At 43.1% G+C, this 72,089-nt stretch overlaps 2 protein-coding genes and 2 pseudogenes across 2 annotated transcripts; 3 read left to right on the forward strand and 1 right to left on the reverse strand.

The window, feature by feature from the left end:
• The first annotated feature begins 13,180 nt into the window (after positions 1–13,180).
• LOC144256144 (putative olfactory receptor 3A4 pseudogene) lies at positions 13,181–14,128 on the forward strand (annotated as a pseudogene).
• A 6,667-nt stretch (positions 14,129–20,795) lies between these two features.
• LOC144256238 (olfactory receptor 3A10-like) lies at positions 20,796–21,743 on the forward strand. The gene has a single exon (XM_077801328.1). The coding sequence runs from the start codon at positions 20,796–20,798 to the stop codon at positions 21,741–21,743; it is 948 nt and encodes a 315-aa protein (XP_077657454.1).
• Positions 21,744–42,543: 20,800 nt separating this feature from the next.
• Positions 42,544–43,488, forward strand: LOC144256145 (olfactory receptor 1L4-like). The gene has a single exon (XM_077801249.1). The coding sequence runs from the start codon at positions 42,544–42,546 to the stop codon at positions 43,486–43,488; it is 945 nt and encodes a 314-aa protein (XP_077657375.1).
• Positions 43,489–59,748: 16,260 nt separating this feature from the next.
• LOC144256146 (ATP synthase peripheral stalk subunit b, mitochondrial pseudogene) lies at positions 59,749–60,892 on the reverse strand (annotated as a pseudogene).
• Positions 60,893–72,089: the final 11,197 nt, after the last annotated feature.

Consider the following 72,089-nt stretch of genomic DNA (forward strand, 5'->3'; position numbering starts at 1 on the left):
CACATCCCCAGCCCTATTTTGTATTTTATTTAGAGACAGGGTCTCACTGAGTTGCTTAGAGTCTCGCTAAGTTGCTGAGGCTGTCTTTGAACTTGTAATCCTCCTGCCTCAGCCTCCTGAGATGCTAGTACTACAGGCATGCACCACTGTGCCTGGCTTAAAGTGACATTTTTTACTTCAACACTCTCAGTACACTTTACTCTTATACATGGCACGTAACCTTAGCACAGTCATTTAGCTATTTATTCTACTTACTCCAGTTTTTTTTTATGGGCAAAATTTGTCTGATTCTTCTTCAGGAACTATACACATACACCCATTTTACTTATGAACACTTTCATAAATAAATTGCATGGCAGCACCAGCTGATGAATAGAATTCCTGTCAAAGAGGGCATCCTGGTGGCTAATAGGAATTAGAAGAGGGTTTTTGGACAAGTGAAATTTGTAGTAGGGACGATTCCTTCCTTTTCCTAGTTGGGTGTGCAGGTGTCACAATCCACACACTGACGTACGGCTTTTATAAAAGCTTCACATTTTTTTTTTTACAATCAGAAGAAATATTTCTCAAAAACAAGTAATTCATGGTCAGAATGATAGATACTGTCTCACTCTCGATCAATAAGGGACAGAGTATATGTCAGAGCTCTGAATCATTCACCGGGCTCTCCATCCAGATTGTCTGTGGTGGACGGGGTGGCAAGTGATCAGGGATGAGGAAGCCCTTCACTTGTGGGGGCCATGGGAGTCCCAGCTTCTTTCATATGCTGTGACCCCTCCCTACTCTGAGGCTCCAAGAAGTCCTTCATGCACCAGGGCTGGCCTTGGGGTCTGGCCAGGCTGCTCTGTAAGGACTGAATTTTAAGCAGGGAAATTGAACATTGAATCTCCTTCCATACCGACCAAACAGAATCTAGAAACAAGCTGCCCCTGAAAAAGAGGGGATTGGAAATGTGTCTGGAGAAAGAGCCTCAGTCCCTGGGATAGAGACTCAGTCATCCTGAGCTAGTCTCTTATTTTTGCTTTTGAGATTTTGATTGCCACATCTGCGAAACCTGGAGGTCTGTCTCACTGAGAAACAGAGATTCTTTCTTATGATGTGGGAGCAGAGGGAGGACCTTGAGAGAACTCACCTTGTGATGGCACAGAAGCCAGCAATCTTTCCTGGAAAGGGATGGGAGGGGTCACGAAGCTGCATAAGCTCAGTCAGCTGCACTGAAAGCAAAAGGGGGTTAAATATATATGGAAATGAGATAAAGAGAGGCTAGACCATCTCTACCGTGGGGCTTTTTCATCATAGTGTCAGCCTCTTGGGTCCTCAAAATTAGTCCCTAGGAGGAGGAGGGTATGGGGAGAGCCCAGGGCAAATCAATAATACAAGCCCTAATAAATACTGCAGTGGTGAAGCAGCAGGGGTCACCCTGGTGAGGAGCTAGGATTTCTATGATGTGTTCATCTCCACCTCCACGTTAATCTATGGGGATAGTTAGGGGAAATAGTACAAAAAACTAAATTTAACAGATGGGAACATCAAAAAGCGGGTGCCCAAAGTCACCTGGGAGCTAGAGGTAGAGCCAGGATTGAATCTAGGTCCCCAGATTGAGGTTATTGATCTCCTGGATGCCTGTTCCAAACAGGATTTGGGGGTGGAGATAGAATGACTCATAAACCTGAAGATGAAGAAGAAACTTGCCTTGGATCTGGGAATAAGGGGGATACTCAAGAAAGAAGAGAAAAGTGGGAGAGGTCTTTTCCAACTTCAAACTCTTAATAAATCCCCAAGAACAAAGTGTATCCCACCCAGGGCCTATTAGTGAGGGCCAGAGGGACTGTGTCTTGGGAGCCACATAATGATCCTGGGAGAGGTGGGGGAAGCACTGTGCTGTGCTAGGAGAAGCTGGTGGCAGGGGACAGGGGGGAGGGGACAGCTATGAAGTTGTTCTTCACTGTGATTTTCCAGGCCAGGCCCTTGGAAATTTAGAGTCTGATGACAGAGATGATGAAAGAGGAGAAATTAGAGCAGACTCTCAGCCCCTTCTCAAACAACTACTTATCCACCCAACCCCGGGAGGTAGCATACTCTCTGTGGGAAACCTGTTTTATAATGGATAGATCTGACTTCTATTTATTAGCAACTGCTGACCTCTTTGGGACCACAGTTTTCTTATCTGTGAAATGTACTTAATATCCCCTCTTAGGGTTGGTGGGAGAATTAAATGAAGTAATCCACAACATCCCTAGTAGGAAGCCATCAATAATGTTATTAACAACTGACAGCATGTTCCACATGCATATTATTATGCACCTGGCACTATACCATGTGCTTTATTTATTTATTTATTTATTTATTTATTTATTTATTTATTTTATTTCTTATATACATGACAATAGTGGAATGCATTACATTCATAATTATCCATTCACAGCATGATTTTTCCTAACTCCGTATATAAAGTATGTTCTTTAGTTGTGTTAAATCTCAATCAAATCTTCCAACAATTCTATGAGGTGGGTACCTTTATTATTCCCATTTTATAAATAAATAAATTGAAGTTCAAACTAATTCAGTAACTTACCTGAGGACACACAGGAAATCGAGGGTTAGGGTATATAATCTCAATATCTTTGCCAACCTACTCTCCACATCCTTCCATTAGCTCCTTTTGACCAATGTAATTTTAGCTTCTGATTGTGGTAACCATTGCTGCCAAATAAATCATGGAATATGTTCCAGAATGAACCAAAGACATCCTTATTCAGTAATAGCATCCTGTGTACCATCTATAATAGCCACCTATAGCACTAAATCTGACTTCCAGCGGCTATCTTCAGTGTAACTCTTTTGCTCTTCCATTATATCTCTTACTTATTCTCAGTGAAAGAAATCATAACTAGTAGTGTGGGAAACTACCACACAACTTCCAATTTGGTGGAAGATATTAAAAACAAAAAAAAAGAAAAATAGTAAATTGGGAGACTGTGTGGAATTATTTGCAAAATATGTGGCAAAGGATTAATATCCACACAGGCTATAAAAAAATAATGATCCATTAAAAAAGAGGCAAAGGACATGCAAAGACAATTACCAATGAAAAAATTCAAATGAATTACATTAGTCCACTCATGTTGCCATAACAAAATACAATAGATTGGATAGCTTAAATAGCAGAAATGTATTATCTTACAATTCTGGAAGCTGGAAGTCCAAGATCAGTGTGTCAGCATGGTCAGATACTGATGAAGATTCTCCTCCTGCTTTGTAAACTGCCCTTTTACCACTTCCTTACATGACAAGGAGAAAGAGAGAGGAGGGGTGGAGATATTCTTCTTATGAGGCAATAGCTCTGTTCTATAGAGCCCTACCCTTATAAACTTATTCAACCACAATTCCTTTCTAAAGACTGTATCTCTAAATAAATCATGCTGGGGGTGAGCACTTCTACATGGAATTTTTTTTTTTACATGGAAATTTTGAGAGAAACACAATTCAGCCCACATCCACGAACAATAAATATTTGGAAATACATTCATCTTTATGTGATCATAAAAAATACATATCAAATAATAAACAGTATTTTTCAACCACTATATTATCAGAAATTAGGAGAATTTATTTATAACAGCCTCAGTTATCAAATGGATAACTTGGAGAACAAGCAGTTTCATTCATCACTGGAATAATAAAATAGTGCGGAATATTTGTAGGATAAGAGGAAATCATATATAAAAATCTAAAATTTTACTTTATTCGACTCAGAAATTTTACATATCAGAACTTATAGAAATTCTTACAGAATAATAAAAACACTCTGGTGGTTCAGGAGGCTGAGGCAGGAGGATCTCAAGCGGAAACTGGCCTCAGCAACTTAGTGAGTCCTAAGCAATTTAGAGAGACCCTGTCTAAAAATAAAAAGAACTTTTAAAAAAAGGCTGGGAATGTGTCTCAGTGCCCCTGGGTTCAAAACCTGGTGCCAAAACTGAATGAATGAATGAATAAATAATTACACTATTCTAAAGAATATTCTATATGTTATTGATTATAATGCAGAAAATCTAAAAGCAATTTAAACTCTATCATATGGCTAAATAAATTATGGTTTACTCATAAATTAAATCTTGGCAACCATTAAAATGGAAATGGTAAGTTTTTAGATATTTGACAGGTAAAAGAATCTACCTATCATGTACTATGTAAACAACATTCATGACATAACATGCCCCTATTTATATGAAATAAATGTAAACAATTTTTATTGACATAAAGATACATTAACATGTTTATGTATATATTAAAATTAAAAGAATAAGCATCAAATTTTTAAAAATACTTTTATTTATTTATTTAGGGCTGAGGATCAAACCCAGGGCCTTGCACATGCTAGGCAAGCGCTCTACTGCTGAGCCACAACCCTAGTCCAGCACTAAAATTTTTTTAATTTTATTTATTCTAATTTGTTATACATGACAGCAGAATGCAATTCAATTCATACTACACAAAGAGAGCACAATTTTTCATATCTCTGGTTGAACACAAAGTAGAGTCTTACCATTCATGTCTTCATAAGTGTACTTAGGGTAATGATGTCCATCTCATTCCACCATCTTTCCTACCCCTATGCCCCCTTCCTCCCCTTTGCCCCACCTAAAGTTTGTCTATTCCTCCCATGCTCTCACCCCCATCCCCATTATCAATCAACATCCTTATATCAGAGAAGACTTTCAGCATTTGGTTTTTGGGGATTGGCTTACTTCACTTAGCATCATATTCTCCAACTCCATCCATTTACCTGCAAATGCCATGATTTTATTTTCTTTTAATGCTGAGTAATATTCCATTGTGTATATATACACATTTTCTTTATCCATTCATCTACTAAAGGGTATCTAGGTTGGATCCACAATTTAGCTATTATGAATTTCCAACATCAAATTTTTAACAGTGGTTATTTCATAAGAATTATGAAGATTGGGGGCAGAGAAAGTAAGGGTTTTGATTTTAATTTTCTATTGTTAAAAGTTTGTTTTGTTTTCATTTTCATAAATGCAATTCCTAATGAAAAATTTAAAAATCAATGAACATTTCCATTTTGAAAAAACAACAACAATGAGAAATCCCCAAGGAAATAAATAGTAATTTATTAATTTCACAATTAAGTACCCCAAAATCTTGCAATGTCAACAGGATAGTTTTCTTTTTTAAAAAAATATTTATTTTTTAGTTGTAGTTGGACACAATACCTTTATTTTATTTACTTTTATGTAGTGCTGAGGCTCGAACGCAGGGCCTCACATGTACTAGGCAAGTGCTCTACTGCTGAGCCATGACCCAAGCCCTCAAATTGTTTTCTATAATGTCTCTCTTCCTGATTATTTTTCTGTTTGATTGTATACATTTTAACCCATTCATTTTATTTTAATTGCATTTCATATATCCAGCACTAATACAGGCATATCAGTATTGCATATGCAGTAGTGCTCTCAGCTGGAGAATCAAAATTACTTTAGCTAGGAATTCAGACAAACCTGGCAATGCTGGGAGGGTCCCAGCAAGTTCATCATATGTGAGGGGCACATTGGAAAATGATTTGTGGGGTTTTTTCTTTAAATCTGAGTTCATTAATTCCATTCCTAATTAGAGACCTTACAGAATTTCTTGTATGTGTGCACCAGGAGATGTGTACAAAAAATGTTCACAGCAGCAGAGTACCTTCAAACAGAAAAGAAATGACCCACCATGGAACACTGAGCACAATGAGATGCAGCCATGGAAATAAGTGAACAGCAGTGTAGGCACTGGTATAGAGAGCCACACAAACAAGTCGGAGTGAGATAAGCACTCCAAGAGAACGGCTAGTGACTCATATAGTGCATGGGCTCTCTCTCATTCATCGAGGAGGTCCAGGGAACAGGGTAGAGGGAGTGTGTCTGCGGAGTTGCTAATCAAGACCTCTGGAGACCAAGCAGTAGCAGGTCTGATTTTATTGCGCAGTTACCATGTATATATACTCAGGCAGTAGCTAAGCAGATTACAGGCAGCCACCAGTGCAATTTCTGCTAACTGTGCTTGCAGTGACTAGTGGAGGAGTGTCTACCACGCGGCCTGCGCAGTGGCTTCATTAATGAGGTTCTAGGCATAAAGTTAGTTAGACGAGATCGAAATAAAAACACGACTCAATTACCTTAATTCTATTGCTAAGTCCGAGACGGCTCCCCTCTCTGGTTCGCTCCTCTAGCCGCCCAGCAGGGCAGCAGGGATTACTCAGGGCTAGCAGGAGAGAGAGCGAGCACGCCGGGGACTAGCCTTTTATTAGGGAACAAGAGATTCAGGGGAGAATTCCATCCAATGAAGGTTGAGGGGGGGCTGCACTCCAAGGTCAGGGTCAGTGATTGGGTCCCCGGGGTCAGTGGTCAGGCACACCCCCACACGGATGGGCTCTCTCATCAGGAAAGGGCCGGGAAAAACTTCGACTTTTGCCAAAGTGCCTCAGACCCTTAATGGGAGGCACCCGATCACGTGTGAGAATGGCTCCCCACAGGAGTGGACCATGGAGCAAGCACAGGGACTGCAACACATGGCCTCACTCTCATGGCTGTGCCTATGGGGTAAGTGGGCTGCCACTCACACACCTAGCATGGGGGAGTGGTTTGCCACTCAAACACCCTTAATTATGCCATGTATGCAGTACTCCATGCACTTGTCCCCACAATATAGACCATTTATGTAAGTTTTGTAACTGAAACTCTTTTCCTTGAATCCAGCATGCATTGGGAAGCAGAATAGAGAGGACTGGCACCAGAAGATGAGCTCTCTCTGGTGCATTCTATGCCTTGTCATTGGACTTGGGCTTATGAACCCAGTCTGCCTTCTTCAGGGAAGCTCCACCCCCCCACCCCGGCTATGCCTGCTGACCCTGGTCAGACCCAGTGTTGCTAGGTCTGTCTGAATCCCAAGGTAAGGTAATTTTGAGTCTCAAGCTAAGAGGACCACTGCGTATGTAATATTGTTATGCTCGTATTAATGTTGTATTTAAGAAAAACATTAAAAATAAAATGAATGGGGCAAAGTATGGTTAGTCAAACAGAAAATTAATCAGAAAGACAGACATTTTAGAATCTTTTAGCACTACTGGGACCTGAAGTGTGGGCTTGTGGTAAGCTCATGCTCTCGAATAAAATCCACATCCCTATCATCTATAAGTAAATATTATATCATCATCATCTGTTGCTGTTATCTTCATCATCACCCTCATAAGTCCTGATATAGATTACATTGCCTAAAAACTCAAAGGAATTTGCTTCCTTTTACTACATGATTACATAAGGTCTCTGAATTTGCCATGTTTACCAAGTAAATGTCTTTTCCACTTACCTTCATAGTTAAATGAATTAAAATACCTCTGTTTACAAAAAAGCCACCATATATTGTCACTTGTATTCTTGATAATTGCCACTCTGACTGGAATGATAGGAAATCTCAGTGTAGTTTTAATTTGCATTTCTCTAATTGCTAGAGATACAATTTTTTCATGTATTCGTTGACCATTTATATTTTTTCTAAGAAGTATCTGTTCAGTTTCTTTGCCCATTTGTGGATTGGGTTATTTGTTTTTGGGGTGCTAAGTTTTTTGAGTCAGAATGGCAATTATTAAGAATACAAGTAACAGTAAATATTGGCAAGGATATGGGGAAAATGATTCACTCATACATTGCTTGTGGGATTGCAAATTGGTGCAACCACTCTGGAAAGCAGTATGAAGATTCCTTAGAAAATTTGGAAAGGAACCACCATTTGCCACAGTTATCCCTTTTGGTATATATCCAAAGCGTTTAAAATCAGCATACTATAGTGCGTACACATTAATGCAGCCACATTAATATTTATAGCAACTCAATTCACAATAGCTAAGCTATGGAACCAAACAAATTGCCCTTCAATAGATGAGTGGATACAGGAAATGTGTTATACATAAACAATGGAATATTACTCAGCCATAATGAAGAATGACTTTATGACACTTGCAAGTAAATGGATAGATCTGGAGTCTATCATACTAAGTGAAATAAGCCAGTTCCCAAAAGCCAAAGGTTGAAACTTTTTGCTGATCTATGGAAGCTAATCCACAATAAGGGGGAAGATGGGAAGAATAGATATTTAGTACATTAGGGGGAAGGAAAGGGTGGAAGGGGGATAGAAAAAGGAAAGACGGTGGAATGAATCAGAAATGATTTCCTATGTTTTAATATGAATATATCATAGTGAATCCCACCATCATGTGCATCTATAAAAATGGGGTACTAATTAGAATAAAATATATTTCATGCTTGTATAATTGTATCCAAATGAATTCTACACTCATGTATAGCTAAAAGAACCAATAAAGTTAGGGCTGGGGATGTGGCTCAAGTGGTAGCGCGCTTGCCTGGCATGTGTGCGGCCCAGGTTCGATCCTCAGCACCACATACAAAGATGTTGTGTCCGCCGAGAACTAAAAAATAAATATTAAAAAATTCTCTCTCTCTCTCTCTCTCTCTCTCTCTCTCTCTCTCTCTCTCTCTCTCTCTCTCTCTCCCCAACTCTCTCTTTAAGAAAAATACCAATAAAGTTATAAAAAACCAAGCCACCAGTTAAAACTCTCTTAAAACAAAGATACAGAAAAAGAATATGAATAATATAAGTAGGGGATAAGAAGAATACGTGTTTCTTCTTTCTCTTACATAGAATACAAGTAATTAAGTCATTATTTACTTTTGTCACAAGGTAATAGGAATGTGATCTTGTGAATGTGGACTGTTAGTATATTAGAAAGGTCTGTGCACAAATTAATGGGTAGTAACTTCTCAGGACATAGGACAAAAATCAGAGATGCAAAGACTTGGTTTCATTATTATTGATAATAGTGAAACATTAGAAATTAAATGTCAATTGGCCAAGTAAATTTTGGCACATGCAAATTATAGCGTACCAGAAAGTCATAACATTTTGAAGAATAGTACATTAAATTATGCTCAAATATAAGGATTGTGTTTTAAGAAAGCTGAAAATAAAATTTTACGCAATCCCTTGTATTCTCTAAGCAAAACAAAATGTTAAAATGCATGTGTGTGGATGTGTGTCCATGTGCAAACACTCATGGCATCCAGAGACACAGTGATCAGGGGATAACTCGTTAACACCTGACTTCTTCATGGGGTGGTAAGCTCCATGTGTGCAGGGACCATGTCTGTTTTGGGTCATGTCTTGACTAGCACATGGCTCGACTCAATTAATTGTTGTTCAATCAATGAATGGAACGTTCCCGTCTCCATTAAGAGAGGTAAGGAGTAGCATCTGTTTGAAGGTCAGGGAGCTCTGGGTACTCATTTCTTCACTTTTAGTAGCTTAGCAAGAATTTGGTCCAGCAGCTCAGTGGAAGAGTGGACTAATGGCGGCTGAGCTCCACTGGAGCCTCCCCGTTTTAACAAGGTTCTATCTTCATCCAGGGAGCACCCGCTGTTGTGCCAGTCGCCTACATGCTCCCACTCCACTTTCAGTTCTTATAAATATGCATGGTGTTTGTGGGGGTGGAGTGCCTCTCTACTGAAAAGCTTGCCTTTGTGTATCCAGTCTAGGGATGCTCACCCTGGATTTCATTCTGTGTGGGATAGGAGGAGTGCAGGGGACCATTGTGTTCTGCAACTTTTTTGTTTGTAATTTCTTCCACCATAAGTTGTGTGGTTCTATTTGGGTGTGTGCACATGAACACACATATATTTTGTACAAAAGGGGGACATGATATACTCTTACTTTTTCTTCTTGAGGTCCCTGTGAGTTCTTCAGATAGAAATATCCACATATAGGTATTAGAGCAAACAGAGTAGTGTCTGGGATGGGCATAATTCAGGGTCACCAGCATGCAATTGCCTTCAGGTTGCTGTAACCCTATAAAGGAAGGTTACCTGGCCCAGACCCCAAAGCTTATGGATGGTTTCCTAGAAGACAGAAGACCTGCACCAGCTCTTCCTGAATAGAGTTTCCTGGGCTAACAGTGTGTGAGAAATGGAAATGTCTAGGAAGTAAACAAAGCTTTTGCTAGTCCGTTGGAAGGAAATACATATGATGCATTCCATTTGGGTTCTGTAACCCAGAGGTCCTCTTCCACAGATAACTGTCAACAGAAATCTCAACTCATCCTAATTCCCTATTAATGTCTCTTGGCCCATGACAGCCTCAAGCCAGTGGGAAATCTTTATTAATGAACAAGGAGTTGTTAAAAATGTTATTTGCTGCCTAAAGTCACTTTCAGGAATTAGTAAAAATAGGGTGGTCCTGGTCTAGTAGATGCTCTAAACCTTTATCTGCCCTTATGGTGTTGGAGACAGGAGGCTAGAAAACATCTAGAATCAGATGCTACAGGATCTAGATTGTACAATGAGAGCAGAGAAAAAGGGAAGACATTTGTATGAGACTAGAAGACAAGCTGGATTCGAGGATGGTCATATCATGTGAGGTAAACTTGTGAGACATTGGAGAGGACATTGTTCCAGGGATGCACTAGGAGCAGATCTCTTCCCAGACTTCACCTTCCACTTCTCCCCATGTTTCAAACAAAGCTGAAGAGTCTCAAGTAGTTTCCTCTTCTGAAATGACAGGCTAGTCTAAACCAGAAACCCCAAATCTCAATTCTAGCCCCCAACACCACATGACTTTTTAGACTTTAAGATTTTGAGATTCATTTTAACACTATAAAATGCTAGGAATAAGAATGCTGATTTTTTTTTTTTTGAGAGAGAGAGAGAGAGAGAGAGAGAGAGAGAATCTTTTTTGTAAATGGATACAACACAATGCCTTTATTTATTTATTTATTTATTTATTTATTTTTAAGGGGGTGCTGAGGATCGAACCCGGGTCCCGCCCGTGGTAGGTGAGCACTCTACCGCTGAGCCATAATCCCAGCCCAAGAATGCTGATTCTTAATAAGTGCATAAAACCACATATGTAAAATAAATGAATTTTTCTGCAAAAGTTGTACCTGGAAATACTGAGAAAGTTCAAAAAAATTTTAAAGTTACTAGAGATCATTATCTGTTTGGCAAAGGCAGATGTTTACCTGTTCTGGGTCCCCTGAAGACACTTATTTCTGAAGCCTCCAAGGGGTAACAAGGTGGAGAAGAAAAATCCCAATGTGAAAATGACGTCAGCCAAGTTGTTTGTCTCTGTGTCTATTGGTCCTTTATAAGCTCTCCTTCTGTGGGGTCCACTGGGCTGGCATGACTGTCCCTCTTCTTTGCCCATGAAGTGCCAGTTAAGTCTTCTTAGCCAGGTGAGTGCCATCCCTGCAGCATACTCACAACTGAGTTTCCATGAAAGTGAAGTTCTCCCTCTGGACCCCGGACTAGCTTTTCCTTCCCCTGCAAAACTCCAGTGGGACTTAGGTATTTGATTGTGAGAGGGCAGAAGGAGGCAGTCAGCAAAGACTAAGTTTTTGAGCCACACTAACTGAGAGGATGGCAAGCCTGTTACCAAAATAGTTCCATGAAGGGCATATCAGGTTGGAAAGAGGGCAGTTCAGCTTGGAGAGACTGAGTTGGAGGTAACGGTAAGAACATGTCCATGCGGTAAAGGTCATACCTGCAGATGGCAGTTGACCCATTATGGACCTGAGGACACTATTCCTCCAGATGTGTCCTTCTGCTCTTTCCTTTTGCCCTGGGGGATCTTTGACTCAAGCCATTTCCTATGTGAATTAGGCTCCAGGTGAGTGAATTCAGTATCTACCCCCTCAGGCAGAGGTCGATGTAGGCTACCAGGTATTTTGTTGGGGTGGCCACTTTGGGGCTAAGCAGTGGCTCCCACACATGATCATCATACATGGCTCTGTAACTGTGGCTTTATCTGGTCATTAAGCCCATGATACTACATGATGAGTGATTCGATTCAGTAGAAAGAAGAGCAAAAAGCTAAGTGGTGGTAGAACTGGAAGCAGAGTGGAATTTGGGGTCTGGTTCTCTTCTTACTCAACACTCCTTCTGGGAGAGATCAACTGCGTATCCAGTGAGGCAGCTCAACTTTGTATCTGCTCCATCACCTGAGAGCTTAAACCTTGAAACTTTCACTCTTCTCGAAGATCATTTTAGATTCTTATTCAGTAAAATGTCAGTACTTTGGACCCCAAATTTCCTAGATTCTATAAGGAGAAATGCAAACAATCTGACTATTTAGAAAATCTAAAAGGCTGTCAGTCACTGATTTTGGAGCTGGAAATGTCTTCAATGATGTGTCTTCATGCAGTTTCCCGATTTATCACTGCATTTTTACCTTTTTCTGAGGAGTTCAGGTGGAGGCTCATGGCTTCACCAGTTAATCACTTAATAGTCTGGGCCACAGGAACCACCTCACTGCTACCATCACTCATAGTCAGTCCTCTGTCTCTGTGAGTTCTATATCCTTGGAGTCAACTCAGCACAGATAAAAAAAATATTTGGAAAAGAATTGCATCTGTGCTGAACCTGTAGAGAAGATTTACTTGTCATTATTATCTAAACTGCACAGTGTTACAACTATTTACTGACTTTTACATTGCAAGAGGTAATATACATAATCTAGAGATGACTTAAAGTATGTGGGAGAATGTGCATAGATTACATGCAAAGACTATGCCACTTTATCTATGAGACTTGAGCATCTGCAGGATTTGGTATCCAAGGAGTCCTGGAACCAAACTCCCGAGGTTACCAAGGGATGTCTGTATGATGACATTCATATGTAGAGGTTGGAGATGCAGGTTGGAGGCACCGTGTCTACCCCCTTCTCCCAAAGCTTCCCTTTCATCCTCTGGGATCTATGTACCCCAAACTATCACAATGCCACCACCTGCAGACTTGAGGTTTCTTTCCTGGAAATTTGGCCTCTGGAAAATTGTCTGTCCCTGTAACTCAATGTTACCCTTGTTCTTCTTTTTATATCAGTTTATCTATCTCTGTTTGTGGCTGTCCAATGCCTCTGTTCTTGCCCATGAAGAGTCAGATTTATCAAGCCTTTTCTTATTATAGCTCAATCTTTAACTTTCTCCTCCCTAAATTTTGTGTGTCTTTACTCTCCTGGACATTGTCACACTTGATGGTTGTTATAAAGATCTCATTCTCCTTTTACCACCATTGGTGCCTTCAAACTTTGCTCAATCTACTGCAGGTGGAAGACAGTCATGGATCTGGGAGCCTCGGGAAATGATTCACTTGTGACCCAGTTTGTCCTGCTGGGCCTCACAGAGACTCCAGCTCTACAGCCCATCCTCTTTGTCGTCTTCCTTCTTGCTTATGTAGCGACTATTGGTGGTAATTTTAGTATCCTTGCTGCCATTTTTATGGAACCCAAACTCCACACCCCCATGTACTTCTTCCTGGGAAACTTGTCTCTGCTAGATGTTGGGAGCATCAGTGTCACTGTCCCTGCCATGTTAAGGCATTTCATGTCCCACAACAAAACCATCCACTATCGGGCATGCCTTTCACAACTCTTCTTCTTCCATCTGCTGGCCGGGACAGATTGCTTTCTGCTGACTGTCATGGCCTACGACCGCTATCTGGCCATTTGCCAGCCTCTGACCTACAACACCCATATGGGTTGGGGGATGCAAAAGGCCTTGGCTGGCATGTCCTGTGTCTTTTCCTTCACCAATGCACTCACTCAAACTGTTGCCTTGTCTACTCTGAAATTCTGTGGCCCCAATGTGATCAATCACTTCTACTGTGACCTCCCCCAGCTCTTCCAGCTCTCCTGCTCCAGCACCCAGCTCAATGAGCAGTTGCTCTTTGCAGCAGCAGCCTTCATGGGTGTGGCCCCCTTGGTCCTCATCATGGTGTCCTATGCCCATGTGGTGGCTGCCGTGCTACGAATCCGCTCTGCGGAGGGCAGGAAGAAGGCCTTCTCCACGTGTGGCTCCCACCTCACTGTGGTGGGCATCTTCTATGGGACAGGCGTCTTCAGCTACATGAGGCTGGGTTCTGTGGAGTCTTCGGACAAGGACAAGGGCATTGGCATCCTCAACACTGTCATCAGCCCCATGCTGAACCCACTCATCTACAGCCTCAGGAACCCCGATGTGAAGGGCGCCCTGCGGAGGGTGCTCACAGGGAAATTGCCCCCCAAGTGAGACTCTCTGCCTCTGGTCTTAACAAATGCATTGCTCTACTTAAGCTTCTAACAGGTATTGTCCCTACTGGAAGTAGAGTGTGGGTATGATGGAATGGGGTCCGAGACTGGCTCAGGAAGGAAGGTGCAATCAAAATGATGAGAATAATCCCTTATACCATAATAACTACCATGTGCCTGCCTCTGTTCTCAGTGAGTGGACTCTATTAGCTCATTCAGTTCTCATAACCTTTTGAAGTGGTTACAGATTTATAAACTGCGTTTTATAAAACTGAACCTCAGAAGGTTTGAATAATTTGCTGAAAGCCACAAAGCTAATGAATGTCACAGCTGGGATTTGAACCCAGGGCAAGCTACACCTGTAATTACTGCCTCTCAAAGAGTAATAAACAATCTCTAGGAGAAAGGGTATCTTAAGGTGAAGAGATGGGATGGACAATAAAGACTAAAAAATACGAAAAGGAACATGAAAACGTGAATTAGGAAGTTTGTATTTCCTTAACAAATTTGATTTGTTCCAAAGCAGTTGGTCCAGGTTGAGGTATTGCTGGATGTCAATTTTAAGAAATAAACCTATAAGACGAAACTGAATCTAAAAAGTCAGTTCTGAGCTGGGTGCCGAGGTGTGTGCTTGTAATCCCAGAGGCTTGGGAGGCTGAGGCAGCAGAATCACCAGTTCAAAGCCGGCCTCAGCAACAGCAAGGCACGGAGCAACTCAGCGAGACCCAGTCTCTAAATAAAATACAAAATAGGGCTGGGGATGTGGCTCAGTGGCCAAATGCCCCTGATTTCAAACCCCAGTACCAAAAAAAAAAAAAAGTCAATTCTGAAAGAATAAGTACTGTTTAGAAAAACCACAGAGAGGTCAAATGTTTTCATATTGGACCATTGACAACCAAAAAACAAATCTGAAAAAAGTTAATTAGAGAAAGAGATTTGGCCCATATGGAAAAGTCTTCTTGACTAAATGGAGATCTTTGTTGCCCCTGACTGAAACTTGAAGCAAGCCCCTGTCTGCACATTTCTATCATTTTATTTATTGAATTTATAGCTTTAAACAACGGTTTCTATAATTCAAAAAAATGTGTATTTATTGAAAAGTTAGAAAATACAAAAGAGCTGGATGTGGTGGCAAGTGTTTGTAATCCCAGTGACTCTGGTGGCTGAGGCAGGAGGATTGCAAAGCCCACCTCACCAACTTAGCAAGCAAGGCCCTAAGCAACTTAGTGAGACCCTGTCTCAAAATAAAGAAAAATAAAAAAACAAAACCCCAAAAAGGACTGGAGATGTGGCTCAGTGGTAAAGCACCCCCGAATTAAATCCCCTCTACCACCAAAACCACCACCACCAACAACAAAAAAACACGCATACACCAAAAGAGAAAAATGAAAAATCACCCATAAGTTGACCATTCATAGATAATGGTTATGAATATATAGCATATATGTGTAAAAATTTTTTATTCATAAGATATATTTACAAAAAAGAATTTTTCTACATCTAAAGCTCTGTAACCTTAATAATATAGGCAAACATCTTTCCATGACATTAAACATAGGTCTTCTTATCTTTTTTTCTGTGGTTGCATAGTATTCCTTTGACTGAATGAAGGAAAATAGACTTAATAACCTTCTATTGGTAAACCTGTATTGGTTCAAATAATCTGAATGCTGCAACAAGTGTTCCTGTACATTCACCTGTATACACTCTTCTAATTGCTAAAGATAAAAACATGTGAGTAGCGTTTGTAGTTGAAAGGCTATAAAATTCTCCAAGGCACAAGACAATATTTGGCCAGGTTGGCACTCAGAAGCAGCTGAACAAATCAACACTTCCAATGACCAATTACTTCTGTCCTTGTCAAATGATAATGATATGCCAAATGTTATAACTCACTGCTCAGTTAATTGTATGTGTTTGTATAGTGAAGGGGTAGAAAGCTATTTTTACATAAAGATATTTGAAATCTACATATTTCTTTTTTTTAAAATAAAAAAAATTTTAAAGTGCTCTTCACTAATAAATGAGGAGATAGAGATGAAGCCATGGGTTGGGTATTTGCCAAGTTGATAGGGAGGAGGCCATTCCAGCAGGGTGTGGCCCCTCCAAGGGCACTCGGAGAGAGGTGGTTGGAGTAGGAGCAGGTGCAGTTGGAGGATCCAGTAAATGGAAAGTCAGGAAGTGGAGACTGCAGATGAAGGCAACTCTTTGGAGAAGTTCAGCTATGATTGGAAGAAGGGATGTGCTGAGGTAGCCAATGGAGAAACAAATATTAAGGGAGTATTGAACTTTTTAAAAGTTTCTTTTTTTTTTTTAAAGATGAGAGTAGCTGGTAAGAAAACAGCAACAAAAGAGAAGATGAGCTTTGAGGGACAATCCACATCCAAATTCTAACAATGACACTCTGAAAAAGGCAAAACCATGGGGACAGAAGTGAGATTAGAGGTTGCCACAGGCTAAGGTGTGAAGAGGAGGGAGACTGATGGCAAAGGGCCACCAGGGTCCTGAAGGGAATCATTGAAATGTTGTCTGTATTGATGGAGGTACTATAAGTACCACTTGATCTTTACTCAAACCCATAAACTTTACAATTAAATTTATACATTAATTAAACCAACTTTAAAATTTTCACTTTTAAAAATATGAAAAATAAATGAGAAAAAAAAATGTACCCAAATCAGTTATTATCGGGGGCTCAGTGTGAGCTCCAAACCCATTCTCTGGACACCACAAGTCATGAGTTCTTTGGTGACACTTTTCCAGATCTGCAATCTGTTGACTATAACTTTCTTCCTTTTTGGAAACATTAGGAGGCGGGAGTGATGTCATGAATCTAATGATTCTTTAAGAGTCCAAAATACTAGGCAGATAGGAGAAATCCTCAAGGACTAAGGTTGTTTGTCTGTCTCTGGTTTCTTGGGCAGCCTCTGGGGAAGTTTGGTGTTTGGGCCTCTCAATGCTAATTAGCTCCTGAGTGGAGAGAACACTGGGACAGATTCTCTGGGCCCCTGCCTTGCTCCCTTTATTAAGCCTATTGGAGACAGGCGACCTTGGGTCAGCTTGGCACTCACTGCCCTCTGAGAACCACCCCCCAGGTGTCCAGCTCATTCACAGGAAGGTAAGTGCACCACGGGCCTGCCCAGAGCTCCAGGCCTTCTGCTTACTCATGAGCTTCAGGTGGCCTCTTCCTGATCTATAGGAGAATGGTAGAAACTATAATGATGAGGTTTTCATTCTAAGTCACTGGAAGGGAAGGGGAAATGAACATCTATACCTAATCTACATATTCATATACATGGCAAGGTCCCTGGCAGACAGCAGGAATTGGCTGAAAATAAATAAATTCTCTTCTCAGAACATAATCTGACATATGTGACCTTAGTCAAGTTAATATTTTTGAACTTGACTTTTCTCATCAATCTGGCAATAGATGGCCAATAGTTTTTGTAGAACAGGAGAGGATGGAGGTGTTGGGAGCACAAAGGCTCACCTATGGTAGCCTATTAGCATAATCTACTCTCTGTGTTTTGTGCTACTGATTCTGAATGGCTCTCTCATGACTCCGGACAAACTACTCTTCTTAATGCTTCTTATCCCTTTTCATATATGAAATACTGGAATGAGTGAGGTTACCGTTGTCTGTGATGTCACAGGAGAGCAAGTTCCAGTAAAAATTGGGCTGAATAAGGAAAATCACTTTAAGAAATTGGGATGATGAGTTGGACCTGAGAATTGAGGGTTGGATTTTTGATGCACAGAAAGGGGACAGTACTGAGGGGGGGAAAAAAGACACTAGTTAGCAACAGAGTGAGAGTGGCCCAGTTTATGCAAGCAACCAGAAGAAGGAGGCCTTGAAGTTTGGAAAATCGTCAAATGCAAGTATTTCAATATTCTAATTTTTTACTTGGAAGCTCAAGTTTTATCATTGCAACAAGTACTTTCTGTTGTTTACTTAGAGGACTTGCTCACTTGTTTTATTTTTAAGAAAACACAATCAAATACAGAAATACAAATAAATAGAGTTTATTTGTCAACCATCCTTCCAAATAAAAATAGTTTTCCATTAAAATGTTAGCTGTTTGATTTTTATTTCAAACAATCACATAGTATTTTTTTAATAGAGTGAGAGAGAGAGAGAGAGAGAGAGAGAGAGAGAGAGAATTTTTTAATGTTTATTTTATTTTTTTTAGTTTTCGGCGGACACAACACCTTTGTTTGTATGTGGTGCTGAGGATCGAACCCGGGCTGCACGTATGCCAGGCGAGCACGCTACCGCTTGAGCCACATCCCCAGCCTATATAGTATTTTTTCTTAGATAATTGCACTTTAGTATGTAGTAGAAATGCTTTACGAATACATTCAATTTAATCAGTCAATGTATTAAAATATATTACCATAGGGTTGAGGTGGTTTTTTTTTAATTCCTGACTGAAGATGATGGCTGCTGCTGCTCCTGCCTCCCTCCACCCCTCACCCACCACACCTTCTTTTTCTGCATGTGTATTGTACTGAGGAGTACAAACACCAAGGTTCAGTGTCAGTGTTGTGATTCCTGCTAAGACACTCATAGCTTCACCCACAGCTGATCTTGTACCATCAGGCCAAATATCAGCACAGTGAAAAACAGCCATAATTTTGAAAATAATTTTAACACACAAACTGGCTGAGTGATGCACAGAGTTTCACAATTCTCCATGGATAACACTTGGAGAACTGCTGCTCTGTAGTCTAGTCAAAGGAGGAATATCTATGCCTGTAACCAGGCTTAATGTGTCCCTGGAGACATTCCAGAAATTCCCTTTGGTATTTTATGTATTTTTTAAACTTTATTTTATTTTTTTATTTGTACAGTAGAGAAAAATGTTGTCTTTTAAAAATATTATTTAATGAAGTAGGCCAATATTTGGAAGATCTGTAGGTCAGTGAATCAATACTTTCCAGTGACCAAGGACTTGATGATACAGTCATGTAATTGGTTAAACATGCATTAAAAATGCAAGATACATTAATGTGTTTAAAATTGAAAAGTTTGTTGAGTTTTTCAGATTCCACATTGCAACTATCATTTGTTGAATTTTGTATCGAAATAGAATATCCATAAATATCTCATAAGGATATTAAAATCTATTATCCTATTTCACATGTTTGATTCCTGATTGTCTTTATAGATTACCAACCAAATGAGCCATTACAGGATGTTAGGTAAAAATACAGATAGAAAAATTGTAGATGTGATATTCATGTCTGCCCAGCTCCCATGAAGGGATGCGATGGTGTGAGGAGGGGAAGAGAGGAAGTTGGAGAACAATTGAGAGGCTACTGGAATAATCCATGTAGACAGCCAGCATCATCTGCACTGATGGTAGCTGTAGAGGCAGCAAGTGGTTCCAGTGAGGAAATAGACTTCAAGACAAGGACTGTATAGTTTAATAAAAAGTTTTACATGTAAAAAAAGAAATAAAGAGGCCTTGAAGACCCCTTCCCAGTCACACTAGGGTTCACTCCTCAATCATCCAGGTACCTGGATATATGTGATGGAGTGGAAGCCACCTCAAAGCTCTCAAGGACTTCAATTCCTCCCTTTTCCCTTGGAAAAGCTCTTGATCCCACCTCCCTGACATGCATGCACAAAATCATCTGTTTTCCTAGTGACATTTATTAACAACTCATCTTCCCAGTTTCTCAACCCAAGAACCTTAAAATCATCTTTGTACCTTCTCTTCCTCCCACACCTCATGACCAGCATGTTAGGTTGATCATCAAAATATACCTAGGGGCTGGGGTTGTGGCTTAGTGGTAGAGTGCTCACCTAGCATGCATGAGCACTGGGCTCTATCTTTAGCACTACATAAAAACAAAAGATAATGTGTCCACCTAAAACTAAAAAAATACATACATAAATAAATATGTTAGAAAAATATACCCAGAATACCATGACATTCAACAAATAATTATTGAATGAAAGGATAAAATAATGGGGTCTCGATTTCCTTGAATATTTGTAGAAATCCTGATACCTAAAACTTTAAAAATTCCATTATTTTCTTTATTATAGACAATGCCATTCATAAATCCTCAACAACCACCTATGTCCAAGCAATATAGCATTAAAGTGTAGGTTAGAAGGCAGAAAGTGCTAGGCCTGAGACATGATTCTGTCAGGAGTTTGATGATCTTAGGTCCTTATTTAACCTTTCTAAATCTCAGTGTCCTGATTACATAGAAATCCTAGTAGTTACTCCATACAGTTTTTATGAGAATTTAAAAAAAAAATGAAGTGCTTATTTTAACACTCAGAGTGTACAGTTTAAAATGTTAATATTTTCCCAAATCCCACTGTCTGCTTCCCGCTCCTCTTTTTCCTTAATCTTTCTCGTGTCTCTTGTTTTCATGGGGTCTTGTCCTCCTGTCCTGGGTCCCTGGAATAATTCCCTCTGCTCCAGGCCCTTTTCTTGGGATTCCCGGCATCTCTCTCTTAAAGTGTTAATGTCTGGCATGGTGAACCTTCAGGAACCTGGCCTCAGTGTAGGCTGGTATCCCTCCTGATTGGGAGATGTTCTAGCTGGAGCACTCCACCATCTAATAGACATAGATTATGTGCCTACTGTGTGTCACTCTCTACCTTTGGCAGGTATAAGTCTCCTCAGTACAGCTTCCAGCAGTGGCCTATGGAGCCTGGTGCCTGGGGAAACAGGACAGGTGTCACTGAGTTCATCCTTCTTGGACTGACAGGAAATAGAGGACTGCAACCCATTCTTTTTGTCATTTTTTTCTTTGCCTATTTAGTCACAGTGGGGGGCAACTTCAGCATTCTGGCTGCCATCTTTGTGGAGCCCAAACTCCACACCCCCATGTACTACTTCCTGGGGAACCTCTCTCTGCTGGACATTGGGTGCATCACCGTCACCGTTCCTCCCATGCTGGTGTGTCTCCTGGCCTCCCAGTGCAGAGTTCCCTATGCCGCCTGCATTTCACAACTCTTCTTTTTCCACCTTCTGGCTGGTTTGGACTGTCACCTCTTGACTGCCATGGCCTACGACCGCTACCTGGCCATCTGCCGGCCCCTGACCTACAGCACTCGCATGAGCCGTGAAGTCCAGGGTGCCCTGGTGGGCATCTGCTGCACCGTCTCCTTCATCAATGCTTTGACTCACACAGTGGCTGTATCAGTGCTTGACTTCTGTGGCCCTAATGTGGTCAACCACTTCTACTGTGACCTCCCTCCCCTTTTCCAGTTCTCCTGCTCCAGCATCCACCTCAATGGGCAGCTACTGTTTGTGGGAGCCACCTTTATGGGGGTCATCCCCATGATCCTTATCTCAGTGTCCTATGCCCACGTTGCTGCTGCAGTCCTGCGGATCCGCTCGTCCGAGGGCAGAAAGAAGGCCTTCTCCACGTGTGGCTCCCACCTCACTGTGGTCTGTATCTTTTATGGAACCGGCTTCTTCAGTTACATGTGCCTGGGTTCAGTCTCAGCCTCGGATAAGGACAAGGGGATTGGCATCCTCAATACTATCCTCAGTCCCATGTTGAACCCAGTCATCTACAGCCTCCGGAACCCTGATGTGCAGGGCGCCCTGAAGAGGGTGCTGACAGGGAAGAGGCCCCCAGCATGAGCCGGACAAGAGTATCAAAATGTCCCTTCCTCCCTCCTTGATCACCCACCTAACTTGCTTAGGCTGAAGGCCTGGGAGCGGGCAGGGGAAAATCTTTAGCGTTGGTTCTAATGGTTCAAGGTAGACTTGGATGGAGGACAAATGCTAAAGAGCTTAAAGAGTATCTAAGTTACTGATAGAAAATGGACTAAAGATGGATGGGAGTAAAATTATAATGTGGGTCAGGAAATGAGAGATGAACTATTTTGTGGGTTTCTGTTTTAAATTTAATGACTGTTCACCTGACATATTTAAAACGTTAATAAAAAGAAAAATGCTTGTCCCCACTTTTAGATGAGCTATATTTGTATAAATATTATTTGGTAATTTTTTTCCAGTTCCTTCTTTAAGAAATAAATCTAGGATTGTGATGTTAAATTGGGGTTTGACATACTTTAGGAGCAGAGTGTTGGTACCTGTCGGAGCATCCTGCCGACACCTTCTTCAAAACAGGATCATCAGACACCTATTCCCCAAACCAGCGTTCATTTTCTAACTAACTCAGGTGTAGGCAGAACACACTTACATGCTAGTGTGTGAGCTGATTCTCAAGACCCTCCTCCAAAACCATGAGGACGTTTTATTACGCAGGTGTGTGAGGCCCTCTGTCTTTTCTTCCTAGCCCCTCCAACTCGATTTTTGTCTCTCAACCACAGGCTCTTTCAGGTGACTCATGCCTCCCTTTGCTTAGAGTCACTACTCTTAATCTTCTCTGTGGCTCACAAAGAAAGACACTGTCACAATCATTTCGGTATTTCTTGCAGCTTCCTTTGCTCTCTCCAACTAGATCCCAAGCCCTTAAGGACAGCTTCCATGTCTTATATTACACCACATCCTACAAACACCCAGCTGAGAGCTTAGTAGATAGTCCAGGTTCCAGCAGTCTTGTGGATTAACTGATAGTAGGAGGCATGACCTATGACAAGAGACCTATCTTCTGTCAGAGGTCAGTGAAACTGCCAGATGTTTTCAAAACACCCTAGAAGACCCAATATTAGGATGATATAAAGATATAAAAGGAAATTTTTTTAAAAAGAAGTTTTCTTCTGATGCAGCAAAATGATCACTATATTTGGCATAATAGGGAAAAGTTTTTCTGACTGTGCATAAACCCCATTATCAGTTCTCCTTAAAATTAAGAAAAAACTGCTTGAAGCTAAAACTGAAGAAAGTGTCTCCTTGCGAAGGATTAAAAAAACAGCATTGAGTTGGCAAAAGCTGAGCACAGAGCACCAGAGTGGGAAATCTTATAGTGTCCAAAGACTGGCAGAATATTATAGGGATAGTAATAATAAATAAGTGATCATAAGTTATGCAAAAGTGTTTATCTTTCTTTAATTCTTGTTCTAAAGCGAATGGTTCCTAACTCTGCTATGCAAATATGAGTAATTTGTGTTTTATGTAATAAATTTAAATAAAAAGCATATTTTTGTTTAAAAAGAAGAACTTCATTATTGACCTGAAAAGCTATTTAGCAGATATTGCTAAATTTAGAAAGTGATGGTGATGTGACATCTGAATGGGGGGAAGAGCATCCTGGTAAATAACCTCAGATTGTATGTGATGATTCCCTCTGTGGAGGGGATTAGTACTGGGAGGGCACTGAGAAATGGAGAAGGAAGTTGAGTTTTATCCCATTTATCTGACATTGTCTGAAGTTTTTCACCAAGCACTGTAATTTAAAAAAATAAAATAGATTTTAAAAAGTGCTAATGGTAAAGGTGTGGGATGGGATAAAGTGAGTTGTTGGTGATGTTTTCTCTCCAGCCTTCAAAGTGTTTGTTGTCATCCTCACCTTTGAGAAAACTAGTTCATTGGCCTCTCCATCCTTTACAAGGCCACTGTGTCCATTTTCCTGGGATTCAGAGGCCTGGGAAAGACATGAAGTGGTTATCTTGTCCATCCCTCCTCTCCCAAATGGAAAGCTAAACCAAACTGTCTCTACTCTATAGAGAATACTTCCAATGGATCTTTTGCTTCTCCCCATGTCCTGGCCTGAAAACTGAAATCTCATGCTCCATGCCACACCAAACCTCATCTGTCACCCTCCTCAACATCTACGCAGCCCTCGCACCTCTGCCCGACTGCCTATTTTAACTCTTTTTATGTAAGTCCAGTTGAAGATAATGTTCAACCTTGGTTGAGATTAATGTGTGCCCTTTGTGAATGTAGGTTCAGACTCCTGACAGTTAAAGGAACTCAAAGCAATATTTTAGTCCACCTGCCCCAACTTCAGATGGTTCATATCCAAAGGAACACATTCCACGTCTTATCAGTCCTCAACACACCTGTGAATTTTGAGGCCATCCCATGACCCACCTGTGAAGTGGAGCATTTGCATGTGTCTACCTGGAGATGCACCCACACGTCGCAAACATTCTACTTCCCACATCCTCCATCCCCCTTCCAGCCTACACCTGGAGCTTAACCATGTGTTCAGCACAGAGAAAAGTGCTATTGGGATTCGGGAGAACTCTAGCAGTAGGTCGCTTTCTCTTACTGTTCTAATAGCACATAACAGTAGTTATAAAGCATTTTAAAATCTAAGTTTTCATTTGGATTTTGCAACAGCACAGTTGAATGTCATCCACAGTGACAATAAGGGCCAGGATTAGAGAGTAGGAAAGACAGCCTTTTTTTTTTAAATCCTTACTTCACAGATAAAAAAGGCAAAAGACAAGCTAAGTGATTTGCCAGAGCCTGTGAAGTTAGAGCGTAGAGCAGCCTCCAAGTACTGGCTTCTAGGCCAGTGTCTTCATCTCCTCTCTGTCTTTAGAAAATCACCGAGTAGTTCAAAATTCACAGAGTGATACTGATTCTAGGTGCAACAAGTCTCAGAAATACCAAAGGTGGTAAAGTTGAATGAAGAAACCATCAACAGGACATATGGAGACCCCAGTCTAATCCAGGTCTGAAGCACTTTAGTGAGTTCTTGAAGCCTCAATTCCTGTATTTATAAAATTAGTCTCTTCCAAGAATTTTAGACTTTTTTTTTCATTCACCTTCTACATGATAAATTCTCAGACCCACACAAAATGCCAAAGGACAGAGGGAAATAAGTGACTATGGGCAATTAAATGGAAAGTTCTCACCAATAAAGCTGAGAACAGGTACATAAACCCATCAACAATTCACCACCGTGGATCTCTGATGGATAGACCTGGTTTGGGGGGCATCAGCAACTGAACAGATGCCCAAATTGGATATGGTAGCCGTGAGCCAGGAAGAGATGTGAAGGCCTGAGAGGCAGCAATGAATGGAAACAGAAAGAAGTGACCTCAAGAAAGAGCCTTGGAACATTGATCAGAAAGTATTTAACTTTGCTGTTAGAGTTTGTATTCATGGAATCTGGGGCAACAAAAATAGCAGGGCCCTAGTGGGGCTCAAATATTTATTTGGTAGTTAAAGATGCTTTTCCAGGCCAGAATATCAGGAAGGGTAAATATGATTCCTGAATCTTTGATGTGGCAGGGAACAAGCTGGAAGGCCCAGGCTCTTGCTGCATCAGGCCACCCAGTGAAGGCAGCATTGGGTGAAGAATAGTTTTTGAGAGCTGGATCCTGGGCTAATACCGCCATATGATATCAGGTAAGTCAGCTCTGCAAGCTAATTTTTTTCATCTATGAAATGATTATTCTGAGGATTAAGTGACTTGAGCTTAGGATTATTGAGTTGATGTTAGGTATCGTATAGCTGTTAAAATTCCATTCAATTTTTAGTTGAAGGAGTTACCATATTTCTACAGTCTGTGCTCTCTCTCTCTAATAAGAGGTAGAGCATGGATTTATCCACCCAATCCACTAAATAATAGTCATTCCAATCCTCTGGCTGGTGCTGTGGCCCTTGTACCACACTTGCCTGCCTTTCCATGAAAGAACTAGTGAAGGGCTCAGACCTGTAGAAACCACCGTGTCTTCCCCCCACACTGGGATTCATCTCTTGAGTCCCCAAACTGATATATTTTGATATATAGACAAGAGGAAACTAATTGATAAACTTTGTAAACTTCCTCAGCTGTGCAGGGCCTCAGGAGTCTCTCCTCCAGCAACTATTTCCATTGAGACAGCCAGGGCCAGGATTGGGGACTGAAGTCCTTGTGAGTTCCATGAACAGAATCCTCTAATTAGCTCCCAAATGAGGGTTTAGAATAAGGCAGCCTAGGGGCTGAGGGAAGCCCAGGGATTTGCAGATTGTCTTCTGCTAATAAGACCGGGGGAAGGGCCTCTTAGGAAAGAGTTACTTTCCTTTTGGCACTTAGTCTGAAAGGAACTGGGACCTTGGAGAGTGAAGGAAGCCAATTAACAGTGCCTGGTTTCAGTAGTGTCATTAGCAAGACTCATTGGGTGAGGGGAGGGGAAAGGTGTTCATAAAGACAAGGCCTGGGCCTGGGCCAGCCTCCTGCAAATAGAAGCCAGTTGTTCCTGACTTTTTTGCCTGGTTATTGGTATTTTCATTCTTGCTCTCATCAGCATACCCCACTCTCCTGTTCTCCTGCTCTTTTTCCTATCACAAGCTGTTTGTTTTTTTGATTCCATATTAATAAATCCATCTGCTTCATAGTCTGCAATGGCTGTCATTTTATAACCGTGTCCTGATTTATTTGATCAAAGCCCTGTCTTAACCCTTTGGATGGTTTCCAGTTTTTCGCAACCAAGAGCCACACTTTGATAGGCCTTTGCACAATTTCCTGGAATTTTCAAGAGTTTTATAAATTTGACAAACTTCAACTAGACAGATTGTATTATTTGACTTTCCTTTCAATTCAGTGTGAGAAGGCCACTTCTCTAACCCTAACCAACCCTAGATATTACCATTCAAAAAATCTTTATGATGCGATACATGAAGCACTATTTTTTAAGTTTTCACATTTTTTATGAGTAAGCCCGAGATTTCCATTTTATATTAATGAAAATATTGACATTTTGTTATAAATGCTGCAAATGTTTTTCCTAGTACAGTTTTATCTCTTTAATGCTAATGGTGTTTTGATAGTTTATATAGTCAGATAAATATTTATGACTTCTGTTGTGGCTCTCATTTTAAGTTTATAAAAATTACCACCTATTTTCTAGCATTTCTTTTATGACTTTATTTTATACATTTTACATTTTACAATTTTTCTATCCAAATTCATTTTAGTACACGATATGATGTAGGAATACACCTTTATATATTTTTTAACTCTAGCTTGTGTCCCAAAATTGTTTCCAATAATTTGAAGTGTCACTTTTTAACAAATTATATATATAGTATATATAAATTATATATAAATTATATATATATATATATATATATATATATATATATATATATATATATATATCTGTGTTATCTTTTCGTTGCTGTGACCAAAATACAGGAACAACTTAAAGGAGGAAAGATTTATAGATCTATCTTGGCTCACAGTTTCAGAAGTTTCAGTCCATGGTCAGCAGGCTTCATTGTTTTGAGCCTTAGGTGAGGCATAACGTCAGGGTAGAGGGGTGTGACAGAGGAAAGCTTCTCATCTAATGGTAGCCAGGAAGCAGAGGGTGGGGCAGGTGGGGCAGGGATATAGATCCCAAGGACATGTCCCCAGTGACCTACTTGCCCCAGCTAGACCGCACCTCACAGTAGTCCATTCAGCTATCCATGGATTAATCCACTGATGAGGTCAGAGTCCCCATGATCTGATCCCTTCTCCAAAGCCCCACCTCTGAACACTTTCGTGGGGGAACCAAGCCTTCAACACAAGATCCTATGGGGACATTCCAGATCCAACAACAACATACACATTAGTCTGTGTCTGAGCCTTACATTCTCCACCATCCTGTGTTGGTCTACCGTATTTCCAGCACTGCACCCTCAGCTTCTCACAGTCGGATTTGCTTGGTTTTCTGGGAAGGAGTCCTCTGACTCTCTCCTCCCAAACCTTCTTGATTAATCTCACATGTTTTATCTTCCCGTTTAACTATAGATAGCATCATTTTGCAACTGGGATTTTCTCCCATTGAGATTTTACTCAGATCTATATTAAATTTATAGATTGATCTGGGGATATAGATAGCTTTACAATATTGGATCTTTCCTGAGAGGGTCATATATTAAGTGTTATTTCTAGAGAACAGTTTTGTAGGCTTCTAAAATCCAGAGATTTTGCCTTTTTATGAAGTTTATTTCTCAATATGTAACAGGTTTTTTTTACTATTATGAAGTGGATATTTTAATGTTAATATGAATATTTTAGGACTTTTGATACATCTTGCTAATTTTGTCTATCATCTGGATGGTGGCATCTTTGTCTCCATTGGGAAACAATCAGTGTCCATTTCACCATACCATCACAGTATTTTATTATTTTAAATCATTGCTAATTTGAGAGGCAAAATATGATAATTTTGATTTACTTTTTCTGCTTACTACTGAAGCTGAGTATTTTCTCCTGTTAATCGTGTTTGCATTTTTGTCCTTTGTAACTTGCCTTTATGTTCTTGGCATATAAATAAATATATTTATAAATATAAATATAAATCTATATCTATATCTATATATAGATATAGATATAGATATAGATATAGATATAGATATCTCCTGGCACCAAATATATATATTTGGTGCCAGGATTGAATCCAGGGACACTTAACCCCTGAGCTACACCCTCATCCCGTTTTATTATTTTTTATTTTGAGACAGGGTCTTGCTAACCTGCTCAGGGCCTCACTAATTCACTGAGGCTGGCCTTGAACTTGCAATCCTCCTATTTCAGCCTCCTGAGTCACTGGGATTACAGGTGTGCATCACCATGCCTGGCTTGTTTGTGGCTTATTTGTCTTTTGAGATCTCAATGTTTTCCTACATATTTCTATTAGATCTTTAGAAGGTAAAGATATTAACCTTTTCATATTTTCTGCAAATATTTCTCCAAGTTCATTGTTTGCCTTTCAACTTGGATGATTCTCCATACCTTAAAAAAACAATTTAAAACTGTTTATATAGTCAGATCTATTGATCTTTTTCCTTAGTCCCTTCTGTTGATTGTGTACCTAGAATGTTAATCCCTCCTGCATTTGTTTTGAAACATCTTATAATATATGTATCTAACAGAATTTTTTCAAGTGAACAATCAATTCCCTTGACATATTAAATTATTATAAATCCAAAAGTATGTGTGTAGTCTATCTTCCATTCCATCTATTCCTAAATCAGAATGGCTTTATTATTGTTATACCGTTACAACAACTGCCCTCATTTTTTCCCTTTCATATCACCAGCTAGAAACTAAGCTTTACATACACCATCTCATTTAATCCTTGTAACCAAAATTCTCTTTGGCAAATGTTACAGTTTTTACTTAGAGATGAAGCTAGCTTGCAGGGGACGGGAGTGGATTCTGAGGAGAGAACACAGTCTAACATTATCTTCATTGATTTTTCAGGTTGTTTGAAGATAAACTACCCAGCTTCTCTTAATCCCCAAAATTAATTTTAAGCACCCAAGGACCCACAGCACAACAGATGCTAAAGCATCACATAGATTTCCTTGTGTAATTTCTTTTATGCGTAACAAAATGTAACCCCGACTCTATTTCATTCCTGATGAAATACACATAGCATTCCAGTGGGAAATTTAAAAACTCTCCTGGCCAATGCTAGGAGAATGACTTATCTTCATTTAATATATTGTGGTGGAAATTTAACAACATGTCACTAGTCCTGACATCAACCAGGTATGTATCATTTGAATACAGCAGGTGACCTAGGCTAAAATTCTAAACCTGAACAACCTATGGTATAGTCATTTTTAGAGATAATAATTCATATTTTTCTATTACCTAAATTTTAAACTCTGTACTCTGTATCTTAAAAAACTATCTGATTTGGAGATTCAGAAGAGAAAACTGAAGTGAGAACCAATGTGATTCTATTTGCTGATGCAAAAGTCAGAAAAACAATAATCTTAACATGTATTTGGACAAAACTTTTAAACTATATTCATATAAACATTTTCTGTTCCTAAATAGCATAACTAGTGATGTCCAGAAACATAAATGGTGGGGGAAATGAAATCAAAGAGAATTTAAAATAAGTTGAAATATTATGTTCAATGTAAGTGTTAACTCCATTAACAGCACTCATGGAGGGAGCTGAGCAGTTATTATTAATTGAAAATCTATTCAACACACCACCATGAATAATATTTGAATAAATGTAAGAAGAATATAATTTTGAAGATGTATCCAAATATTAGACAGTCTGTGAGCCCAGACATCTCAGATTAGCTGTGCCCAAACCTGAGATGTGCTCTTAACACTTTGCCTTTTAGACTAGACAGAGTTCTTCATGAGGTCAAGCATTCTCTAGAGGCTGGGTTGTAGTAGCTCAGTGATAGAGTACTTGCTCAGCATGTGAGAGGCCCTGGGCTTGAAAAAATAATTTCTGTATTATTTCTTTACATGTCCCTAGAACCCAGCACACATGGTAGTGATAAATATATACTTTTAAAATTTTTAATTAATTAATTAATTTTAATTAGGTAAACATGACAGCAGAATGCATTTTGATTCATGTACACAATTTCAGCACAACTTTACATTTCTATGGTTGTACATGATGTAGCGTCACACCATATGTGCAGTCATACATGGCTAAGTATTGAGTTTAAAACTTCTTGTGTTAATAATCTTTTCACTGGAAGGTTCCCATTAAGTACTATTGAAGCTTATGGGCCATGATTTAAAGTATAATTTTAACTAAGTCTGATTCAAAGAATTTGGGGCTTATAATATTTTTTTAAAAAAAAATTTATACTTGTAGATTGTCATAATGCCTTTATTTGCTTATTTTTATGTGGTGCTGAGGATTGAACCCAGTGCCTCATGCATGCTAGGCAAGCGCTCTGCCACTGAGCTACAGCCCCAGTCCCATACTGATTTATTTCCATAATGTCAAGGTAAAAATCCATCCCTATTTGAATACCTACTCTTCTCCTTTGTGTCTGTTTTTCTTCCCTTCTCATCCTTTCCTTTTTCTTTCTCTTTCTTCCTCCCTTCCTTCTTCCCTCTCTTCCTCTTTCTATCTCTCTATTTTTTTCTTTTTTTTTCTGTACTGGGAATTTAACCTAGGGTCTTGTGGATGATAGACAAGCACTCTAGCACTGAGTTACATTCCCAGCCTTTTTATTTTATTTTAAGGCAGGGTATTGCTAAGTTCAGGTTTGCTTCAAACATAATCCTCCTGCCTCAGCCTCCCAAGTAGCTGGGATGGTATGCACCACTGAGCCCAGCATGAGATCATCTTCCTAAAATCATAAAAGTATAAGTCAGTAAAGAACAAAGATTGTATAAATCCAATTACATGAGGTATCTGGAGTATTCAAATCCATAGACAGAAAGTAGAACAATGGTTACCAAAGACTGGGAGGAAAGGGGAAGGGAAAATGGTGTTTCATGGGTACAGAGTTTCAATATGGGAAGAATATGGATAGTGGTTATGGCTGCACAACAATGTGAATATACTTAATGCCACTGAATGGCACACTTTAAAATGGTTAAAATGGTATATTTGATGTATATTTCACCACCCATAATTCTGTTCAGAAAAAAGCATCAGAGAGCTCACAGGCTAGGATCAGGGAGAGGACTAGGTTCAGAGGGTTACTTAATAGTTGCAGTCTATGTACTTGTATGTACTTGGGGCAATTTCTTCTCTAGAAGCATTTGCTGATCTGGAAGAGGCTGAGTTATGCTTTTGGAAGGCTCATGGGCCTGGTTCTATCACAATTGCACTATTATAGCTAGACAGCCAATTTGTGCGTTTGTGTGTGTGCACGAGTTATGTACCAGGAATAGAATCTAGGGCATGTGCATACGAGGCATGCATTCTACCCCTGAGCCGCTATGATGTTGATATTCTCATCTCCATTTTGATCTTTGTGGTTCCAACTTGACTAAGCCCAGAATCCAGGGAAATTGTTATAGGGACCTCTCTCTTAATTTGAAGCAAGAAAATTAGGGGAAATAAGGAATATTTAGTTGAGATTTTAAAATGAGGAGTCTCTCACAGTCAGAAAATATTTTGGAAAACTCAGATTATAGTTTATCCTGTTATAGTTCCCAATGCCTCAAGAGCTTGGAAATAGAAAAAAAATTAAAAATTGTTACAGTATCTGTGAAAAACTTCCTCAGACAATAGTTAAAGGAAAACAGGAAGGACTATTAACACTCCCAAGAATAGATAACACTCTACCTTAACCCCATTATGAGGATTTACACATTTCCAACTATTTCTCATTGTCTCAGTTTTTTTTTGCATGTGCACACACACACACACACTCACACACACACACACACACACACACAAGCTCTAAAACAGTCTTGGCAGGAATTCTTAAGTCTGTGAATAAAGGTAATCTGGTCACTGTTCTGAGCTCTGTGCTCCATAATGTGCAGAGGGAGATCCCAGGTCAAAGGGAACAACCAGTTCAGTTGAATATTGTGGACCTTCCTTCTCTAGCTCATCCCTCTAGAGACACACAGTCTCCTGCTTTGATTGGGAATGGAGCCTTCCCAGCCAACGTTCTTGGTCATCTCATTAGCCAGGACCAGGTCATATGCCAAGAAGAATGAGACAAGTCACATGTCAAGGAATGAGGTTACCTGAGACTGGTGTGGACAAATCAGCCCCTGTGGTGGGTAAGGGGACGCATCCTCCCTGAGTTCAAAGGATCTCCACCTGCAGTCTAATAAACTATGGTTCCATTAGTGAGAAAACAAGAGAGGTGAGGAGAGAAACAGCCACCAGGTGGGCCACCAAGAGTGGCTTGGGATAGACTTAAACCATCCCCCAAACTCACCCCAGTTTCCTATCCTCCCACCTTGCTTCAGTTCCTGGCTTCCCCTCCTCTCCACCTCCCCACACACTACTAGTTGGTTATAATGTTTTCTCCTCAGCTCCCTCACTTATCTCACCTGGTGGGCACCTAATCACCTGTAAAGGTTATGCAGCATTTTCTCAGATGCCTCTTCTGATTCACTGAGTCTGGAACAGGCCTAAGAATTTGCATTTCTAGTAAGTTTTCAGGTGACACTGCTGCTGCTGTTCTGGGAACTACAGTCTGAGAACTGCGGCTCTAAGTATGTGTCATTCTCTAATTTGATCCTTTCTCTCCCTAGAAAATACCACACTCTTCAGGTAGGGACATGTCAGACTGAGTTGACATCCCAGCACCCAACATAGACCCTGCCACACAGAGGGATCCCAGCCAAGTTTAATAATTTATATTCCATTCTGTTTGTCTTTGCTTGAATCTCCGACTCTTTCAAAAGTTCACTGGTTCTTCTTAAATTAGTATAATCCTTAGGAAATAGATTTCATCTGGTTCTTTCACAACTTAGATAGTTGTTGAGGCTCTAGGAAATTTGAATACCAATCTCACTGCTCCTAAAAGAGGGTCTTTAGGAAATAATTGCCTCTCAGGGCCACACCTATAGACCTGATGCAAATCCTGGCTCTTGCATCTATAATTTGTATAACTTTTGGTAACTCACAGCTCAGCCTCAGTTTTATCATCTATAAAATGAATATAATAATGCTATACTTCATGGAACTATTAGGAATTTTAAATGTTGATATATTTATGAGAAATGAATGTAATGCCTAATAGATTTTCAATAAATTGTAGCTGCTACCTTAGCATTGTTATTCATTTTATTAGCGTATTCTCTCGGTTTTCCTAAGCCCATTTTTTTTTCCTGCCTTACGGAGACCATAAAGAGATTTGAGCTCTGAAATTTACCTCAAGAGAATCCTTCATGCCAGGCATGGTGGTGCACACCTGTAATCTACATGGCTTAGGAGGCTGAGACAGGAGGATCACAAGTTCAAAGTCAGCCTCAGCAATTTAGCAAAGCCCCTCAGCAACTTAGTGAAAGCCTGTATCAAAAAATAAATAAGGGCAGGGTATGTAGCACAATGGCTAAGCGACCCTGATTTCAATTCCCAGTCCCCCCACCCCCATGCTTCATACTTAATACTTTTTTTCTGGGGCTTTAGGTAAAAGGGCTTATCATTGCATTACCACTGTGAACTGCACAGTGACTGCTGGATTGTAGACCAGGGAGACAACAGCAAATTGAGGATCATAGGTGCTTCTCTAGATAAAAGACAACTCAGGACAGTTGAGACAATGCAGTTAGGGAGATAGATAAGAAGCCAAACCTCATAGTACACTCGTCTTATTTCATTCAGATGAAGTTTATGAACAGGTTGGTGATAACAGACATCATATCAATGGTTGTCTCAGGGTAAGGGATGACTAGAAAGGGCATGAGACACTTTCTAGGATAATAGATATGCCCTATATCTTGACTTGGACAATGATAATACAGGTGTGTACATTTGTCAAAAATTATTGAACTGAACTTACTGATCTATGCACTTTACTGTACATTAGTTATATATAAGAAAAAAAGAAAGGGGTTAACATAGTTGTTTCCTCATGAGCAGATGGCCACATAGAGTTTGCAGGCTACTGTGGTCTGGAGAAACCTGTCCATGTGCCCAAAGATCTGGAAGAAGTGGAACTGAATTGGTTATCCTGAGTTGTAGATGGATCTACTTTGGGTCTAGATGTCCAGCAAGGTTTCATGTATGGTGGTGGAGGTATAAAGGATGTCTACATGGAACCAGTTGGAGAGGAAAAAGTACATCCAGGTGTAGAGACATGTGTTGGCACCAATGGCCAGAACAGTGAGCAAGTTCCCATCCGCCATGACCATGTCCATCCACAGAAAGGCAATTTTTTGGTTGGTTGAGTAAAAGCATGATCTAGCTGGGCAAAGTTGTTGAGGCTGGCCTTGAACTTGCAATCCTCCTGTCTCAGCCTTCCATGTCACTGGGGTTACAGGCATGGGCCACCACACCTTGCCACAGTATACAACATCTTTGGAAATTGCTCCACAAGTCAGTTCAAACCATGTAAAACTTGGTGATAATCATTATTTATCCATTTGTTTGAGAATTAGAACTAGGCTGATATAAAATAGAGTTTATTTAAAATAGTTTACATTAAAGAAAATAAAACAGGATCAGACCCTGGTTTAGAGTTGACTATACTGTTCAGAAAACAGGCAAGTAAAGACAGGGGATCTCGTACATCATGTTGTTGTACGAGAGATCACTTAATAATCAAAAGAAATTAAAACTAGGTTTTCCACCAGTCCCAAAACCAAGAAAAAATAATTAATATTAAATAATAATAAAAATATTTTACAGTATCAAGGAGGTACATATAGCCATTGCTAATGCCATGCCATTAGTAAAAAGTTTTCTTGATGAACTCCTCCACAGCTTTAGGAGTTACAGTAATGGTCATCTATTTGACCCTGGCTTTCCTATCTGGGGTCTTAGGAAAACTTCAAATAAAAAAATAGGCCTAGTGTCTGGGATTGTGGATCAGCGGTAGAGTGCTCGCCTAGCACGGGCGGGACCTGGGTTCGATCCTCAGCACCACATAAAAATAAAGGCATCGTGTTGTGTCCATCTACACCTAAAAAAATAAATACTTTTTTTTTTAAATAGGCCTAAATTGGCCCACCTTCTTCAGTAATCTTTTCAACATTACAATAGTGATTAAATAACTTGTGGCATGTCCACCTGATGAAACATTGTAATCATTACATGAATGCCATCTTGTTAAATATTTTTAAATTTAAAGTCTGTGGTTAATAGTGAAAAGAAAAGTAAATGCTCAGTATTAACTAGGGTTACTGCCCAGCATTGTGGGAGGCGGCCGGGTCTTGTGACCAGCATTTTCCTTCCCTAATTAGTGAGGCGCTGTTGGTCACTTCACATCAATTGGCTCTAGAAGGCAGCCCCAATCTTGGAAGTCATAAAAATGTCGCAAATGTGTCTTCATGGGTAGGTGTGCCTTCCTACAGCCCCAGTGGTAGAGTTACCTTACCTGTCCTTGTAACCCTGCCCCTCTTGACCTTTATTGGTTGGAAATTTCTAAAGAATGAGAGTTCCCCCCAATAAAAGACCAGTCCTGAACATGCTAGCTCTCTCTCTCTTGCCACCCTCTTGTGACATTCCTCACTCTCCCATTTGGAGGGCTTGAAGCCGTGGGCAGAGGAGCTGTCCTGGGGCTTAAATTAAAGGTAAATTGTGTGTCTGTGTTTTATTTGATACCTTAGGAGGTTCACTCCAGCAACCTTTAGTTTAGCTGCTCACGCTGGTTGGGGGCAGTACAGCATTGCAACTATTGGTGCTCAAGTCCTCTCTCCCCAAACTGAATATTTACTATCAAGGGTGGATCCCCACAATTTTACATCTTCAAAAATGAACCAATGACATTGGTTCACCCTTCTTGATGTGCCAATGAGGAAACAGACCCAGAGCAGAGAAGTGAATTTGGCCAGAGTCTATCTGCAGCCAGGACTTGGATGTCCCACTCACACCCCAGACTCCTCTGACTTTCCTGGGAGATCAAAAGGGCTGGTCATCCCCAAGAAAAGTGAATAAATGTTGCCAAATGAATGGTTGAGCTGGAGAATTTCATCCCATGAGATGGGACTATCATCTCCATAAGCATTATAAGGCAGCTTGGCAAATGAAGAGCACAGGACAGAGACAGAGAGAGCAAGCTTGGGAGACACTGGTCCTGCCTGGGAAATTGAATGTACTACTCTAGATCCAGGAAGATTCCCTGTTGAGGTCAGTGAGGATGTCTGGACAGTAAAGAGGCTTTGAAATGAGAAGCAGACTCAATTTTGCTTTGGCACAAGCTGGACAGGACTGAGATCCTAGCATCTCCAATCTGGCCATGGAGTGAGGGCAGTACCTCACGAGTCCAGTAAGAGCAGCTCCACCTGGGATGCGAGGCTCAGCTGCCCCAATCTCAGTCCTGTTGTCCTGGGGTGACTGCCAGTACCTGTGGCTCTTCTTCCCCTCCCTTGACTTCTGGGTTAGGCTGAACTTCTAGGAACAAGTGGGCCTTGGGGCCCAGGGAAGGGCTGCTAGGCCCACACTGGGAGATGGATATCCAGGTCTCAGCTCTGGCACAATGTTCTTCTCACATGGGGATTGGGAGGAGGAGCTCCTTGGTGAGCAAGGAGTCACATGGTGATGTTGCAACCTTAGGGGTGATGGTGGAAGTTCCACATGGAGAAAGCCAGGGAGAAGAGGACTGGGTCTCCTGGCCATGGGTCTTTAACCAGCCCTCTTGGGTCTTTCCCTGAAGTAGGAAGCTGAGGAGTGACAGCATTACCCTCTGAGCCTGGTGGATTGTCAATCTGAGTTCCTGGATCCCAAATACCTTTGCTCCTACTCTCCCACTCTATATTTTTAGCAGGGTAGGTGAGGGGAAGCCAGGATGGCTGAGGGCTGAGGGATCCTCATGGATCACAGAGGCTGCTGTAGCTCCCCATAGAGTTTTCTAGTTAATTAATTAGCAGGTGACCCCCTCTGCTCTGACCTGCCTGTCACCCCTCCCACCTTTGACTGTGGAGCCAAGTCTTCCTCTCCAGGGTACACCTGCCATAACTTCTCCTCAGCTGCAAGGAGACCAGCCCCTGGGTCTGTGTTGTGGTGGCCAGAGCCTGACCATGCCCACAGCTGAGTTGACAGGCAGGAGACTTGTTGTCGGGGAGTAGAATAATCAGAGGAGAAAGGCAAGGTAGGTAGGTCAAGTGCCTGAGGAAGAGAGTTAAAGAAGTACCTGCCCACATGTGGCAGACAGCACAGGGAAGTGACTAACCACAGGTGGTATTCAGAACCTAGAATTGGAATCCTGGCTCATCCCCTGATTGCTGAATGGCTTTAGGCACAGTCTTCTCCAGGTGCTGCTTCCCTGGCTTATAACACAGTATAGAGTAAGATATATCTAAGAATCATTACTAGTTGCCTGATATCAAGACAGGAAGGGGAACTCCTTGACCATGTCTTGCTTATCTCTGAATGCCCCTCTCCTGCCTTCTGCTCCAGTGCCTGCCTGACACGGAGTAGACACAACAGGTAAGATTATTGAAGAAGTGAGTGAGATGTTGACAGACAGAATTAGAGGAGGGGAGGAGATGTTTGAAATGGGAAAAGCTTATTTCGGGTTAACACTGTCATCAAGGAGAAAGCTATTTTGCACCCCATTAATAGAACAATCTGGACTGTCCAGGAAGAGACTGGATTCATGGAATTGGATAGAAGCCCCCAGGACTGAGAGTGCAGGGGCCAGTGATGGTCTCCCCTGTGCACCATTGCCCACTACCTCTCTAATAGGGCAGACAGACCTGAGCAAGGGAGGGTGGGGGAGGGAGCAGCTAGCAGGCGTTTATGTGTGAACCTGTGTTGAGTCCCACTATGTCTGGGAGGACCCCCTGAGGTCTCTGTGTCTCTGTCATTTATGTGTGGAGATATGTGTGTACATCTTCATATGTAAGTGGCACATATGCTGTGTTTTCTGTAGTGCATGGATCATGTCTGTGTCTGTGTGTTAGTGACTATGACTGTCCGTGTGTGCTTGCATGTGTGTGTTCCTGTCCTAGTGAGTGAGTGCATGACTGGCATGCCCATGTATCTGAGTGTATCAAGATATGCCTGCACTTTTGTGCAGGTGTGTGCCCTGCGTACTTCTGTGTCTTGATGTAACTGAGTGGCATTGTCTGCAGTAGGGTTTAGGGTAGCAACTTGTGTTGGAGACATGGGACTAGTTCTACATCTGATGCCTCCCTGCTTCATTTTTCTATTTTAAGTGAGTCCTTCCTACCTCCTTCAAAGCAGCACCCATAATATCTGGGCCTCAGGAAAAGGGTCCTGCATCAACAGAAGCAGGTCAGTACCCAAGAACCCCAGTCCTGTGCCAGACATTTCAAGGGGAACTGACATGAATCCAGTAAACATATCTCCTCATTGAGAGGAATTAGGAGGTGGGGGGTTGACATTTACTGAGCACCTATTATTTGCTGGGTTTTGCTTCAACCATTATACCATGAGGAGGGTATAATGATACATTTTTAGAAAAAAATGGAGCTCAAGACATTAAGTAACTTCCCTAAAGCTTCCCTTGTAATTTCCTTTGTATGTGTTATTTATTCTAAAATTATCTTCCACCCTTGACTGTCCAGTGAACACCTTCTAGCTGGCCCTGCTCAAGTGCCACCTCTTCTCTGGAGCCTTCCCTGACTGTCGAGAGTGTTAGGGAAAACCCCTGTGCAAGACCAAGGGTCAGATGGGAAAAGATAACTAAACATTTGTCCTCAGAAGCCTCATCATTTAGTGGGAAGATGAGCATCACAGCAGAAGAAGTCACTTTAGTGTCAGCAAAGGAGGGCTGAGTTCCAATGAGAGTTACAAGAGACAGAGGAGAGAGGCAGATGTGGGGGCTGCAGAGTCCCGAAAGGGCACGGGGCTTCTGGGAGGAAGCAGAACCAGAGTTGGATATTGGAATAGGTAGAAAAAGCATTCCAGGAAGGGTAGAGAGGGCAGGGGAGGCGTGTGAGAAAGCTGTAAGAGGCAGCACAAAGGCCAGCCTGGCTGGGGTCAGGGGGAGCAGCAGCCTATGGAAGCAGTTGGGGGGAAGACTGGAGAGAATACCAGGAGCCATGTTGGAAGGCCTTGGACACCAGGGTGAGAAGTCTGCACAGAATCCAAAAGGCAGCAAAGAGTCTGTCTGGGCAGTAAGCTGAGTGGGAAGAGCATGGCTCAGGAAATCCCTGCAATTCTGTCTGTCTGCCTCTCTCTACATAGTTCCGTTGTCGCAGCCCACAGGAAACACACTGAAGCCTCTGAGCTAAGATGGATGGTCACACACCTGTCCCCAAGACTGGGGACCTTTGGCCAGAAGAGAGACCAGCCCACAGACTCTGCAGAAGAGACTGAGGTCTGGCATGTTGCCCTTCAGGTGAGAGAACCCAACGTTTCTCTGCTATCTTCTTACCATGAGTCCTGTCTTCCTCCCACCCCATTCTCCATCTACTCTGCATTAAGTATTAAGGAGGAAGAAGCCACATTTTAGCTCCAACTCTCCCCCCACACACAAAAAATATCTTTCTTTGCTTTCACATTCTCTCTCCCCAACCTGCCCTGCCCTTTCTATTTCCAAGTGATCTTGTATTCATTCTTCCAAAATTAATTTGATCCTCCCCTCTTCTGTGAGATCTTCCCTATATCAGCCAGGCAGAGGAAATCACCCTTAGTTTGTTCATACAATCAGTGTAGTGCTTATTCCATTGTGCACAGCTGGAGGTCAAGGACAATGGCTGCCTTACCTCTGTAGCCCCAGAGCCCACAATGCCTTCCCCCAGCAAGCACTCAATAAATAGGCATGAATGGTGAGCTTGAGCCATTTTATTGACCCAGGGAACTCCACACAGATCAACCCCAGCTTGAACACTGTGCCCAATTCCTGCTGAGAAAACATTGACAAAGCAAAGAGTGAATGAAAAAGGACCGGAAATAAGATCTTGTAAGAAAGGATCTAAGGCTCCAGTCATCTTCAGGTTGAAGAAAATATCTGTAGACCCAGAATAGATCCCCTTGATATCTATATAAAAACGAACAAAACAAAACAAACCCAAAAAACAAAAAATGCAGAGAAAGTAGATTTGGCACGTGTTGTCCCTAGAGGCCAAAATTGGTGTCATTTCTTGCAGAAAATTAGGTTTTTTAGTTGAGATTAAGAAAAACAACTAAATAACTATATCCCTCCAGAACTGGACTGAACCATTTCAAGAAGCCATAGAAAAAAACCAGTGGATTTCTATATAGGGGGAAAGGAACCAAGATCTATCAGCATCCATTCTCTGCTACTCCTTGTACATACATTACCTCACTTAATCTTGACATCAGTCATGTAAAGCAGGAATCAATATCCTCGTTTCTTAGATGAGATGACTGGAGATTAAATGAAGGAGGATCCACGTTTACACAGCAGTCAGGATCAAAGCCCATGTGTCTGTGACTTCACAGCCAATGCTCTTTCTGCTGCATCACACAGCTGCCTGAGGAGGGGTTGGGAAGTGAAGGTCAAGGTCAAGGGTAAAGGAGAATAGTGCACTGAAAAAAAATGGATAGATTTGAGGGGTGCCAAAGTCCAGCTCTTCCATGCTCCTATTCTGTGATGGGCCAATGAGTAAGTCTTGCCGAAACTAAGGAGGTGATTTCTCTGGGACGGCTAACGGTTGACAATGACAGAGAAGCAGAAAAATGAAAGCAGGATACATCCTCTCTTCTTTACCCTCCCTTCATTTCTGTTTATCACTCACTGCTCCTCAAAAAAACCTAATTCCACAAATATTTTCAGATGCATTTTGTATATAGCTCACTGGACAAGGCAGGGAGATGCAGTTTCTTCCTGGGAGGAGTTTTTTGGCAGGCACTGACTTGGTCCATTTTCTGAGATCTGACCAGTTTTCCTGGCAAAGGGTGGGCTGATCAGCTTTGTAGCAGGACACTTGTAGAGACCTTGGAACAACAGGAGATTGTGGTGTTTTAAGGAAGAAATTGAATGGGAGACAAAATGAGTGCATTATTTCTGAAATCACTGGAGTCGTTGGCTAAGTGAGAAATGTAATAGTTTTATGTACAATCAATTTTACACACAGAGATAAGAGCAAGAATAAGCTTTGCCCAGGGTCTCAGTGTCATCATGTGGATGCTTTACTCTTTCTAGTCCATGTCTTCTCTACCAACAATTCCACACAGTCTCTTCCCACTCTCAGGAGTACCCTCTCCTCCTACACCAGAGCATGTCTCTTTCATAAACTCCTATTCATTCTTCAGGGCCTGATTCAAGTCTCACCCCCTTTTTAAAAAATTCTTCCCAAGCTCCTCCAGGAAGAATAATTTACTCCAATGTGGTTCATGAAATTAGAAACATACTAAGATACTCAGCATGTTGCTCCAGATCTAACTGAGGGTAGAAGCTGAGACTCTTCCATCTTGCAGTCTCCCACAGTATCCTATACCGGGGTCAACAAATCATGTCTGACTGGGAAAGTCCAGTCTTCCACCTGTTTTGTAAATAAAGTTTTATGGCCACACATGGCCATGGCCATACATTTACTTATTGTGGGCCACTGCTTTTGCACCACAAAAATCAGAATGGTGTGGTTACAACAGAAACTGTATGGCCCACAAGCCTAAAGTATTTACTACATGATACTTTACAGAAAAAAAATGGTTGATTTGTGAATTAGCACATAATGAGTGGTGGAAATGAATGGCACATACAGTAAGGTGTCTGGTTTGAAGAGATTTAGATTAGTATTTATATGGCCTGGGTCCTGACTCTTTGACTAAATAGGTGATAATGATGATGATGATAGACTAATGATGAGTAGACAGATAAAAGTTATACAACTTATTATGTGTCAGGCAGTGTGCTAACAATTTTAAATTTACTATTCACTTTATCCTCATTACCAAGTCCAAAGATAGAAACTAGTATTTTCCTCATTAAAGAAGAAGGAACTGAGAGCACATACTACCTTATTAGTAAAGGGAAGACTCAAAATCAGGTATGACAACAAAACTTGAGACTTCCAATCATTACCTTAAAACACCCTTGTGATATGTGGTTTCTTCATAAAATTAGGATCATTCAGTGAGCAATGTGGTTTTCAATCTGTTTTAGCAAGCAAAAATCTAAATTTTTGTAAATACTCTGTGATCCCGACGTGTAAAAAAATTTACATATGGAACATCAACATACAGGAAATCCCCCTGGGGTTCCTCAGAACTTATACCTGCTGTCTCTTCTCACTTCTCAGCATTCCCACCTGGCCAGGTACTCCATGGCTCTGGTCAACCTCACATCCGGCCCCGAGTTCCTCCTCCTTGGCCTGATGGATGACACAGTCGCCCATCCAGTGTTGTTCCTGCTCTTCCTCAGCGTCTATCTGCTCAGCGCCATGGGCAACCTGAGCATGGTGGTACTGGTGAGGTCCGATGGGGCTCTGTGCTCCCCTATGTATTACTTCTTGGGTCACCTGAGCTTTGTGGATGCCTGCTTTACCACGGTCACGGTCCCCCGACTGCTGGTCAGCCTGCTCCACCCAGCTCAGGCCATATCCTTCCAAGCATGCTTTGCCCAGATGTACTTCTTTGTGGCTCTGGGCATCACCGAGAGCTACCTCCTGGCGGCCATGTCCTACGACCGCGCGGTGGCCGTCTGCCGGCCACTGCACTACACTGCGGTCATGACACCCTGGCGCTGCAGGGCGCTGGTGGGTGCGTCCTGGGCGGTGGCCCACCTGCACTCGCTGCTCCACACCCTGCTCATCTCCGCGCTCTCCTACCCCCACTGTGCCCCCGTGCGCCACTTTTTTTGTGACATGACGGTGATGCTGAGCTTGGCGACCTCAGACACGTCCACTGCAGAGACTGCCATCTTCTCCGAGGGCCTGGCGGTGGTGCTGACCCCTCTGCTTCTTGTGTCGCTTTCCTATGCGCACATCCTAGTCGCGGTGCTTCAAGTGCGGTCTGCAGGAGGCAGTCGCCGTGCCTTCTCCACCTGCGGGGCCCACCTGGTGGTGGTGTCGCTTTTCTTTGGCTCTGTCCTGTCGGTGTATTTCCGACCTTCATCCGCCTACTCTGCGCGTTACGACCGCCTGGCCAGCGTGGTGTATGCAGTGGTCACACCGACCTTGAACCCATTCATCTACAGCCTTCGCAACAAAGAGGTCAAAGGCGCTCTAAAAAGGGGGCTCAGATGCCGAGCTGCACCCCAAGATGTGTAAGGACAGGTCTGGGTTCACCAGCACTTTAGTAAAAATACCCAAATCTAAGTTTCTCAATTTTGATCCTATCCACATCTTATTTTTTGTTAAATAAAAAAATTAGACGGAAGTAAATATGACATGTTGATTATAGTGGTGGGTGCATAGCAGTAAGTCCAATCCATTCAGTGTTGCCTGAGCGCTTGAACTAGACTTGACTTTAAAAAAACTGGGGGCAACAATCAAGGTAAGGCAAGGAAACTTTACCTGTTGGTGGAAAAGGGAAAGAAGAATGTGACACAGCAAAGAGGGGTGGAGAGGAATGTTGGGAAGCAGGGGAGGTCTGAGGAGTTTTTTCCACATTTTTTTGTTGGTGCATTAGAGTTGTCCATAACCACGGGATTTATTTTTACTTTTTCATACATGCACACAATATAACAATGTAATTTGGTCAATATCACCCCCAGCACTTCTCCCCTCCCTCCTCACCTCCCATACCCTAGCCGCTTTTCTTTATTGATCTCCCTTTGATTTTCATGAGATTCCCACTCCATTCTCTCTCTCTCTCTCTTTTTTTTTTTTTTTTTTTGCTTTTTCCTCTCTAACTTCCACAAATGAGAGAAAACAGAGGACCCTTGACCTTGACCTTCTGAGTTTGGCTTATTTCACCTAACATGATGGTACCTAGTTTGTATTCATTTTCCTGAAAATAATATAATTTCATTTTTTCTTTATGTCTGGGTAAAACTCCATTGTGTATATATACCACATTTTCTTTACCCATTTATCTGTTGATGATCACTTAGGCTGGCTCCATAGTTTGGCTATAGTGAATTTTCCCTTTGAAAGGGTATTAAGGAGGTTTTGTTGAATGTACTGTAATACAGCCCTGCAGACTCCTCCCCAGGAAACTTCAGTAAATATCTAGTTATTTTAAAAGTATTTTAAAATTTTAAAATTTTACCCCCTATATTATACCAACCACTTCTTTCATTGTGAAAATTCAAAAATAAGGATAAAAATTTTCCTTTACCCACCCAAATCAACCTTCACTGCCATCCTAGTTGTCCCTTCAATCTCTCTCCCTGTCTCTTGTTGAAACATAAATAGTATCTTCCACTATATACTATTCTGCAATTTCCTTTTTTTTTTGCATAAAACAAGACATGTAGGAGATCTTTTTGCTACAAATAGAATGTATTCATTTTTAATCTCAGGTCCAGAACACTAGATCCTATATATCTTCTGTGGCTTATTTAATCATTTCCTTATCAATAAGTGTTTTAATAAATATTTAAAAATGTTTTCCCACTTTTTTAGTATTATAAGGATGTAATAGATATTCTTGCAAAAAAATAAAAATCATCATTTAGTGAGGAACAAGCACAGTCCTAAGTGTTTCATGTATCTATTTCAGTCCATAGAAGTTTCCACAAAGAAACCATTTCTTCCCCATAGTATAAGAGTAAAAACAGATTGAGAGAAATCAAGTGATTGTAAGTTGTAAGTCTAAGTCCTTCATCTCCTTCAATGATTTCTCGTCTATTCAATCCTTTTCATTGTATTGAGAAACTTTTAATAATATATAAATTCTTGGAGTGTAATTATGGCTACCTTTTTTCTTTTATCTTATTCATTTTAATTGTTCCTGTTTATTTTTTCCTTTTTAAATTTTGTGATCAGCATGCATTAGCTTTACATATTAATGGGTTTTGTGTGATGTTTCAATGCACGCTTACAGTATGCACTGAACAAGTCCACCCCTTCCCACTCTTAATTATTGAATTCCCTCATTTGATCTTCACTTGGCTCCTTTTCTATTCTTAGTGTTCTTTATTTATGCCTTTTCTTTGCTTTGTCTTGTTTTGCATGTTGAAGTTTTCCCTGTTAGGTTAATCTTTTCAAAGAATATTTAGCTTAACTGATGCTAATTCTATTGTTTTTTTGGTTTTCAGCACCATTGATTTTTTTGGCTTTCATAGTTAGTAATCCCTTCCTCTTATTTTCTCCATGTTCTCCATGGTACTTTTTCTATATAATTGAGGTTTATGTATCATCTTGACTTTAGGAGAGAGCTGTCTGCTGATGCCATTTTTGGATGTGACATCTCTTAGCATGGACAATCCAGGGCTGTTCTTTGGGGGATGGAGCTGAAGGCCTTCTGGGTCTCACTGGTCCTGCTGATCCTCCTGGAGTAGTAGTTGTATTTTATGTATAACTATGTGGCTTGGACTGCCTCTAAGGTGTGGATGGCATAAATCCTAAATCAACATGAGGGCGTTCGTCCTGGTTCTTAGGAGCAAGTGTTTCCTTCCCCTTCATTCCTTCTCATCTCTTGCTGCTAGGTAGGAAGTTTTAGGAGAATATTCTCATTGAATTTGCAATCTTGGAAATCCAGAATCCACGTGTGCTTCCAATTCTAGTCTCCAGTCCTATGTATCTCATAAGTTCATGTCCTCTGCCCTGTAACACTCGGGCTGCCAGGATCTTACAAGTGGCAGCCATGCCCAAGGCTCCATGCAGTGTTGGCTTCTGAGCCCACCATCCCTCAGCCAGGTTCCTCCTTCCTGGATCCTGGAGGTGTCCTGTCCTTTTGGCCAGCCCAGACATGTACTTCATGTGTTTAGTTCCTAGAAGCAGAGGATTTTCAGGGTTGCTACTTCAGATTTGCTAGAACCTGAAACACTTGTTGGAAGCTTCCAAAGCAGAGTCTCCATGTCTGCCTTGGTAGACTACAGGGTGCTTTGTGTGTGTGTGTGGAGCATCTTCATCAAAATCAAGTCTCACTCTGTAAAAACTGTGTCAGCTTGCTGGGGGCTTGTAATCCCAGCAACTTGGGAAGGCTGAAGCAGGAGGATGCAAGTTGTAGGCCAGCTTCAGCAACTTAGTGAGAGTCTGTCTCAAAATATAATTAAAAGGGCTGAGGGTACAGCTCAGTGGTAGAGTCCCCTGGGCTCAATCCCTATTACCAGAAAAATAAAAAATAAAAATTTAAAAGATAAATCACGCGCATCAATGAGACACACAACTGTGGAAGAACAATCACGTGGTAAGAACCGCTGACATTACCATTTTATTAATAAGAAATGGAGGCCCAGAGAAACAGGGACTCTTGCCTCAGGATACAGGGCTAAGAAGTGGTGCCACAGGGCTCTGAGCCCCCCTCCCTCCTCTCTGACTTCATTCCCAATACTCATGGGGGGATGGTCACTGCCAAGCTGTCAGGATATGTGTCAGTGTGCTGAGCACCAGCCCTGCAGAGCCATCCACAGGTGAACAGCCAGAAGGATGGGCATTGGAACTCAGTGGGTTTCATTTGGCCACTGGCTTGCAGCCCCTTCATGCCCAGGAGCCTGAGGAGTACTCCACCTTTCAGACCTGAGCTGGCCAAGGTGGAGTCACTTGGGTGGGCTTCAGGGGCAGGGGCCATGCATTCACAGGAGAAAACCTGCAGCAGGCTTAGGCAAAGCTGCACAGGTCTCAGCAAGAAACACTAATGAACAGAGCCTGGGATGGAGCCCAAGTTAGAATGGCAATGACACTTAGTTCTGTGGGCTAACAGCAGGCCTCTGAAGGCTCAGCAAATGAGAAACCACAACAGGATTAACACTTGTCCAAAGGCAGACAGCAACATGGGCCACAACCTGAGAGAGGACCACACTTACCCCACACATAGGGCTCCAGCCACCGTGACATAAAGATGCAGTGTCTTCCTGGCAGAATAAGGGCCACTGTGGCACATATCTTTATGACACCCCCTCTGAGGAGCCCTTCCCAAGCCTGCGACAATTTCTACAATTTCTGGCCCCCGGGGGCCCAGCCCCCAATTCTTTGTTCTGCATGTCGAAGTGGCCAGCTCACTAGGCCTCCTGTTTTTCCGCCTGAGACACATGTATTCCACGGGAACGTCTTGGCCTTTATCTAACAATGGCAGATGTCACGACCGAATTTCTCCCCCTTTCTGCTGTCCGTGCCTTTCTTTCAGGGTGCTGCCAACTTGCTTGTTGTTGTATTTCTAAACAGCCACAGTTCAGCCTCAGCTGTCCCCCTTCGTCTACCATCGTCACGATACAGGATGCGAGGCAAGGCACTGCACTTGAGTGATCCTTGAAGTGGACCTCAAGGAGAGCATGTCCTATTGCATGCAGGTTGGACGTCCACGGCCCGCCCCACGAAAAAAGGCATCGGCTGATATGGCCTCAGGTTTGGGGAAGGGCCCTCCTTAAGGCTGGACCATATGCAGTCACTTCTGCACAGTGGGATAGGACCTCTACTCTCGCCTGTATTGTCTTAGTAAAACAAAAAAGGGGGAACTGTGGTGAGCTGTTTCTGTGTACTGTGGCCGCCATTACAAGATGGCACTGATAAGCACCGTGGCCTGTGATAAACAACTCCTTATTTTGGGAGAGTTGGCACGTAGCTGTAAAACACCCTATGAGAAAGATCCACGTGGCAGTTGTGCATTGGGGCTTTATCTGCTTTATTAGGGCTGGGGCACGTAGCAGGAGTAGTAGTAGTAGGAGTAGCAGTAGAAGTAGTAGTAGGAGTAGTAGTAGGAGTAGTAGAGGTAGTAGTAGTAGGAGTAGTAGTAGTAGTAGTAGTAGTAGTAGGAGTAGCAGTAGAAGTAGCAGTAGGAGTAGTAGTAGAAGCTAGAAGACATGTCAAAATAAAGGCCTGAATAAACTGCTGAAGGAAGAATCCTGTGTCGTGTTTCCTTTGCTGGCGAGGGGACGAGGCACTCCTCCCCGTAAGCCTTCCTTTTATGACTAAAATTAAGTTTTTCTCCACTTCTCACACGAGACCATATATGGAGCTGACTTCTGCAGACACTCCTCTCAGGAAACAGGAAACTGTTTCAAGGCTCCGGGCATATCCCCTTGCCTTGCCTCTGCATGACACTGCTCCCTTGTCTCTGCCAGGAGCCTCAGCCTTCCTCACCCAGCCCCAGCTCTTGATGACAGCCCCTCCTTGGCCCGGCCTGCGCTGTCCTCCAGCACTCAGGCTGGGGAGCCTGTGGAGTCACCGCTCTGAGGACTAGAAGGCACTGGCAGGGCACTGTGCAGATCCTGGACCTAGGGTGCAGGTGGCGGGGGTTACTTGCAAAAGATCCCCTTTCTCATCTACCAAGTGTCTCTTCACAGTTTCTAAAGAAACCCAGGTGTTGTAGAAAGCTGTTGTAGATGGCTATGATAGGTAGACCATCAGCTGGCACTTTCATTGGACCAACTCCATAAATAGCTACAAAAACTAACTTCCTCCTACTTCAACTGTCAGAATCGGTGGCACATAATACCAGCTCTTCTGGTGTATCAGCTGACAGCACAGTCACCCATCTCCAGCAGGCTGCCTCCCAGAGCTTACTTCTTTGCCCACAAGCAAAGGGTGTTCTGTAAAGTGCAGGGCTCTTGATAACTGCCCTGATGCATCTACTTTAGAGATCCTGCTTCTGGAAAAATGTACATATTTGCAGGGAAAAAGTTTGCCTTGAACCTCAAAGAAAATTTTGGACTCGGACTTTTGGGCATTGCTGGGACTGTTTAGACTCTGGGGACTCTGGGAAATTGACTGAATGTGTTTTTCATCGTGAAGTTGGCATGAACTTTTGGGGGCCAGGATAGAATGTTATGGTTTAGATATGAGATGTCCCCCAACAGCTTAAGTATAAGATAATACAAGAATTTTCACAGATGAAATGATCAGATGATGAGAGTTGTGACCTAATCAGTGGATTCATCTACTCATATGGATTAACTAGGCAGTAACTGTGGGCAGCTAGGATTCCCTGGATGAGGTAGGTCACTGGGGGCATGCCTTTGGGGTTTCTATTTTGTCTCTGGTGAAAGGAGCTCTCTCTGCTTCTGACTGCCATGTCAGAGCTGCTTTCCTCTGCCACACCTTCCGCCATGAGATTCTGCCTCACTGTGGGCCCAGAACAATGTAGTCAGCTGGTCCGAGAAATAACCTCTACAACCATGAACCAAAATAAACTTTTCTTCCTATGTGTTCCTGTCAGGTCTTTTAGTGACAGTGACAAAAAAGCTAACAAAAACATAAGATATTATCATTATTTTGTAAATGAAATAATGGTAGTGTTTGTGCACTTTTTTTGGGGGGTGGGTGGGTACCAGGGATTGAACTCAGAGGCACTCCACTACTGAGCCATATCCTTAGTGTAGGGATTCTGTGTTTGGGATTGGGGACTCTGATAAACTTCGTGATTGTGGCATGCTTGGTAGCTAGGAAGTTTCTGTGCAAAGGCTCAGAATGCTTGGCTGCTGGGAAACTTCTGTATAAAGACACAGGATGCCTGGCTGCTGTAGCAGTGTCCTTCATGAAGTAGCTCTTATCAGCTTTGACCTTCATCTCAGGCACACAGCTCCTGGGAATATAGGGACTCTCTTGTTAAAAAAACACAATGTTTCACTGAACCTAAATCTGTCCATGTAATAGTACCTTTATACAATGGAATTTCTTTAAAACTGCACAAAGCTCCTTACATTGCATATTGTAACTGTGAATGTAACTGCAGAATAAGCAACCTTAATAATGTAGTTATGGTACTAATGACCTAATGTAACCTATTGGTTTAAATAAACGTGGTCACTTGTGTAAGCAGCCACTTTCCTGCCTCTGCACCTTGTCTCTGTGCCTCCCTTATTATTTTTCCTTACATCCTAGATCTATTTTGCATTTTATTTAAAGACAGCATCTCACTGAGTTGCTTAGTGTCTCACTTTCTTTCTTTTTTCTTTTTTTTTTTTTTTTTGCTGAGGCTAGCTTTGAACTTGTGATCCTCCTTTCTCAGCTTCCTGAGCTGGGAGGGTTTACAGGTGTGCACCACAGTGCTGATATGTTTGTGCATTTTTAAAAGCTACTATATTTTAGGATACAAATGGATAATGAATAAAAGTCGAATTGAAACAAGATTGGCCATGTAGTGATAAGTGTTTAATCTCAGTAATGATTATATGGGAGTTCAGCATATTACTCACCTTACTTTTGCTCATATTTAGAATTTTGTCATGATAATTTAAAATTTGATTACAAATTTTGCTTCTATTTGTGGATTTTTTAAAAGATCAGGCTTTTCTAACCCAGAATAATTTGCAATTTATTCCTTTTCAGTTTTCTTTCTTTTTTTAAAGAGAGAGAGAGAGAGAGAGAGAGAGAGAGAGAGAGAGAGAGAGAGAGAGAGGAGAGAGAATTTATTAATATTTATTTTTCAGTTTTTCAATGGACACAACATCTTTATTTTATGTGGTGCTGAGGATCGAACCCAGGGCCCCATGCATGCCAGGCAAGTGCATTACCACTTGAGCCACATCCCCAGCCCCCTCAATTTTCTTTTTAAAATAGGTAATACCAATAGGAAATTCAGGTCTATAGGTATCACAATGCTTTTTTTTTTTTTTTTTTTTTTTTTTTTTTTGCACAAGGTATTGAATCTAGGGCAGGGGCTCACACATGCTAGGCAAGTACTCTCTTTTTTATTTTGAAACAGGGTCTCACTAAATTGTCTAGGCTGGAGTCAAGTTTGTGATCCTCCTGCCTCAACCTTCTGAGTAGCTGGGATCACAGGTGTGTGCTATCATGCCTGACCCACCATGCTCCCCCCGGCCAATGCATGAACTATCTACTTAATACTTTTATGCAAAAGCAGCAACATTGTAACACCTGTAAATGTCATGATGAACTTATAGACACACACCTGGGGAAAATAGCTCTGCAAAGACAGAGGCCATAGGGAGGTTGGATATGAATGAGCCTAAGACATCTTTATATGCCCCCAGCAGAGTGGGAGGATGGCTCAGACTAATTTATAGTCAAGTAGGGGTTTTGCTCATAAAAATGGATTGGATGATCTGTAAATACTCAACACCCTAGTAGCTGATAGTGAGAAGGCAGTACAGCTTAAGTGAGCAAAAACCCACCATAGATTCAAATCTCAGTTCAACCAGAGACTAGATAGGATCTTGATACATGTAAGAGTTTACGCATACAATCCCCCATATAAGGGACACTGTTGAGTTTTAAATAGCATGTGTGGAGTGTGAGGAAAGTGTTTCCTGAGTAGGTCTTGCCGTTCAATCCTTGTATGTCTTCAAGGAAACCTAGAATCATGACTGACATTTGGCCAACCCCTGGTAATGTGGCCTTTGAGTGTTGTTAAGTTAGTGGTTGACCATGATGTTTTATATACCCGGAGAAATGGGCCATGTCATTTCAGCCTGTCAGGATTGCTTTGCACATACATCAGCATACTTGATGTGTGTCCGGTTTCATCATTGGGACCCTAAGTTTCAGTGGCTGTGACTGTCATGTAGCATGATGTCTCTTGTGACTGGCTCTCAATAAAAGCCTCAGACCCAAAAGCTTGAACAGTTTTCTCTGTGTGTGCAGAGACATTCTGCACATGTCCACATACTTTACTGCTAAAGAGAAAGCATGTCCTGTATGGCCCCAGGTGGGGAAATGGTCAAAAGCCTGTGCCCGATGTCTCTGGATTCCTCCTGATACATATCTTTTCCTGATGCTCTTGGTTTATATACTTCTGTTCTAATAAATATTATCCATAAGTATAAAAAAAACACATATCCTTGAGAAAATGATGTAGGAAGCACCTGCTGAGAAGTGGGAGGACAATGGCTTGGACCTTGTCACAGTGATGTGACTAGAGCTCACCTAGTCACTCTGGAAGTTTCCAGGGCAGAGTCAGAAATTGCCAAAAGCAAAAACAACAATAACTAGAATTAGATTTTGCAGTAAGGCAAACAGCAGGTGAGTCAATTATGTCATCTACAGCAGCAATAATGCAACATGAGTGGTGGGGGCAGAAGTTTTATAACTGAATTAGATCTAAAAGATGGTCAAATATGGTTCATTAAGAGAAAAGAAAATTTAATAGGAAGATAGAAGAGAGTTCACAATGTTCAAAATGTGAACAGAGAAAATGCAAAAGAAATATATCAGGTTATGATTATAAGAAAGAAGGAGGAAAAACAAAGTAAAGAATAAAGAATAAAGAATTTCCTATTAGTGGGAGACAAAAGGAGAGAAAGAAACAAAAACAAAATAAAACAAAACCGTTAACCCTCAAAAGACACGGCAAGAAAAAAATGACATTAAGAAATGCTGAGAGTGAGAAAAAAGAAAGAAATATGTATATGTATATATGTCCACAAACCAACTGGCACAGTAAGAATGCGCTCGTGCGCACACACACACACACACACACACACACACACACACGAATATTCTTAATGAAAAATGAAGGAATGGTCTCCACTGAAGTGGTCAAAATTATCTACAAGAATGAATGGTCATCACATCCTCACAAGCAATTATTGTTGCTTGTATTCTTGATGATTGCCATTCTGACTGGGGTGAGATGAAATCTTAGAGTAAAAAAAAAAAAAAAGAAATCTTAGAGTAGTTTTGATTTGCATTTCTCTAGTTGCTAGAAATTATGAACACTTTTTTCACATATTTATTGATTGATTGTATTTCTTCCTCTGTTCAGTTCCTTAGCCCATTTAATTTTTGGGTTGTTTTCTTGGTGTCAAGTTTGAGTTCTCTATGGCAACAATAAATGTTGGTGAGGATATGGGGAAAAAAGTACACTCATACATTGCTGATGAAACTGCAAATTGGTGCAACCACAGTGGTTGGAGATTCCTCAGAAAACTCAGAATGGAACCATCATTTGACCCAGCTATCCCACTCCTCAGTCTATATCCAAAGGACTTATAATCAGCATACTACAGTGACACAGCCACGTTAATGTTTATAGCAGCTCAATTCACAAAAGCTAAATTACGGAACCAACCTAGTGTCCTTCAATAGCTGAATGGATAAAGAAAATGTGGTATATATACTGAATGAAATATTACTCAGCTTTAAAGAGAAATGAAATTATGGCATTTACCAGTAAATGGATGAAGTTGGAGAATATCATGATAAGTGAAATAAGCCAATCCCAAAAAGCCAAGGGCTGAATGTTTTCTCTGATATGCGGATGATAATTCACAATAAGTGGGGGAACACTAGGGAAGAATAGTTACCTTAGATTAGGTAGAGGGGAGTGAAGGGAGAGGGGACGGGATATGGGAATAGGAAGGATAGTAGAATGAAACAGACATTATTACCATGTGTGTGTGTGTGTGTGTGTGTGTGTGTGAGAGAGAGAGAGAGAGAGAGAGAGAGAGAGATTTATGTAATTCTACAATATGTATAATCAGAAAAATGAGAAATTATACCCCATCTATGTATGATATATCATAGTGCATAAATGAATTCTACTCTCATGGATAACTCATTAAAACAAATTAAAAATTAAACAATAACAAAAAAAAAAAGAATGGATGGTCACACCCCAAGGGCCTGGCAGCTGCCAATCTCTGCTGGGAGTCTGGGTCTGGGTCTCAGGAGCCTCCCAAGAATTCTGTTTACAGGGCCATTGTTAGTGGGGGTGGCCCTCCACACGCTATGCTGCCCTCAAACACAGCCTTCCTGGGATGAGTCCCTGAGTGTATTCACACCCACCTGTTCAGATTCCCAACCCACTTCCACTGGTCACATAATCTGCCAGACTCAAAAGGAAAGCGAGTTGGACTCCCCTCTGTATCCCTTCCTTGAATCCCCCCGGGATACAATCTCCTCTGTGCCTGTTTCACTCACATTCTGCTGGGTACACCCTGGGCCATATGTTAGGCACTTTCCAGGACAGTGTTTGCTATGGTCTCCCAGTTCCACAGCACCAAGCATCGGTGTGGCCTCCTTGAAATGGTTCTCACCTCAGTTGTCCATGGCCAGTTGAGAAACAGTGCACCTTTCAAACACCAGATGGCTGTCTGTGCAGGCTCTGGATCAGCTAAGTTTGGGCTGCCTTTCTGATCTATGAGACTTTCTGTGCCAAATTTGTCCATCGCATTTCTATCTGTGTTCTCCCTCCCCTCTGTGGTGAACCAGCATGGCTGCTGCAGCTAGCCTGGTTCCAACATACTCTTTTTTCTTTGTTCAGTGCACCCTAATTTCTGAGTCTCTAAGACACTCTGACTGTTCAATGTTGATTTTTATTGAAATCCCGTATTTCCCACAGCTTGAATTCTGAGTCACAGAGCAACTGGAAATGTGGCTTCCACTACTCTGCCATCTTGAATGTCACCACACTGGGCGTTTGCATGGAGAATGTCTTCCCTAGGGGAATAATTGTTTTCTATTCAGTTCCTTAATTAAGAAGTAGACAGCTCATACTGTGAGCACTTTGCAGATACTGACTGATCAACCCAGGCCCTTGAGAAGCAGGCAGGTCATTTTTCTCCTTTGCTCAGAAAGGAGATTAGGGAACTTGCCCAGGCTGCAATAGGAAGAACCAGTTCAGCTAGAGAGCCCCACACTGTAGAGAAAATTCTCCATCTCTGTTCCAGACCAGGTGCTTCTACAAAGGGAGGGTTTTGCGTTTCACGACTAAACACTCAGGGTCACTCCAGGTGAACTGGCCTGCACGAAATCATCACGCAGAGACAGAGAAATGCCTTTTTCTTTGGGTCTTGTGATGGCTCTTCTGACCTCAGGAGTCCGTGGAAAGAGAGAGAAGAGCACGTGCTGAGCCCTTTTATTGGGAGGAAGCCATTCAAATGAGGCAAGGGGTAGGATTACAAGGGAAGAGGTGAGTGTAGCTCAACCTCTCTGGGTGCTGCCTACTCCTAGGGCCACTCCTGGGACCACAGCTGAGTGAAGGAAAAGCCTGAGTTACGAGTCATGGCACTACCACACCAGACTACAGTGATCTTTCAGATCCCCGTGGTGCATTTGGAGTGGCTCCCCACAGGAAGGGATAAGAGAACGTCAATATAGAGGACTGATCCATTCCAAAGGTGCCTGAGAGAAGGGGTAGGGTATATGGGCTGGAGGCTGGGGAAGGGGTCAGTCAGTAGGGGTTCTTGCTGAGCATCTGTGTGCTGGACACATGTGCTAGCAGATATGTCTGTGAGGTACCCAGAGCACCAGCATCCAGGTGTAGAAGACAATGATAAAACAAGATCTTATTCTGGAGAGCAGCTGGCTCATCAGAATGGTTGCCAAAGCATCTCTGAGAAGATGACCTTGAGCTGAGAGAGATGGAAAGTAGGACCCACCCTGTTTGACTTCCAGCAGGCATTCTGAGCCACTGCTTGTATCAGCAAGCCATGAAGTCCAGCTCTTCTGCTGAGACATCCTGGTTCCACAGGTGGAGGGCAATGGACTTGAGGGATAGCCCCAGACTCCAAGAGCCAGATTGTGGACAGCAGGCAAAAGGATCTTCCAGGATGCTGGAGCCTGCAGTAGAAAAACTCCTGTGCCAGCAGCCTCCACCTAAAGGCTCCAGCTAGCACCTGCCTTCCTGATGCTGGTCAGGACACAGGGTTCCAGTGCACAACAACTCAGGTGAAAGTCGGAGATTGTATTGAGTCCAGGCAGAGTGACTCTGGGATGGCTGAACTGATTTGCCATGGGTGATAAGGCCCTGCCTGACTGCACAGAACTGAGCAACAGTGCTCCCTGCACCCTCCACAGAGAGCTCAGGAGACCAGGGAGGGCATGGGTAACTAGAAAGAGGGTGTTTCGGGAAACTGGTCCTGGTACCAGGTTCTTCTACAGAAAGCCCTCTGGCGAGGCTCTGTGAGTGGGCAAGTGTCTTCCACACATGTGTGGGATTTCCAGAAGCCTGCTAGACTTTGTTTCCATAAGCTCTATAGGCAGAACCCCAGGAGTGGCTGATATTCTCTGGGAAGGTCTCTGTGCATGTGCCCCATAGATGCCCTTGTCAGGGATGATGTCCTGGGCTTCCCTTCCATTGGTGAAAGACCTAGGCCCACACACCCAGTTCCTGACATAATCCTGGATGCCCTGCCTCCCCTGGAATTCAGCATCCCTGTGCCATGGCCACATCGAGGAGCCTGTGGTCCAAGCTTCATGCCCAAACTTCACTGTCCAACAGCAAGTTCATGTCCATTCTCCAGGCCTCATGCTCTGCACCAATAAAGACCCAAAACACAGCCATGACCAGGCTCCAGGCTCCCTTGGCCCTCCTTGTACCCTGAGAATGCCAGCTCGTTCTGCTTCCCTTTCTGACCTACCCACTGGATCTCATGACTGTAACTTCAGTAGCATTCTTCCCTGTCCCCATACCCTGAGGATCTATGGTTATTAGCTAACCCAGTAGTTTGGTGCCTGGTGGGACAGATGGGTCAGAGGTGAGCCCAGAGCCCAGCCCTTTCCTGTTCTCCAGTGAGTTGATCTCTCACAGGTCACTTAGCCTCACCTGCAACTGCAGCCTGTGTACAGAAGGGAGGTGATGAAGCCTATTTGGGCACACTAGGCTGAGATGAGGTCCCCTTTATAGGAATCACATGGGAAAGTACTTAGAGTAGAATGAGGGCACCTTGTGAGTTCCAAGTCTTGACCTAGGATCCCTGCTCTGAAATATATCAGCAAAGCATGGGGGAGAAGCCCAGATGGTAGAGGTTGCCCATCAGAACCCAACTAGCCATAGCTGTGATTCTCAGTTGTCTCCAACCCTCCACCAAGGCCAGACAGCCCCCGAGCTCGGTGCAACCTTCTAGAAGGGCAGTTTGGCAGGAGTAACTAAAATTTTAAGTGGGTGACATTTATTTTTCAGAATTCTACTTTTAGGAATGTATTCAACAGGAATAGAAAGACCTGCATAGGAGATGAGCAAGCTGTGATCACAGAAGATCAGAAGCAGCTTGAAAGTTGCCATCAAGGGGACTGGCTATGCAGGGCCTCCTGAAATGTAAAGGGATTGGCTATATCTATAGGTGTCATCGTGAAAATCTAAAAGTCACTTTAGCTTCTAAACCCAAGGCACATAACTGCCCCCTCAGCTCTGATGACTCAAGAAGCATGGGTGGAAGTAAGTGTGTGATGTACATGGAAGGAAGGCTTTGGCGTCAGTCCCTAGTTTGGCCTGGTCCTGCATGAGGAAGGGTGCCAGCCACCCCCTTGAGCAGAGGGACTGGAGGAGAGGATCTGAGCATGGGTTCTCACCTCTTAGACATGTTTCTCCCTCCCCTGATTGTATAAAAACAATGTGATGCATTCCTGCATTTCTTTTGCAAGAGAGGCAGGATGGTGTGTAGAGTCCACCATGCTGTCCCAAGGTGGGTGCAGTCACTCCTGGGGTGACCTCTAGCATCAAGTGCTGGCAGTTCTGGATTATGGCAACAGGACCAGACCTTTTGTCCAGCTCAAGCTAGTATTAAAAGGCACTGAACCCAGGCATGGTGGCACATGCCTGTAATCTCAGTAACGTGGTGAGACCATGTTTCAAAACAAAGGCTGGGGTGTGGCTCAGTGGTAGAGCACCCCTGGATCCAATCTCCAGCCTCACACTAACACAAAAGGCTTTGAAGCTGATGCTCCTCTTGCTGTGGTTGCTTTGGCCAATTACTCCTCCATGAGGGGTGGTGGGAGTGAGAAGGGGACACAGAGTCTAGGGAAGTCCCCGGGCCTCAACTCACCATCTGCTGTGGAAACACAGAATGCGTCAGATGCTTTATTGTCACTGTCTGGCGAGGGGATGGTGACCATGTCTCTAGGCCTTGTGGACCTGAGTGGGGCTGTCTGCAGCACAGTAGGAAGGTGGATGCAGCAGGGAGCCTGGAACAGGAATGGGTGCCAGAGCCACCAGACCTGCTGCCATTGCCTGGCTTTGGTTCCAGCTGCATGTGTCTAGCACACGTGGCCCTGGGGCTTCCAGGCCAGGCTGCACAGGGTAGGACCTTCCCAGCAGGCAGTGTGCAGTTGAGAAGGTTGTGTTCCCCGGACCCCTGGAGCCAAGCTCTCTTATCTAAAGCAGGATCAGTGCCAGATACTCCTTGTCGGGCTCTGGTATTCACCCCTGAGACTAAGCTCCCTGAAGAAACCCTGCCACAGTGTCTGCCTCAGTCCCCTAGAGAGGCCTGAGCTGATCTTAGATGAGGTCATGATGCCACTGCTGTCCCCACAAGCTGTGGACCCTCCCTATGTGCCCACCTGCTTCCAATAAATGAGCCCAAAACACTCTCCATGGCCTGCTGATCCCTGCGCTGAGCTAGGTGCTGGGCACAGGTTTCAGGGACCTTAAGACCCTGGGCCACTTCAGACCTAGAGTAGAGGGCGTGGCCTGAGCTTTGTTCATGAGAAGGCATTGCCCCCAGAGAGCCCTTCCCATTTCCTGCCCTGGGTGCTCCCCAGCCGTCTCTCATCTAGTAGGCCTGCAGTCCTGCTGCTAATAGTGAGCACCACGATGGTGGCCTGTTGGGTCCACATTCCCCCCATGCAGCCAGTGCCTGGCACTCCACACACACAAGAAGTGACAGCTGCCCATCCCACATGGTCCCTTGGTCTCTGGGATCCAGGCCACAGTGACCTGGAGTGTGGGAGGCCATTGTGCTGTGTGACCAGAGTTTTCCTTCCCTGATTGGTTGAGGCTTTGTCGGTTACTTCCCATGATCTGATCACATCCAAGTGGCCCTAGATGGCTGCCCCCATAGCAAAATGTGTCTTCATGCGTAGATGTGCCTTCCTACAGCCCCAGGGGTCAAATTACCTTACCTGTCCTTGTAAACCTGCCCCCCCTTGACCTTTTTTGGATGGAAATTTCTAAAGAATGAGAGTCTCTCCAATAAAAGTCCACTTCTGAGCTTGCTAGCTCTCTCTCTTGCCAGCCTCTTGTGACACTACTCACTCTCCCATTTGGGGAGCTTGAGGCCGAGGGCAGAGGAGCCGTCCTGGGGCTTGAATTAAAGGTAAATTGTGTGTCTGTGTTTTATTTGGTACCTTAGGAAATTCACTCGAATGACCGTTAGTTTGGCTGCCCACACTGGTTTGGGGGCAGCACGGGAGCACTCCAGGGAGACTTCATTCAGGAGCAGCACTGAGACAAGGTGTGATGGTTTATTTATTTTTTTCTTGTTTTAATCGCTACTTTATTGCACAATGATGGAATTAATTATAAATTTAAATTGTAGCTTGGTAATTGATCACCAGGCCATATGTTTTAATAAAAGCCAAGTGCTTTTTTTTTTTTAAAGTGATCAGATAACAACTCAAAATGCAGAGATATGATGAGAACTATCTGGCCAACAGATTTAGCTTTCTCACTGAAAGAAACTTGAACTTTTCTGTGTTAGGAAAGGTCAATTTCAGTAGACAGCAATATAGAAAGATTTTGTCACATCAACTAGTTTCCATTTACTCAGCAACAGTTTATAGCTGTCTTAGTTGGGACAGATACATTTATGTAACTGGCTGTGCGTGATCCCTCTTTGCAAGCGGCTTGAGACCTGCAATGCACTTGGCAATCATCTCCTTTTTCTGTTGTGCAGAGATGCTCTGCACCACGTGCTTCTCCACCAGTTTCTCATGTGCTCTTGTCCCTCTTGATGCATCCTATTCTGCACAGAGGTACAGATTGTTGGGAGTCTCCCTGAGAACTCCCCCTCCCTGGGCCTTTCGAACATGGCGGTGGGCAAATTGCCAGTGGGTGGCTAGAACTCCCCCGGCCTTTCAGATAAGGGGCCCCTATTGCAACATGGCAGGCTGGCAAGTTGCCAGTGGGTGGATAACAAGTTGTTTTGAAAACCTTCTAATTGGCCCTCCTGTCTTCTGGGCTCTTGAACAGTTCGTACCCCCTATGAATCTTATGCGGGGCGGATGTGCGTGCACCATAGGTGATGACCTGACCTTTACTATGATTGGCCCCGGGAGCTTCCTGGTTTAAGATAACTGACTCTCACTTTCTATATAAGCTAGCAGCAGTTGCAATAAAGTGCTTCATCTTTGTCACTGCTATCTGTGTGTGTGCATTTTAATCTCCGACGAGGAACCTTGGCTTTTCACAGATAATCCGGGTGACTCTTTGCTTCCTTGTATCCTTCATGTAGCCATTCCTGGTAAGCAACTTCCAAGGCCATAGCAATATTATTTATCTGGACCTCAAAAAAAAGTGTGGCACTTCTGAACCAGCACCTGCTGTGACTTTTCCAACTAAATCATATCCTGGATGTGTTTGATGGAAGCCTGCTTCACCTCTTCTAGTTGGACAATTTTTTTGCTCATTGAGATTATCAATAAATTCTCTAATAGAGGAACCATACTTTTTTTACATACAAAAGTAAACCCTACTATTGATATGGTAGAGAAGGTCTCTGGGATAACTACATAGATTTCTTTGGATAGAAACAAGATAAATCTAGTTCCACGCGTGTAGGGTGCTGTTAAACCAGTTTTAGGATAAAGAAATCGGAAGAATTCCTCAGGGATCGGCCCAAGAACAAACCTTTCCTCCATATTCAGGAAGAGGTGGTAGAGGGGCAAGATGTGGCTGCCCTGGGTGAAAGATCCCAATGGCTGCAATGACCCTGGCCCTAGGAAGCTGCATTCCTGAGCTAGGGGCTCACTCTGATGGCAGAGAAAGTACCACCTGTGAGAGCATGGTCAGCAAATATCCATGCAGCAGGCTTAGTGTCCCTGTGACCCTGAAGAGAGACTCTGTCTGCTCCGGTGTATTTGTTTTTAATAGGACTTTGTATTGTGGTAAAATACATGTCCCATCTAATTGACCATCTTGACCTCTCTGTGATGAGTGGAATAAACAGCCCAACCTCAGGACCTCCTCATCTTCCCAGACTGAAGCTCCATCCCACTAACGCTAATCCCTCCCTGACCCTAGCCCTAGTACTCACCACCCACTGCCTGTCCCCATGGCTCCTAGGGACCTCAGAGGCATGGAATCCCTGGCTGGTCTCACTTGGTGTAGTTTCTTCGTGGTTCTTCCATGTTATTGGTATGGGTCAGAATTTCCTCCCTTTTCACATGTATTTTCATACATGTACACATTTATAACTGATCTGCTTGCTGACTGAAGCTTTATATACACTGTCCTTCTTTGTCCCAAGTAACCATTGTGTCTCCTATTATGATAGTCACCCCTGTTCTCTGTGGGTTACAACTTACTGGATTTTTTTTTTATTCCTTTGCTTTCAACCTGTTTGTATCTCTAGATCTAAAGTGAGTCTTGGGTTGGAGATGTGGCTCAGTGGTAGAGCACTTTCCCAGCACCCACTGGCCCTGGGTTTGAGCCCAGCACAGAAAATAAAGAAAAATAAATACATAAAAATAAAGGGAGCCTCTTGCAGAGAATCATATAATTGCATCATGGGGGGATATATTTTCTCCATTCTGCCAATCTTCATGTTTGGATTGGAGACTTTAATTCATTTACATTTAAACTAATTACTGATAAAGAGGGATTTATGTATGTCATTTTGCTATTTGTTTTTTATAAGGCTTCTAACTTTATTTCTCCCATTTCCTGCACTCATGACTTCTTTGAATTTAGTTGATTTTTTGCAGTGATATTCACTTCCTTTTGAATATAGTCCTTTTCCCCTCCTCTGTGATTACCCTGGGGATTGCATTTAATATCCTGAAGTTATAACACTTTAAATTGAATTTGTACCAGCTCAACTTCAATAGCATACAAAAACTCTGCTCCTTCAGAGCTCTGTCTTTATCTTCTTTCAGTTATTATTACAGAATTACATCTCTGTACATTGTATGTCCAAAGACACCATTAATTTTTTAATTTGTTAATCTCTTAAATCATGTAGAAAACAAAATGTGGATTTACAAACCAAGGCTACAGTCATAGTAACTCTTGGATTTTTTTTTCCTCAAGTGTGCTAGTTTTTAAAATCATGTGGAAAACAAGTTGGAGTGATACACTGTTACAATAATACCACATGGCAACTGCCCATGTATTTACCCCTCCTGAGGTCTTTATTTCTTCAAACAGCTTGGGTTGCTGTCTAGAGCCTTCCATTTGACCTCCTCCCCTGAGCATGTCTTCTAGGCAGATCTAATAGTAACAAGATTCCTCAGTTTTGTTTATTGGGAATGTCTTAAATTTGCCCATAATTTTGAAGGGCATTTTTTTCAGAATATAGGATTCCTGATTGACAGTATTATTTTTTTTTCTTTTAGGACTTTGTCTATGTAGAGCTCACTACCTTCTGTCCTCCTGAGGTACTGATAAGAAATATGCTGAGGACCTTATTGAAGCTCCCTTGTGTGTGATGGGTCACTTCTCTCATGCTGCTTTTAAGAGTCTCTCTCTGTAGGTTTGTTCTATGAGATCTCAGCAAAGGTCTCTTTGAGTTCATCTTAGAGTTCACTGGGCTGCTTGGATGTTTATATTCATGTCTTCTAGCAGATTTGGGGAGTCTTCAGCCACTATTCTTCAGAGAATCCCTCTGACCTTCTTTCTCTCTTTTTCCTGAATTCCTACAATACATGTGCTGGTCTGCTTGATGGTGTCCCTTGGGATCTCAAGGCTCTGTTCACTTTTCTCTAACATTTTTTCTTTCTATCCCTCAGATTCAATAATTCCAATGATCCTATCTTGAGTTTTGCTGACCCTTTCCTGACTGCTGAAATCTGACTTTAATTCTCTCCAGTAAATTTTTAAATTTCAGTTATTTTCAGCTTCAGAATTTCTCTGGTTTCATTTAGGTTTTATATCTCTTAATTGATATTTCCATTTTGTTCATACTTCATTTTCTTAACTTTATCCACATCTTTTTAAATTTCTTCCCACATTTTTGAGACAATTGCTTTGAAGTCTGTGTCAAGCACTGTGCCATCTTGTCTTTCTCAGGAAAAGTTTCTTTTGGTTTGTCTTTTTTTTCCTTTAAATGAAAATATTATCTGTTTCTTTTGATACCTTGTGATTTTTTTGTTGAAAATTGTAAAATTGAGAAGAAAAAGTGGACCCTGATCTCTATCGTGTGGGATGAGGCCCCAACTTCCTTAATAAGACTCCTGTGGTGCAAGAATTAAAATCAAGAATCAATAAATGGGATGGAATCAAACTAAAAAGTTTCTTCTCAGCAAAAGAAACTATCTGTGAGGTGAATAGAGAGCCTACATTTTGAGAGCAAATCTTTACCCCTCACATATCAGACATCAGATCTAGGGTGTATAAAGAACTCAAAAAGCTAAGCATCAAAAAAAAAAAAAACAAATAACCCAATCAATAAATGGGCCAAGGACCTGACCAGACACTTCTCAGAAGATGATATACCATGAATAAACAAATATATGAAAAAATGTTCATCATCTCTGGCAATTAGAGAAATGCAAATCAAAACCACTCCTCTAAGATTTCATCTCACTCCAGTCAGAATGGCAGCTATCATAAAGACAAACAACAATAAGTGTTGGTGAGGATGTGGGGGAAAAGGTACCCTCATATGTTGCTGGTGAGACTGCAAATTGATGCAGCCAATATGGAAAGCAGTATGGAGATTTCTTGGAAAATTGGGAATGGAACCACCATTTGACCCAGCTATCCTTCTCCTCAGTCTATACCCAAAGGACTTAAAAACAGCATACTATAGGGACACAGCCACATCAATGTTTATAGCAGCACAATTCACAATAGCTAAACTGTGGAACTAACCTAGATGCCCTTCAATAGATGAATAGATAAAAAAATGTGGAGTATATACACAATGGAATATTATTCAGCAATAAAAGAGAATAAAATCATGACATTTGCAAGTAAACAGATGAATTTAGAGAAGATATTGCCAAGTGAAGTTAGCCAATCCCCCCCAAAACAAATGCCAAATGTTTTCTTTGATATAAGGAGGTGGATTCATAGTGGGACAGGGAGAGGGAACATGGGAGGAATCGACGAACTCTAGATAGGGCAGAGGGGTTGGAGGGAAGGAAGGGGGTTACTAATGATGGTGGAATGTGGTGATCATTACTATCCAAAGTACATGTATGAAGACATGAATTGGTGTGAATATACTGTGTATATAACCAGAGATATGAAAAATTGTGCTCTATATATGTAATAAGAATAGTAATGCATTCTGCTGTCTCATATAAATAAAAAAAAGAAAATTGTAAAATTGAATTAAAACCATAGTAATTCTGAAAATCATATCTCCCTTCTTCCCTAGGGTTTGTCTGTTTTCATTTTTCTGTTGTTATTGTTGTAGACTATCCCTGTGCTAAGAAGCAGCCTAAGGTATGAATTTAAGATTTTGTCAGGTCGATTTTAGATTATCAGTGGTTACACCTTGGGTATAAATGGTGACTTTCTAAGTTCCCTTGTTTATGTGGTTGCTTTTGAATGTCCTAGAATTTAAGTGGCACAGGGGCAAAACAGAAAAATGAAAGGGAGAGGGAAAGAAAGGCCCTAGATGTTTCTTGAACTAAGAGTGTTGTCTTGCAACAGTCAGAGAGGGATAAAGCAGTGGTTGCTCACTTTGCTTGCCCCTCAAAGATCAAAAGCAGCCGTTATCAAATCAGAATACATATATTTTCATATATTTGTTGATTGATCATAATTATAGAGAAAATGGTCCTTCTTGCCCACCCTGGCCCCCATTAGCTGTATGCAAGATATGCATGATTGTCTGCTCCAGAGGTGGGAGTTAGGGATGGATAGCTGCTCCCATGCTAGAAGCTGAAATTGACCAAAATTGACATAATAAACTTTCCTCAGAAAACTGGAATTCCAAAATAGTTACATCAGACAGATATTACCACTGTGAATGTTATTCAGTGAAGGGTCAAACTTCTGGTGCTTTCTATCTTCCATCTTCTTGGAACACGGTTTTAAAGTTGAAAGGATGACTAGAATTTAGGTGTATGGAAAAGAGAGGGGAAGAAACTCCAGTTAAGGGGAACCACTGCATCTTGGAGGTGGCCACAAACATGAGCATGAGAGAAAACTTTATCTAAATGCCTTATATGTAGCAAATTATCCAGTTCTGATAACAGCCCTGTGAAGTGGTGGCTCTTGCTGTGTACCAGAGACTAATAATTGGGTTGATGATGATGGTGGTAGCTCTGATTCTTTTATGGTGAAAATGTGGTGGTAGTGATGGTGTTAATTATGGTGACAATGGTAGTGATGGTGGTGATGGTGTTACTGTTATGGTTCTAATTGTGATGACTATTCATTAAGGAGATGATGATGATGACGATGATGGTGCTAATGATGGCAATGGTGATGGGGGCAGTAATGGTGGTATGATATTAACGGTGGTGGTGACAGTGGGTATGATGGGGATGGTAGAGACAGAGCAACAGGGGTTATTTGCTAACAGCAGTGGTGGTGAAGGCGGTGAAGGAGTGTATCATGGTTTCAGCTGCAGTTGGCATGAGCTAATGCTAGGTGGTGGTTAAAGCTCAATCTTCAGGATCCTTAACACTTGGACTTGAATCCCAGCTCCAACTCTTATTCTCAGTGTGCTCATTAGCATGGTAGTCATCTCAGTCTACCTCACTCAGTTTGGTGGGGTCACGGGTGACTGGAGAGTAAATGGAATAAGTCTCACAATGAGTCTAGCTCAGGAATGGCATGAATGCCTTCCCCAAAATCATGGGTTTATAAACACCAGCCCAGACACACAGCCCTATGGGCTCTAATGTCTCTAGAGTTCCATTTATTTCTGGCTCTGTTCAGCTTTAGTGACCTTACGATGACCCATCCATTTGCCCCCTAAATACACCTTGTTGGGCTTGGGGTGAACTCAGAGGTAAAGCACTTGCCTAGATTGTGCAAAACCCTGGGCTCAATCCCCAGCACTGAAATAAACAGGCAAATAAACTCTCTTCTGCCCAGCATAGGGGTATCTATCTGGCACTCTGATCCTCTTCTTCTGTGTGGCTTCTGGGGACACACTGCAGTTTGCCACAGGCTCTTACACTCTGGCCCCAAAGGCTATGAGGGTCAGACAGTTTCCACCCACTTTGCTTACCCTTACCCACTCTTTCCAAAGGCTCTTCATGCCCCTCCATGCCTTGCAGATTGACCTCTTAGATGCTGTTCTCGCCCAAAGACTGTCCTTCCCAAACCTGTGTCCTCAGGCCACATGGAGACAGGAAAGCCTACACAAGCCAGACATCCCTGTGCATCCCTCTCTCTATATCTAATTGATCCCAAAGTTCTTCCCACCCAGAATCTCACCTCTACACTGTTGCCACGGTGTCTCACAGAGCAGCTCTTGTCTGCCAAGGTGACCCTCTTGCTTTTGTCTCTGCCACCACTCACTTATCCACTGCAGACACATGCCCTAAGCCATGCTGGCTCAGAGCGTCCCTGTGCCCCATTCCATGCATAGAGTCAAACCCCATTGTTCTGTGTACTTTGATTTCATCAATTTTTGGTCAGGATGAGGAGATGGAAACCCAAATCCAGTGTGCCTGGTTTTAACACAACTCTGCCACTTACTTGCTATGTGAACTGGGGTTAATTAGTTAACTTCTCTGTCAGTTGCCTTATGTATCAAATGGGTCTCATGACAGCACCTACTTCCTAAGGTTTGGGGGAGTACGTGTGATACACACAGATCCTTTTAAGGTATAAATGCCCTGGTGCTCCCTAGACACGGTCTACAGTTCTAACAGTTCACAGCATGCTCACCTCCATGTTGTGTCTGGCTGCTGCAGACTGACCCTCTTGATGGGGGTGGGAGGGTTTTCCTGGGCTTCCTATTATCCAGGCTGTGCAGGCCAGCTGCTCTGCTGGGGCCCAGACAAAAGGACTAGAGCACTGTGATGAAGACAGGCGCTGGACTGGCCCACCTGAGGATCCAGGACCAGCCCTCTTCAGGGGTGGAGGGAGCACCTGTAGCATGCTACACCATAGCCAGCCAACTGTATACCAAGCAGCATCAGAGTTTCCATGGCAGTGATGGCCATGTGCAGCCTTGGCCCCCTGAGTCACTCCGACGTTCCAGTGAGTCATGGCCTCTCCATAGCTCCAGAGGCAGGACTCCAGGTCAGCAGCCTGCAGGTACCCTCCCTACTTCTCTGGCTCCTGGATTTCCTCCCAATGCCACATCCAGGTGACCTTGGACCCTGGCAGTGCCATATGAGACTTAGGACACCTGTGTCTGCCCAGGAAACGTCAGGCAGTGGGATCCGCCCTCTCCCTGTGGATGAGGCCTGAGAAGCAGCCACCAGGTGACCAAAGGTCCTGAAGCTACAACTGCACAGCCCACATCACAAATCCTGCCCAAACTGAAGAGTCCCTAAGGTCCCCCACCCAGGCCCTCTGCCTGCCCCTCACAGCCCAGCCCCACCACCTGGAGGTAGGAGGACAGCTCAGAGCCTGGGAACACACTGTGGAGCCAACCCATGTCCCCATCCTGGCCACACACCTGCTTCATGTGTGCTCGATGCCTGTCTTCTCATCTGCAAATTGGAGGGAACAGCAACCCCTATGAGGCCAGGGAGCCTTGAGAAGCATGGAGTAACGTGTGGAGTGTGGCTGGCTCAGGCCCCGGACATGTGTGCTGTCCTTGCTGTGGTTATTTCCCAGATGCCAAGAGCTGCCCACGTGGGCTCTCCCCGTCTTCACTTCTCCCACCTCCTGCTCTGGCTCTTCCCTCCTCACCACCTCTCCCTCTCTCTTCCCACTGTCCCTGCTGGACTTGGCCCTACAGAGTCCCTCCTCTCTCCCCACCCCATCTTGCCCCTTCCTCTGCCCTCTTGTCCTCCACTGTCCTTCTCAATCTATGTCCTGGGATCATCCCCTCCTGGATGTTGTCCAGTCACCTTCTACCAAACGGTTGTGATTTTCTCCTGTTCCAAACCTGTTCCTTCAGGTCCCCCTAACCCCTGGTCACTTAACTATACACTGGTATCCCTCTGGTGCCCCAGCCCCACAAGCTGTCATGGGTGGGCTGTTCCAAACCCATCCCTACCCCCGGCCCCCCACCTGTCCAGCCTTCCATCCCAGCTGCCCTCTCTAAGGCTCCAGCCACGTCCCCTCTGTCCTGCCCTCCATTTTCTCATCCTGATTGCAGGGCACCTCTCACCAGGCCACTGTCCTGCTCTGCTACAGGGGCTCTTCCCCACAGGGAGGGCTCCTCTCTTCCACCAGTAGGAGCCCATACTCCTGGGTCTCCATGGAAGCTCTGAAGCTCTCTGAGACCCGAGACCCACTTTACTCCATCTTTGGACCTTTTTCTGCATGCTTTGTTGTCACCATTGTTTGTGTTTCTCACCACTGAAAACAAAGAATCAACACGAACAGGAAAACACACAAAAGCTTTCCCCTTAAGGGCACCCTGTGAACTTATATATGGGGTTACACTCCTGCAACCACCCACCCAGTAACCATTGTTCTGATGTCTATTGCCAGCTCTCCATCCTTACTATTCTAGAAACTTCCATAAGTAGGATCAGTCGGGGGATGCTGCTCTGAAGTTGGCCTGGACTCTGTGCATGCCTGTGCGCCATGGTCCTGTCCTCTCTGCTCTGTGCTGCTGCATGATGTGCTGTTGACGAGGGTGTCACACTGATTCCATCTTTCTTCTGTTGATGGACAGACTGGGAATGGACACACACAAGTCCCTGGGGATGCTGACTTTCATGCCCCCTGGCCGTATGGCTGGGAAAGCAAGTGCTGGGCCATAGGGAGACTGATGTGGAGTGTGAGAGTCAGCTTTCCATTGCTGTAACACCATGCCTGAGACCTAGGAAGAGGCTTATTTTGTCTAACAGTTCTAAAGGTTGCCATCCAGGCCTGCTTTGGGGCCTATGGTGAGGCAGCACACCATGGAGGAGCACTTGGCAGAGCCATCTTCACAACTCATGTCTGGGATACAAGAGAGAAACAAGGAAAAGGCCAGGGTCCCTTCAAGGATTCACTGAAGTGACCTGAAACCTCCTACTAGACCCCACCTCCTACGTTCCACCACCTCCCAGTAGCACTCTCTAGGAACTAGCCTTTAACACGTGGGCCTGTGGGGCACTCTGTCCTCCAGGCAGTCCTGCTGGGATTCACTCCTCATGCTGCATGAGACACACCTACAATTATTCATGTTTCTCTGAAACCCAGATCTGACCAGCACCCTGGCTGCTGAGGCAGGCCCAGAGGCTGCCGTGTTGCCTTGCCTTCATCCTGGGGGGAAAGCATGAGGGTTGTCTCTTCAGGGGTCAGTTAGACCAAACTGACAGGGCAGAGGCATCTGGGACCTGGCTCAGGCCTCTGACTTCTCCTGCTTCACTTGCCATTCCTAGGGCTGCCCTGGTGGCTGATGACCTGCTGTCTCAGCAGAGCTTGCCGTGTGTACTGGAATTGGGGTTATCCCCCCGACTCTGGGCGATGGCATGGCTTCCCTCCCTCAGCCACATCACCCCTCTCCCCCAGCCAAGGCTACAGGATGACTCCAAGCCTGGGAAACAGCAGAAAAGGGCACAGAGAAGGATTCATAGCAGATGGGGTGCTGTTGGGGCTGTTTGTGGGGGGGACTCATGACCCCATGTATGTTATGCAAATCCACATGGGCCATCATAGCACTGTAGGTGTTTTTGGAGGGCGTGCCGGGGGACACCAAAAATATCCATCAAGAAAGATGGCATTCCCGTCATAGAGAGCACCCTGGTCCAAGAGTCCCAGAGAAGGGACCCTCCAGCCCCATCCTGGTCAAGACGCTCCCCTTGAGCAGGTATCACCCTGGACAATGAGGAGGAAGCTCTTGGCCTGGAAGGGCCCCCAGGATTACCCTCCTGTGACTTCCACCAGGGGACACCTTCTGTCCAAGACTTTGAAGCTTTGAGTGGTGGAATAAGAGTGGGGGGGGGTGTGGAGAGCGGCCTTGTATCTGTCCCGGGCCTTTGTCAGAGCCACTGACCAGCAGCAAGCATGCCCTGGCTTCCTACTTCATCCGTCTCTACTGTGTGTGAGCACTTGAGGCTGCAGCTGCAGAATTGCTGTCATTACCAACATGGCCACTGAACACGTCTTGGCTTTGGTGGCTTTTCATCCCTGTGGCCTTTCCAGCAACATGAGTCTGCTCCTGGGGTCTGTGAGCAGGAGCACAGCTGTGGGAGGCTTTCCCGGGCCTGCCACAAAGGAGGGCAGGGGTGCTTCTATCTATCCTGTCCTCCATGAGGCCACTGGAAGCCATGCTCCTGCTGGGCACTGGCCCCATCAGCCGACTGCCATCTTGACACTGGAATTCTGGGGTGGACACTAGGGTCTGGCCTTATATGTCAGTCTGAGGGTGCTGCTTGTCTGCCACAGGCTGTCCTGTGGCACAGGGATCATTGTCATCGCCATAACCGCTGTCCACCAGCAGAGGGCAGGGTGGCACTAGCTCTGCTCCCAATGATTCTGAGGACCTGGCTAAATTAACAGACAAAACACACACACACCACGTGCACACGCACCTGCTACATATCACACGACACACACCACCCAACACATACTCGACACACAGTACTACAACTCATACGCCACAAAACATACCATCCTATACTATGCTGTACCAAAAACACGACATGCACAGCACCCAATTATCCACACAAGCACAGCACACACGACAAGCACACTTCACACACACACACACTTCACACATACACACTACATTACACACCCACACTGTGAACCCTATTAAGCTTTTTTGTGGGTCATTATATGGTTATTGTTTGAAACGCTCTCTGCACATGTGTCCTTGTGTCCTATGTCACAGATCACGGTTCCTGTGTTGTGTGGGGTAGCCATGGGGCAACTTGGGACCTGGAGGAAGGGTTTGCACTCCCCTAGGGCTCACCCTTCTGGGCCATGCTGAGCCCCTCCCTCCCTAGCCACCCCTGATAATACACTGAGGGATCAGGGCCCCACTGAGGGATCACACCTGGGCACCCACAGGACAGCCACACCACATAACTCAGCATCCTCATGCCCTCCATGTGGGCTCCCCTCCACCCCTAACCCACTTGGCCTTTCTTTCTGCTGGCCAAGATGCCAGGGCCTTCCTGCTCAAGGACTTTGCCCCTAGTCTTTCACATTTCTCCAGGAGACTGGCTGCTGCCTCCTGGAATGCAGAACTGGGGAGGAGGCTATTAACCATGGAGTGGGCCTCCAGGGTAGGGCTCGGAGGCCTCCTCTCTGAACTCTCCCTCTAGCCCTGACTGTGACCATTGACCTGCACTGAAGTCCAGGAGCAGCTTGGGGTAGTCTGGGCAGGTGGAGGCTCCATGCTCTTAGGAGGACTTGCTGTGGGGGCCTGGCATAGAGGGGGAAAAGGGAAGAAAGTTGGGGAGTCCCTGAAGGGACTGAGATCCTGGAAGCTGGGATACCATAGGCCCAGGCTGCTCATGGCCACCAGGTATGCAGGGTACATGCACAGTGCCTCAGTGAGGGGCTTAGGGTCAGATGGCTGGGGACTATTGGAAGTCCCAGAAGGGTAGCAGGTACGGGGTATGAGGTGGGGCCCAAGAATCTAGAGTCTTTGTAACTGGATTCGGGCATTCTCCAGTGTCAGAAATGAGAGAAGACAATATAAAATGGAAAAAATGAATTAAATCACAATTTGGCCAAAATGGAGGAAGATGCTGATCTGCCTCCACCTGTCCCAAAGAATCAGTGCCATCTACAGGAAAGAAGCTGGGAGATGCAGATTTGTAGACCCTGGGGAGCCCTGATAGGTACTGCAGTCAGTTTCCTCCAGCCTGGGCCAGGGCTTTGGCCTGGCCCAAGTTCCATCCTGGGCATGGGATGGTTGCATGCAGGGAGCTGGGACACTAACGGGATAAGGTAG

The sequence above is a fragment of the Urocitellus parryii genome, chromosome 7, assembly GCF_045843805.1.
Source record: "Urocitellus parryii isolate mUroPar1 chromosome 7, mUroPar1.hap1, whole genome shotgun sequence".
Lineage (NCBI taxonomy): Eukaryota > Metazoa > Chordata > Mammalia > Rodentia > Sciuridae > Urocitellus > Urocitellus parryii.

Coding starts and splice junctions, on each gene's coding strand:
- LOC144256145 (XM_077801249.1), top strand. CDS start 42,544: ATGGCTCTGGTCAACCTCACATCCGGCCCCGAGTTCCTCCTCCTTGGC.
- LOC144256238 (XM_077801328.1), top strand. CDS start 20,796: ATGGAGCCTGGTGCCTGGGGAAACAGGACAGGTGTCACTGAGTTCATC.